General features: G+C 40.1%; 4 protein-coding genes, 1 long non-coding RNA gene and 2 other non-coding genes across 14 annotated transcripts in view; 2 read left to right on the top strand and 5 right to left on the bottom strand.

Moving 5' to 3' along the window:
- The window catches only part of LOC143860991 (Pyridoxal-5'-phosphate-dependent enzyme family protein), a 21185-nt gene extending 16658 nt beyond the window's left edge, over positions 1-4527 (top strand). For 6 of the 7 annotated variants that reach the window (XM_077371868.1, XM_077371866.1, XM_077371865.1 and 3 more), the window contains one exon: positions 3813-4527. In XM_077371868.1, coding sequence (XP_077227983.1) covers positions 3813-4062 — 250 coding nt within the window. In that variant the 3' untranslated portion in view covers positions 4063-4527. Of the gene's footprint in view, positions 1-3799 lie in introns of all 7 variants that reach the window. The other variant, XM_077371867.1, reaches the window with a different exon arrangement.
- A 12455-nt stretch (positions 4528-16982) lies between these two features.
- LOC143862326 (uncharacterized) lies at positions 16983-22455 on the bottom strand. 2 transcript variants are annotated; one of them, XR_013240258.1, is made up of 3 exons: positions 21758-22455; positions 21342-21441; positions 16983-21141 (listed from the first exon to the last, which is right to left on the bottom strand). It is a non-coding gene; the product is annotated as an uncharacterized LOC143862326 (long non-coding RNA). The 2 variants fall into 2 exon arrangements; XR_013240257.1 differs by having other exon boundaries at positions 16983-21441.
- A 5961-nt stretch (positions 22456-28416) lies between these two features.
- On the bottom strand, positions 28417-31792 carry LOC143861926 (protein terminal ear1 homolog). The gene is made up of 5 exons (XM_077372896.1): positions 30842-31792; positions 29453-29945; positions 29243-29362; positions 28967-29108; positions 28417-28892 (listed from the first exon to the last, which is right to left on the bottom strand). Exons 1-5 carry the CDS (start codon positions 31491-31493, stop codon positions 28587-28589), a joined length of 1713 nt encoding a protein of 570 aa, XP_077229011.1. The 5' UTR covers positions 31494-31792; the 3' UTR covers positions 28417-28586.
- A 5921-nt stretch (positions 31793-37713) lies between these two features.
- LOC143862881 (U1 spliceosomal RNA) lies at positions 37714-37873 on the bottom strand. The gene has a single exon (XR_013240582.1). It is a non-coding gene; the product is annotated as a U1 spliceosomal RNA (small nuclear RNA).
- Positions 37874-39444: 1571 nt separating this feature from the next.
- Positions 39445-42666, top strand: LOC143861505 (uncharacterized). Its single transcript, XM_077372424.1, has 6 exons — positions 39445-39527; positions 40446-40959; positions 41054-41279; positions 41367-41837; positions 42106-42398; positions 42532-42666. Exons 1-6 carry the CDS (start codon positions 39445-39447, stop codon positions 42664-42666), a joined length of 1722 nt encoding a protein of 573 aa, XP_077228539.1.
- Positions 42667-46517: 3851 nt separating this feature from the next.
- On the bottom strand, positions 46518-46677 carry LOC143862880 (U1 spliceosomal RNA). The gene has a single exon (XR_013240581.1). It is a non-coding gene; the product is annotated as a U1 spliceosomal RNA (small nuclear RNA).
- Positions 46678-50720: 4043 nt separating this feature from the next.
- LOC143862516 (uncharacterized) lies at positions 50721-66554 on the bottom strand. The gene is made up of 2 exons (XM_077373580.1): positions 66342-66554; positions 50721-51069 (listed from the first exon to the last, which is right to left on the bottom strand). Exons 1-2 carry the CDS (start codon positions 66444-66446, stop codon positions 50983-50985), a joined length of 192 nt encoding a protein of 63 aa, XP_077229695.1. The 5' UTR covers positions 66447-66554; the 3' UTR covers positions 50721-50982.
- Between the last annotated feature and the right edge of the window lie 4840 nt (positions 66555-71394).

Genomic DNA, 71394 nt, shown 5'->3' with positions numbered 1-71394 from the left:
ATTCCTCTTCTTCCTCTCTTCTAACCCTAACTCCATTTCTAACAACCATAATGATCAAAAGCTGCCATCGAGGTACCTAGGATATCATTTCAAGTATGTCAGGGTTTAGTTCCATATCTAGACTTTCCCAGGTGGAGGCAGAAAAGAAAAGAGATGGAACAAAAATAAATAAATGAAAAGAAATAGAGAGATAAAGCTCAAGCTTCTTATGCTGAGACTTTCTCATGGAGGGAGAGCTTGCAGTGTGGAAAGTAGCTTATATGTACACTTATATACACACTTGTATTGTGCGCATGTAAGTCGGAGGGTTTGATATGTATATGCTTGTATATACATGTGTATGAGAGTATACAAGTCATTAGGTTACTTTTATGCTCTTCTCTTGTGTGCAACATGTTGATGGTGGAATCCAGGCTCGAGCCTCGAGGGAAATGCTATTGTTGAACTAGGCTACTTGAGATGACCTATGCCCAGAAAGAAAAAACTCGTCAAGAAGGCCCAAAGTTTGGACTCCAGGGGACCTTCCAGGGCTCAAGTTAGGACAGAGCACTAAACAAAACAGGATGAACAGAGCACACAGAGCACACAAAGCAGGAAGAGCTTGGAGATGGAATTAGGAGAGTGGCCGTGAGATGCGCATGCGTCCCCTTTTAAATAGACTTAGAGTCCATGGTAGTTTAGGAAACTTGCCTTTTGTGGATTCTGTGATTGGCCGACATGCCTAAGAAGTTGGTTTCCATGCTTATCCTTGCTGCCAGCAAGGTTGCCTCTTAGAGTTTGATTTCTAAGATTAGGGCTTCTTGAAGAGGTGTGAAATGACCTCCTTGCCCTTGTTTGCCGTTCTGTCCGTTCCGGCGCCACGTGTCACTCCCTTACTGGAGGTCGGATTTTTACCCCAACATATTGTCCCCAACTTCCTTGGGTTGCTTTGGGCCGAGGAAGTAGTCTTTTTAGCCGCTGGGTTAACATTCCTCACCTCGACTCATCGACCTCGATCTGCTTTTGCCTTTACGATGGGTTGGATAGGATGCATTTGAGGTCAGCCTCTCGGGTTCGTTCATGGGGTTGTCCATTCGGTTCGATCTGAAATCGCTCACCTCGGCCGGATTTGGTCGGACCGTGGTGTTTAGGTCGATCAACTGGGCGCAGCTTCGGGCCGATCTATCCTGAAGTGAGTGCTTTCCTTGGTTTGGCTGTTTGGACTGGTTGGACCTTTTGCAGGGAGCTCTGATTGGAGGGATCATATGATTTCCTTTTGGCTAGCAGTTATGCTCGGCCGGGCGCGATCTCAGACATTGATTGAAGAAGCTGACGCCTTCACGTTCCATCCGAATTGTATGCTCGGGTTGCCCGTTGTCGGTTCTGAACTGACTTGAATGTTTTCCATGGCTGCTCTCGATCCAATCTGCTTGTGTGGACTCCTTGCTGCTTGCGGTGGGAAATCGCGACGGGAGAGGTACGTTTTTTCACAGGGATGACAGCACGCTGCTTCGTATTTCGGGAATGCTCTTAGGATCACGCCATGTGTTATCCAACGACTTGGGGAGGCGAAGCTTCGCGGTCTGACCCGTCCGTTGAAGCGGCGCACGTCTACATATGGTGGAGGATCCACAGTTCTCTCTTCATTCCAAGAGTTCAAGCGCGGTTGAGGGGTCGTATTCCTCTTTTGAAGTATTCTTTCAGGTCAGAGCTATACCCTTCTTACCCAATCCATTCAGGCTGCTCTTTGTTAGTCTTCTTTCACTCTTTTCACTTTCTTTTTCTTGATGTCGGGTATGTTTAGGATGAGTTTAGATATGGGCAAATTGCGACTGGGCTTTCGATGTCAACTCTAATGATCAGAGTCCCTCTCTCGAAATGCTTTCATCGGGGGCTAGCGACTCGGGCTGCTGACCCTTGCCTCTAGAGGCTTCCCTGCAGGGGGCGAATTAGTGGCCCTCATGCAATCTTTTGAATATGCACCCTAGGTCTCGTCCAGTGCCCCGGCATGGGACTTTGGGCGGGGGGCAGTCCTCCAGTAAACCCTGCATCGATCCGGCAGATCGGACCTCACGGCGAGCCCTGCTACTTGAGAGAGGGCGATCTAGCCAGAATTCACATAGAGTGCTATATCCCGGAGTCGATTTCTCTGCGGTTGCCTCTGCTCGAGGAGTGGGCTACCGATGGCAAGCCAAGTGATGTGGCTCATTGTAAAGATTCTGACTAGGTTGCCGAGGTGGCGAGGTCCTTTTTTTTTGAAAGATGACAAAGTATATCGATAGATCATACGAGAATTACATAGAAGAGGGACCAGGAGTCCCTCATGAAATTACAACGTACAAGGACCTAGGAGATAACTCCCGGTCCCTAACAGAAAGATCCAATTCATTTCCCCCATTACTGTCCACTCTAAATCCCCATACACAACAGAAGGAAGGTGTAATTTCTGCTATCTACTCAGAAAATCTTCACAGAGAAACCTTGTTGAAACCACCAAAATCTTTGCTATCTTCAACGAAGATCTTGAAAGCCCTTCCTTGAACCCTTACTTCGATACTTCCAGGTGTGCAATATTCCCCAAAATTCTATTAAAAAGCCTGCAAAGTGTGACCCAAAATCTTCCATACTTCGCATCCATAACACTTGAGAGTCCCCTTCATCAGAGACTTTCCCCTCCTTACTTTCTCAAAACATCCAAGAGGTCCATTCACGGATGGAAAAATAGATACTTGTTTCGTCGATGGGTGACACCGGTTGAGTTTTATTTGGGTTTGAGTCTGATTGGTTTATGATTTTATGTTTGAACTTTAGTTTTATTCCATCTCTATCCTAGTTGCTGCTGGTTTTATATCATTTCTCATTTCTATGTTTTACAAAAAAAAAAAAAAAAATACTTAGCGCTTTTTACACACGAGTTCTATTTAGCTTTAGTCTTAGGCAGCGATCCGGGTTTCGGATCCCTCCAATAATCCGGGTCTTTACAAGTCATACACACAGTCTGTAATCATGATTTTGTCATTTATTTTTTGTTCTGTTCTTGGGTTTTATGTAGTCTTTGTTTTCATTCTGCGTGGATATCACAACACCCACTTGGATTGTAATTTTGAAAGCATTTTTTGTATAATTTGTTATTTATAATTATAATTGTCTTGATTTTGCCTCGGAGAAATTCATATTTTTACACGTAATGCTTTGATGGGGTGAGGCCCACTATCTCCACCAACCTCATGCATAGGATGGGCCCACCATTATTTTATGCCTCATGTTTTGATGGGGTGGGGCCTACTATTTTGCTCCCATGCATAGCATGGGCCAAGAATGCTAGTATATGTATGTATGTATGTATGTATGTAGCTCCAAACAAACTTAAGATGGAACACACCAATCTGCAGCTCTTTCTATCTAGCTAGACTCTTCTTCTGCCATCCTCTTCAATAAACTCCTTTAACTGTCCATGTAAATATTGCTCCATCAATCCCATAACTTCTCTAATCACCGATCCATGTATGATCTTAACTTAATTTTTGTAGTCTCTTATGTAAGAAACACCTAAAGTGCAATGATTGTTACTTATTTATGATTTTGTTTGCTTGAATAGGTGCCGATGCCTTGTTCTTTTCATTTGGTCTTTCACATTATCTCTGATTAATGAATTGCCATGTCCTTAATTATCTCTGATTAATGAATTGCCCAGTTCTTTTCTTATTTTAGTAGGTAAGTGTGAAGTTTGTATCTATGATCATAGTATTTTTCTGTCACCCATTTCTGGATTGTGTTGTCCCATACTATTTTTGACATGAACTGCTCTTGATCTTGAAAGAGTATGTTTCCAGATTTGGTAATGTTTTGAAAGGGGAAGTAGAGATGTGCCAGCAAATTGCCCAGCAGACTGGTATTCTAGTGGATCCTGTCTACACCTTGGCTGCTTGGGAGCACGCAGCACTCCTTTGCCAACAAGAAGCTGAAGGTGATGCCGAAGTGGTGATGCTTCATACTGGGGGAACACTCGGTATGTTCGGATTGGCACAAAGGTACACTTCTTACTTCAGTTCTATGCAGAGAGGTTATAGCCATTCTGAGTAGAAGGATTATTTATATCCTGTTGTAACAGTTTTCATTATGGTTCTACCCATCGAAACATTTCTATTGCCATTTTGGTGTAAAGTTTTGTCAATTGTGGACTCAATGACACCCATTTGTTGGGATTGAGAGTGTTAGCCTTGTGGCATTCTGTAGCCATAGGTTTCTGGTTCAATTTACCTGCCTTTTGTACAAAAGATGAAAAGTAAAAAACAAAAAAAAATGAAAGTCACTTGCAGTACATGTGGTGGTATGCCATAGTCTCCCTATAGGTACCTCTTTAAGGACCAGACTCTCTTTGTCTCACTGTGATTTAGGTTCATTAGAGTTGCTCTCCAAAATGGGTTACTTTAGTCTGCTCGTGTAAGGTTTGGACCAAGGGTTGGTTCTTTTCATAACAGAACATGGTATTTGTCTGCTTTGCTTTGTAACTTCAAGCAAATCAAAGGATTGAGCTTGGATTGGGTACTTCGGTTTGCTAGATAGGAATTCTATTAGTTGTCGAAAGAGTTGCAAACATAAGCCATGCCATGTTCAGTTGTAAGTCAAGAAAGTGATGCAGACGACAGGCCTACATGTGTTATTGTTCAATGAAATTTAGCCATCATGTATTGGTGGTGCTATGGTGTATACATCATTGCTGACCTACCGATTTGATGTACATACATAACTCATGGATCCTTGTAAATATTATCTGACAACTAGCACATGTCATTTACACTTCCCTAAATGTATGCACTTTAGCCCTGAATGCGTAATTGAATAAATAAAGTGAAACTGATTCATCTTGCTTATGTGTTTGTTAATTGGATTGATTGTGTGGTATATGATTGTGACCAAACTGCTATTTGTTTCACCAAATATGATGTTCCACTGATTATATAAGTTTATATTATTTATTTTAGAAGACCACGATCTTGTTAGTGTAACGGGAGTTGGAGGGGTCTCCAATAATAATGCTTCATAAATTTATAATCTCTTATATCTTATTGTTCAAACATTGTTCCTATATCATAATTTACTCTTATTTCTAATACTTTATACGAGGGTCCAGTGATATAAGATATAACATATTACATTCTTAAGAAACGTTGTTCAAATTACACAGGTGGGCATTAATGCAGTTCAAAGTACATACTTCAAAGTACATATTGTAAGTATATTGGAAACTCTTCAGCCATAACATTCCTCTAATTTTGAACCGGTATGGAATTGATTCAATATGGAATCCGGAATAGTCATTGGCTCAATCGGTACACAGCAGTCCATACTTTTTTATATATAAATTATATATATAAATAGATATTTATATCTATATTTTGATTTTGATATATATTTTGATATCTATATTATATATATTTTGATATATATATGGATGGATAGGTATTCATCTAGAGAAGGCCCCACAAGCAAAGACAAAGATCCAATCTTACCCCATATTCGATCGTATGAATGAAACACATTTCTAAAAAAGACGAATAAACGAATTACTTAACACTTCTTTACATCTACATCTTCAACAGATTGTTCAGGACAATCAATCATGAAGGATCCAACCCCTTCTCGAACAACTAAATCAAAGAAAGGTCTTTAATTAGATTCTCAATACCGGAACAAAATAAGTCATTAGCCAAATAAGCTATTCAAATGACTTGGAAAAGTCTTAAATGAATCGATTATAGACTAGGTTCATCAATCTCACGCTTCTTCAAGTATCTAAGGATTGATAAAGGAATCATGAAAAATGGTTTCAAGAATTTCCTACTTGGACATCATTATCATTAATGGAAATAAGTTTTCCTGTAATGACTAAATTTGATCATCATAAGACATAAGAGAAATCCATGTTCCTTTTCCAATTGAATCATTAATGATTTAAAGCAGGTAGATGGATCGAGAAACAAATTCAATTTATTTGTTTTCATGGGAACGGGATGGATGGAAAAAAGCTCTCATGTAAGATAAGATTAAGGTTGTTATTCTTCCATTATGATCTTTCCGTATCCACCAGATACACAGAACAATTGTCAATGGGAATTAGAAGAGTTAACGTTCAACTATTTCGGATTGATCGGAATCAACACAAATAGATGTAGCGAAGAAATGGAATTGGAGTTCAATATATATGTACATATATCTAATTTACATGTACATATAAATAGATACATACAGTAAGATTGATCTATATCAAGCCCATATCTTTATACAATGTAACTTTATACAATACAATAATAATAATAGAGAGTGTGGTAGAAAGAACTATATGAATCTTTCTACCATATTATCTATTATACTACTGATTCCAATCTACTCATTTCATTTAAAACTTGGAATTTTAATCTCTTTCATTTATTGAATCATTGATAAGAACTAATCAATCAAGTTTCATTCAAATTAATCATTTTGACTGACTGTTTTTACGTAGATGATAAGTAAAAAAACAGTAGGAACTAGAATGAACAGCGCAATAGCAATAAATGCGAGAATATTGACTTCCATAATCTTTTTTTTTTTTTGTTTTGCTTTGCAATAACTCGGGATCTAATCCTGTAGAGATGATAAGTCTTTCTCTTGTAAATTTAATGGGATAGATTACATCCTGATGATACTGAATCGGATCAATATCATGAATAACAATATCTGATCTATCAAATCGATTCATCGTCGAGAATTGAATTGAATAGTATAACATAGAAATAGCTTTTATGAATTTGTTATGGTGGTTGCATCAGCCATGAACTATGGCCTTGAAGTGACAGCGACACCAATGGCAGATGCAGCCAAGGAGACCCTCGCCTAGCAGTGGTAGTAGGTTGCCGGGTTTTCTTCTTCCCGGTCAGCCATGTATAAAATCCGGTGCACCAAAAACGCTTGAACAGGGCTAGGACAAAGAGTTCGACGGATGAACTGCCACACGGCTGGAGGTAAGGTGAGGGGGTGATGGACAACACATGTAGGGAGATCGAATCCGTTACTATTGTTGGCCATCACAAGTCCGGCCTATTGTGTTTGATCCCATCCTCAACAGATGTTTAATATTTTTGGCCATCACAAGTCCGGCCTATTGCCCTTGATCCCACCCTCAACAGATGATTCTAGAGCTTTAGAGCATGATGAAAAAGAAGTCCTGAAAAAACTTTTTAGCCGTTGATTTTTTGGACATCTCAATCTTGTGGCTGAGATCGCCAATCAGACGGACCCATTTGGTCGTTTTGTGATGGCCCATCACATCAACGGTTCTGCTCACAAAGCCACGTGGACAGTAGATCATGGTAGTTTTCCTTCATTAAGACCACTCATATGCCTCTATGAATGAAGAATGTTTCTAGATTTGAAGGGATACAAACAAACAAGGACCATGACAGCAAACTCAAAGATTAGTGAGTTATTTTCAATGCCTGAAAATGGTCAATAGACTTCAAACTGCCGGGTAACTTCAGTGGCTCTATTGACGAGAAAATATGAGGCGCACAGTGCTAAAAGGGAGAAAAGAAAAAAATGAATGTACTTACATAGTGGTCACATCAACTTTTTCTTGCTGACATCAGCAAAATCTTGTCTTGAAAATGGTGGTCTGTCTTTCTCTCTCTACCCTCTCTCTCCACTCATCATAATATCTTTCAAAAAAACCCGGCAACCAAACAGAGCAGGGTTTAGCAACCTCCAACTGAGAAGTAGGGTGTAGGTAAAAGCTTTTAAGGCTCAACAATCTCCAGCTTTTTAGTAGTATGGCTGTTACGAACCTAGATCAAATCGCAACGGATTTGATCTATTGGAGGGAAGATCGGCCTCTTGACCCACTTCGATGTAAGGGTCGTCCTCCTTTGTGCGCAAGACATAGTTTCTCGAAATAATTTTTTTCACTAATTTGAAAATTTTCACGTAAATGTTATTTATAGAAAATCTCTACTATAGGCTCTATAGCTAACCCTTATCCCTAAGAATCCTAGCCATAACAAACAATTAAGAAAGCAAATCCTAAAAGCAACAAATCTAAACAACGTTATTCCATCCACGTGGGCACATAACATTCCTCCCCCCTTGAAATCAACATTGTTCCCAAGTTTGGATTATTGGAGAAAGAATTTATTCCACCCGGGTCCGAAATCGTATTGGGCATGACTATGAGCAACACATCTGACATTGGAGTTCCACCTTAAAAAACGACGACCGTGAACCTTTGAACTCCACCTTCAAAATATCTTGTGATCAAACTGAAAAGAAATATGATTTTTTTTATCACGGGGCATCCGTAGCGATGGAATGATCAAATGGGCCGACAAAATCAAGATGAGCCTTGGCATGGCGCTCCACCAAATCATCTTCGCTGGCATCAATTTGCGCATTTTTCAGATTTAGTTCTTCTCGCATTTTCTTTATCAGAATGCTGATTTTGTTCAGGCCTTCCGAAAATCGTCGTTGTTCTTCCATAAATCTGGGAAAAACTTGCAAAAATCCCCACGCATGGAATCCAAAATCTCGTGGTATGTAGCCATGGCGCAAGATCGACTGCTTTGATACCACTTGTTACGAACCTAGATCGGAGCGCAACGGATTTGATCTTCTCGGAGGAAAGATCGGCCTCTTGACCCACTTCGAGGAAAGGGTCATCCTCCTTTGTGCGCAAGACACAATTTCTCGAAATAATTTTTCTTCACTAATTTGAAAAATGCCACGTACATGTTATTGATAGAAAATCTCTACTATAGCTAACACTTATCCCTAAGAATCCTAGCCATAACAAACAACTAAGAAAGTAAATCCTAAAACCAACAAATCTAAACAACTTTATTCCATCCACATGGGCACGTAACAATGACAGAGAGCGAAGTCTCTAGATGTCATCCTCAAATCTATACAGAGTAGTATGGTGGAGAAAGAAGTGTTTAGATGTCATTCTCAGATCCCATAGTTTCGTATTGTCATGTAAAAGTCTCAAGGACCGGACCTTTGTAATTACCTAAGGTCATGTTTGGCAACCATGATTTTTTTTTTTCATGGAATATTAACTTACCAAGTGATGAGAGAGCGGTAGGAAGAGTGGGAGAGGGAGAGAATTGGGAGGGCATGAGTGAGGAGAGGGGGCTAAGTGGCCGAAAAGTGAGGGTAGAGGTGGGGTGAAGCAAATGCCAGAGAGGGTTTTTCTCTTGATGTTCATGTGAGACGAGAGAACAGGAGAAAAAAAGGAGAAAAAAAGGAAGGAAAAGTGTGTTTTTCTTCTTTGTATTCCCTTGAGTTGTCTTGTGTATGGTTTCTCTAAGAGGATAAGGAATGCATTGTGGTTTATGGATTTTGGCTCAATCCTTTTATAATCCTTGTATTTTGGTTTCTCACGATGGATGATCTTGTTCTCGTTCGTAGATTTAGGCATTGTGACCGAATCATGTAAACTCTCAGTTTGGGCATCTTGTGGTTTGCTTTCTTTCTATTATTTTGTTTCTTTGTACACGATCGGAACATATTTTATCTAGTGGTATCAAAGTAGTGGTTGAAACCATTGTTGGTTAGGCCATGGTTGGAGCGAACGTGGGTATCGTGGTTGGATCGCGATTAGAGTGTTCATTTGAGGTAGATTCTTTGAGGTGGAAGTATGCGTCGAGGTATTTATTACCTGAACATTCTATACATTTTATAATATGAATCTAGGATTGATTGGAATGATCGGTGTGTAGGAATAGGGTTCTCTACTCGTCTTTCAAGAGTTTTCTACTTTGTGTGGAATGACGCTAATTGACTTGACTTCCCTCTCTTTTGGTTTCGTTCCGGATCAATAACTAGGACAGCGCAATTCTTCTCAAACCGATAGAGCTATCTCGATTGGGTGAAGGACGGAACAGTACATTGGCTACATACTACTGCACAATCTGCCTTCTGTCGAACCTTGACAATTTGTGGTTGAGCACCCGCCTGATGTCAATGACCTCGAGGATGCGGATGAAGATCCTATAAAAGAATTCCAAGTTCAACTTTAGTAAGGTGCAAGACAGACCATTTCAATCCTAGATAAAGTGATCTAAAATAGCAATGAAGTCAGGTTCTACCCTTTTCAACATTGATATGTTCGATGGAAAGGGTATTTCACCATATGGCAAATGAGGGTGAGAGAAATCCTTTATTAACAAGGACTGGTTAAGGTGTTAAAGGAAAATGATGAAAGTCCAGAGAAGATGATGGATGCCGAGTGAGAAGACTTCAACCCAAAGGTAGTCAGCACAATTTGACTCTCTTTAGTTGATGACATTATGTTCGACTTTATAGAAGAAGAATCGGTGTGTAAGTTATGGGAGAAGTTGGAGAAGCTTTAAATGGAAAAAGCTCGGCCAACTGATTGCATTCAAAGCGACAATTATACGGGCTAAAGATATAAGAAGGCGAAATCTTCTTAAATACACAACTATTCAACAGGCTTATGGATCAACTCAATAGGGTAGATGAAAGTTGAAGGAATAAGATAAAGTCCTTACACTTCTTACCTCACTTCTGAATTCGTATGACTACCTAGTGGGGACTCCATTGTCCAGGAAGTTTACAACGAAATTAGATGTGGTCACAACATCGCTCTTATCTAATTAGATCCGAAAGAAATCTGTTCTTGATGGGTGTCAAGAGCATTTGTTGGATGTTCATGGTGAAAATCAAAGAGGAAGGTCATCTGATGGGGCATAAAAAAGGCAGGTCAAGATCTAGGCTCAATAGAAAGATGGGCGATGATTTTTCACCCCCTGTAGGAGTTATGCGCCCCCCTTTTAACTTGATTTGACATCAAAAAGCGTTAGAAGTTGCTCACAATCACGTTAAAAGGGGGGCACATAATCCTATGCTGGGTGGGGGTGAAAAAATCATCTCCCTAGAAAGATGTGTAATGCTATCGTTTTAAGGGGTATAGTCACATCAAACATGATTGTTCAAAGCAAGTTGACAAGTCAGAAAATGGTGTTGCAAATACGGTGGTATAAATAACAAGTAGAACAAAATGATTCATTATGTTCTCACAATTTTTACAGGTAATCACACTTCTCACAATGAGTGGATTTTAGTTTCACAGTGCTTTGTTCACATCTACTTCAAGAGAGACTATTTTGATACGTTCTAGGGAATAAAGGTAGGTGGTGTCCTTGGGTGACGCTATACTTATGACTTCACCGGAGTTCGAACGGTGAAGATCAAGAAGTTCAACTGAGTGGTTTGTACTTTGGGTATTGTAGCACATGTCCCAAAGATACAAAAGAATCTAGTATCTCTTAGCCGGTTGGACTCCAGGGGCTGCAAGTATTCAGCTATAGGTGGATCCATGAAATTCAAACACAACTGTACAGTTCTGACTAGGGCTGGCAATTTCACCCGAAAAAGCGGGGATCCGCCCCGCCCCGCCCCGTTTGGGGAGGGGATTCCCCGATTTGAAAGGGGAAGGGGAAGGGGAATATAAAAATTCCCCGGTGCGGGGGGGGGGAGGGGAAGGGGATGGAGTTGTCCCCGCCCCGCCCCGCCCCGCCCCGCCCCGCTAATCAATGCCATTTTTTATAAATTTTTAAGTGTTTTTTTTAAGGAAAACTACTAGAAGCTCTGTGGATCGGCTACAAGATTCCCCCAAACATAAACTTAGCTTGTCTTTTCCTTTTAATTAGTAATAAAGACAAGCTGAGAGCCTGAGACGCTGAGTGTATGCAATTATCAAAAAATCGTAGTGCCAACAGAATTTTAGGGTTGGATTGCAGGTTTTAATTTTCAACAAGAAAAATTTAGCTACTAGAAATTTGTTTCATGTCAGCACTAGACTGAATTGCAGTTAAAGAAATAAGTCATTTGTTGAGTTTGTTCTCTTCTCCATTCTCATTTCTCATGCTCATCTGGGGGTTAACATGCTATACAGAATGAACTAATGAACATTATTTTGCGTGTGTGAGCGCCCACTTATGGACTTTTAAAGTTCATTGTGACTACTGAAATAGTTACTTTTTGCACATTGGCTGCCTGATAATGAAGGTAATCCTGGTGCTCATTTCCTATTTATCATTCCATAATTTATGCAGAAAATTGCTGAAAGATTAGGTCCTGTTGTTATTTATGTTTGTTGTCTCATCCATGCATTTCTTATTTTGTCTATCTGTTTGTTGATCACATGAATAGAATCATAGCATTCATCACAATATTGTCTGTAATGGACGTAGAAGAAAGAAGCTCTGTTTGCTGGTTTGGTTGGGTTCCAAAGAGGGGGCGGGGCGGGGATTTTGTCCCCGAAGGATGCGGGGAGGGGAAGGGGAAGGGGATTAGATATTCCCCGCGGGGAGGGGAGGGGGATTCCCCACCATCCCCGCAGAGGGGAAGGGGAAGGGGAGGGGGAATATTCCCCGCAGAGGGGAAGGGGAAGGGGACCCCAACATCCGGCCCCGACCTGCCCCGTTGCCTCCCCTAGTTCTGACCATTATATCGTCTAGTTGGGGACATAGTTACTGGAGTTCCTAAGATCTCGTTGGTTAATTGGAAACAAAGTGATGTGTGCACGTGTAACGTCTTTTTCATAGTTTTTACGTAGATGGGTTTCAGGTTGCAGAACGGTGAGAAGGTGACAGTTCCCATGATGGAGAGGATGAATCTTTCTAAGTGAAAAAATGGGCTTAAACTTTGTTTTAGGCCCACTTTAAATATAATGGGCCTAAAAGCATTTATCTCATTCAACTTTTAGATTGTTTGCATTTAATTTTCATTTATAATTTCAAACATTCAATCATGGTTTTAAATTTCGACCGAAACCGAAATTTGCCGAAATTTCATTTTTCGCCATTTGCCAAATTTCGGACCGTAATCCGAGATTTCGGTTCGAAATTTCAGTAATTTTGGTCCGAAATTTTGATTAAAAGCCATTATTTATTTTTAAAAAAATGTTTCAAAATTTCGTCCGAAATTTTAAAATTTCAGTTCGAAATTTCGAACCAAATTACGAAATTTTGGCTTTCGGTGGGGTCCGAGGTGGGGTCCGGAACGGTTACCGAAACCTAAATTTTAAACCATGCATTCAATACATATGTGAGTTTTTTTTCCAGCATTATGGGTCCACGAGAGAGAGAGAGAGAAGAGAGAGAGAGAGGTGAGTCAAAGTACACGGCACCCAAGGTGACAAAAAGCCGAACAATAGTATTATGGAGGGTTGGATACAAGCAAATATAAAATCTGAAAATCCAACGGCCAACCGTGCGATCTTGATTAACTAAAAAAGGTTTAGAAGAGAACACAAATACCGGGTGATGGTCGGCCTCGTGCATGCAAACCAATACCACCTTTGCCTGCCAAAGAGAAAAAGCATAGATACATAGACAAGAGTACAAGTCAATATTTATATATATTCCCCATCACTACAAAATGCATGTAAGGGAGAGAGGGCAATAAATGAGGGTTGGTGGTTTGCCGAGCAGAGAAAGTGACGGGCTTAAGATGGTGGCTGTCTCTTCTTGGTAAATTCAACTTAAAACTAATGTTCCAAAATCACACCTTGTCGGCCTCCGCCTACCTATTTTAAAGGATTTTAACCCTAAGAAAACCCTAAACTAATCTCTTGTACATCTCTTATATTATTACTACACTATTCTATTCCTGACAAGATTTCGGTACTTGTCTTGTTCTATGACAATGGAATCTTAAGCCTAAAAAACCTTAAGCCCATCAGCCATATTTGATTATTAGGGTCTCAATTGTCCTCTCCAGGTTGTGAAACTTGCTACTTGGAAGGGATGTCGATCTATTATCTGAGGAAAATCCTTCCCTATAAAAGTCATCGCACAGGATGCATGTATTGCATCAACACTACTAGCTAACTACTCTAGTGAAGTCTCTATATATGGATATTTTAAAAATGGTTGGTGGTGCTTAGAAGAAGTGCATTAAGGGCATGTTGGGATCTTGAAACCGGGGTTCCTGTAACAGTGCGGCATGCCCACAAACACAATTGGCATGTTGGGCATGCAAGGCTAAATCAACAATTTACCACATTCCATTTTTCAGAGCAACTAGCGGAAGACAATTCAATATTCAAAGAAATCCATAAATATCCATTAATAATTAACCCATGAGTTGAAATGTCATGTTCCACCACAATTATAAAAAAAATCCCCACCAACTGCATAAGCAATCCGCTAATAAAAATAAATCCGTAACTACTACTGACTGTGGAATAACTAAACTCTCTAAACAAACTAATCATTTCCTCTCGCCGCATTCCCCAATCCGAAAGCTATTCATCGATATCTATAAAAATAAAAGATAACGTGGAATGAGTTTTTACACTCAATACGTAATTAAGGATTCTATGTAAGTTCGTATCAAGTACTCCACGAACAATAATAATAAATGAGAAATAGGCAGAATATAACTCATTACATAAAGAACATGCGACCTACCATGGTATAAATCTGAAAGAGGCACAAAAGTATAAGTGTATAACTAATCAACATCAACGAATTTCCATGGCACAAGATATGTAACAATTTTTATTCCACTAGATATAGCTAGGTATTGATGGGAGGTCTCCCAAAAGCATGCACTTCCACTCAGAAAGCTAAAGGTGTCAATGGAAACTCTTCCAAAAGCATGCACTTTCACTCGGAAGGCCAAAAGATATCAATGGGAACTCTCCCAAAAGCATGCATTTCTACTCAGAAGGCTAAAAGATATCAATGGGAACTTTCCCAAAGGCATGCACTTCCACTTGGAAGGATAAAAAATACCTCAACCTAGCTACAGTAGTCATACAAGCAGCATCAAATGATTCACTCGAATCAAACAATAATCAACCCATGGGTAACACATACAATCATCACATTGCAACAGTAACCATACGAGACTTATGAGCAATAATCACTCCAATGAATTGTAAACAAAGTTCAGGTTATTCATTAAGCCTAGTGGTGTGTGAGGAAAGAGAAAGTTCTAAGGGGTGTTTGTGCGCCGTTCTTGTGCTCAGGAAAGTCATAAAGAACGTCGGATTGCACACGAGGAGGAGGCATCCATGGCTCAAAGTCTATCTAACCCATCTCCTTCAATTTGAATTTTTCTTTGTTTTTCATTGCCCAAGGTCCAAAGGGACCATTAAGTTAATGTCTATAATAACACCAAAAGCATCCATCTCACCAAATTATTCGCAAATCTAATCTTCATAACTATGATACGTCAAAGAGCAATGATAGAATGAAGAGTGCCCTTGCAGAAACCAGATTCAAGGGCGCCCTCATTGGTCAATTTCAGCAAAAGTGCATTTATGATGGCACCGAAAAAAGTGGATGGAGCCATAAAAAGTGGAACTGCTTTTACTTTTGCTGAAATTGACCCATGAGGGTGCCCTTGAAGTTGATTTTTGCAAGGGCGCCCTTCATTCTATCATTCCTCTACAGTAAAACATGAAAAATCGGTGAATATAATTGGGTAAATTTTCTGTAGGCAAAAGAATATAAATGTTTTTTAAATTGGAAGGAATTTGAATTGAATTTTGTGTGAATTTAATTTTTTACTTTATAGTAATTTTTTGATTAGCTTATGAGGAATTCTAAATGAAGGTGGTCCTTGCAAAAAAGGATGAAAGGGCCACTCCCATTGGTCGTAATTCACCAAAGTGCATTAAATGGGATGAAAAACCAAAGAAAATTAAGTGCAATTTAGTGATTTACAACTAATGGGGTGCCCTCTCACCCCTTCTTTGCAAGGGCGCCCTTCGGTTTATATTGCCCCCCTCCCCCAAAAAAAATAAAAATAAAAATTGGGGCTCTGCTCCTGCTCCTGCTCCTGCTTCTGAACGGTGCATTTGGTCATTAACTGGAACGACCAAAACTCTAAAAACATTGCTAGATTTTATGTCATGTGTGGGCCTAAAGTCTCCATTTTACATTTGTTGGGCCACAACATAAATAGGATGCACCCTTAATAGAATGATCCTAACCCTCCGAGACTTCACAATATGGAAACCTCTACCGATCGGAGGATCAGGATCATCCTATGGTGATGATTTACGTTGTGGCCCAACAAATGAGCAGTTTAGATCTTCCTATAAAGTGGACCCCACTGTAAGACACTGGGATGATAGCTTCTTTACGCCGGTATAAAAACTCCTATTTTTTGTCATTAAAATACCCTCTGGTCAAATAACTTCTTTTGTTTCAACCAAACCTAGATACCCGTGATATTTCAGTTGCTTCTGCTTCAACAGGATCCTCTGCTTGCAAAATAAGAACAAATCATCCTTTGGTTATGCATGAGATAGAAGAAATCTGTTTCTAGGGTTTTATAAGACCGGGGCTTGTAGATTGTCATAAAAGAGAAACCAGTAGATTCCAAAACGGTGGAGCGTCCCTTAACCGTGAAACCATACAATGCCAACATCCTTCTCACAAATCATCCTTTGGTTCTGCATGAGAGAGAGAGAGAGAGAGAGAGAGAGAGAGAGAGAGAGAGAGAGTTTCCAACAAATAAAGAAAGTTGAGGAATTCCAATACTTTCTAACAAATAAAGAAAGTTGACGAAAAGATTGTTTCTACCCATCATAGGCTCATAGCTTTATGTGTGGGGGGGATTTTGATGAAATGAATATAACAGAGGAACTGAGAGTAACTTAGTATATATCTGGGGTTTGTAAGGGAGTTTTGGTCCTTTACGAGAAGCACATGTACGATCCCCGGTTTATAACTGGAGCGCGAGATTACATATTCGCCCCTTTTCTTCCGCAGACCACCCTCCCACATTTTATTGAGTCATAAATTGACTAGAAGGTGACCTCGGGAAGTAAAAGGGGTGAACATGTCACTTCTCTTATGGGACGAAGTCACCTTGTCTTTTATTAATAAAATCCCAAGAAAAATCCCTAGCTTTTGTTTGGTTGTGAATCTTCTGTTGGAAATTTGTGGTATTCTGCTACTACAGAAAACAAAAAGAAAATGGGCAAGGGAAGAAACATAGAGATATATTTCTATTAGCTGAAGAGTAAACACAATAACACACACTACATGACTCATCTAGACTGCTTTTTTTAAAGGAGAAAAGATGTACTACGTGGGCTAAATGTTGTGGAGTTAGTTTCCACTTGTTTTTGCCCATTACAACTCAACCATTCAACCACTAAACCACTATCCTATAACCACTTAACCACTAGCAGTACTTGACCCAATAGTTACATGAAAAGAGGAGACCACTACACACGTGCATCAAACATCATCACTCCCCCTTGATGCAAATCCGGATACACCAAGAAGAGATCTAAATCTCGCAAACTTTGGATACGAAAGTGCTTTAGTAAAGCCATCAGCCACTTGTTCATTGGTTGAACAATACTTCATTGTGATCACGCCTTCAACAATGTGTCTGATAAAATGATGACGAAGCTCAATATGCTTGGTCCTCCCATGGTCATTGAGATCGTTGCCTTGTTGTCACAATAAATCTCTGTCGCGTGCGCTTGTACTTGTTGCAAGTCTTTCAAAATTCTCCTCATCCAAACAGCTTGACAAACAGTTGATGTTGTGGCAATATATTCAGCTTCGGATGAAGACAACGCCGTAGTAGCTTGTTTCTTGGAACTCCATGAGACAGCACATGAACCAAGATTGCAAATATATCCACTTGTGCTTTTCCTGTCATCTACAAAACCAGCCCAATCGCTATCAATAAAACCAACTAATTGAAAATTAGGAACCGGTTCATACCAAATCCCATAATTTCTCGTTCCTCGGATGTATCGAAGAATCCATTTGGTTGCTCCAAGATGATGCATTGAAGGATAATGCATGAATCTTGAGACTAAGCTGACAGTAAACGTGATATCTGGACGAGTGTTAGTTAAATACATCAACCCACCAATAATACTTCTAAATAGCTTCTCATTAGCTTTTGCCGTTCCATCATCCATGGTCAACTTCTCATTTGTGTTCATGGGAGTAGAAGCAATCTTACAATTCAGCATATTATACTTCTTAAGCAAGTCTAAAGCATACTTCTCTTGTGAAATAAAAATACCATTATCTGTTTGCTGAATTTGAAGACCGAAAAAATAATGCAACAACCCCAAATTTGTCATATCAAATTCATGCATCATGCTGTCCTTAAATTCTCTAATAAGAATATTAGAGGAACCCGTGTATATAATATCATCCACATAAATGCAAAGAGCACATCATTACCTTTCACTTCTACATATAAGGTGGGATCACTTCCACTCCGGTGAAAGTTATTTTGATGGAGATAAGAGTCAAGTCTACTACTGTACCATGCTCTCGGTACTTGCTTGAGACCGTAAAGAGCCTTCTTCAACTTGTAGACTTTCTCCTCTTTGCCATTGACAACAAATCCTTGTGGCTGAACAACATACACATCTTCATCCAAAGAACCATTTAAAAATGCAAACTTAACATCAAATTGGAAGATATTCCATCTCATTTGAGCTGTTAGAGCCAAAATTATTCTAACGGTTTCAAATCTAGCAACAGAAGAAAAGGTTTCAAAATAATCAATTCTATGCTTTTGTACATACCCTTTGACGACCAACCTTGCATTGTATTTTTGCAAGCTTCCATCAGGATTATACTTTACCCTGTAGACCCATTTCACGCCAATAGCATCATTTCCTGCTTGCAAGTTCACAAGCTCCCATGTGTTGTTCTTTTCAATGGCGGTCATTTCCTCCGTCATGGAATTCTCCCACTCTTCTTTTTCACAAGCTTCATCATAACTTCTAGGTTCTGCAATCATAAGAGTAAAGATAGATTCATAATTTTTTTGTAAAGAACGAAATTTCCTTGGTGGAGTTGCACTATCTTGGGATGATTCACCACTATTGCTGTCCGGATTGCTAAAACCTCTAGAAGAAGACTGGAAGGATGTTAAACTTTGTACTGGAGAAATTGAGGTGACACTGCATCATCCACCTGTACTTCTGTCATATCTCCTCCAAGGGTTAAGTGCTGATTTTTTTGTCATTCCATTGCCAAACACTGTTTTCATCAAAAATAACATCTCGACGAATAATTAGCTTCTTGGTGATAGGATTATACAACCAATAACCTTTTGTCTCATCACTATAACCAACAAAAATATATTTCTCACTCATTTTATCCAGCTTAGCACGATCAGTAGAATCAATTAAGGCATATGCAATACAACTAAAAATTTTCAAACCACTTATATTGGGCTTAGTTTTCCACCATGCTTCATAAGGTGTCATATTCCTTACTACCTTTGTTGGAGATATATTGAGAAGATGTACTGATGTTGCCACCGCCTCAGCCCAAAAATCATTTGGAAGTTTCTTCTCATTTAGCATGCTTCGTGCCATTTCCACAATCGTCCGATTTTTTCTTTCAGCAACGCCGTTCTGTTCTGGAGTTTTTCTTGTTGTCAGCTGTCTGCGGATGCCATTTTCCTTGCAAAAAGAATTGAACTCATTAGACAAAAATTCTCCCCCCTGTCTGTTATGAGAGTCTTGATTACACAGCCACTTTGTTTTTCCTGCAAAAGCTTTGAATTCCTTAAAATTTTCAAATGCCTCTGATTTCTGAACAAGAAAAAACCCCAACTCATACGAGTAAAATCATCAGTAAATAATAGTACATATTTACTCTTGTTCAAAGACAATGTGTTCATTGGTCCACAAATATCTGCATGAACCATGGTTTCCATAAACAAAGTGGCAGGCGATGTTCCAAAGGCATCATGGCTCTCCAAGCTTTCCCAACCGGAAAGGGCAGGCGATGTTGCTTTCCATAAACACAACTTTCACAAACACTATCAGCACAGATAATAGATGGCAACCCAGATACCATACTTTTCTGACTCAACAATTTCATCCCATTAAACTGCAAATGCCCATACCTTAAGTGCCAAAGCCTAGAGTCATTATTAACATTAGCAACCAATGCACAATCATCTAAATATGATAGCTCAAGAGGGGACATTTTGTTTTCAGCCATGTGGATCTTAATGATAGACTTCTCAGATTTTCTACTTTTAATTTCACAAACATCATCATGAAACAAAACCAAATATCCTTTTTATATCAACTGACCCACACTAAGCTAGTTATGTGCCAAACAAGGAATAAAGTAAACATCATTGATTATTCTTTCAATATTTGACTTAGTCTTAACTGCAATGGTCCATTTACCTTCAATCTGAACTGACTAGCCATCACCAAGCCGAACTTGCAATTGAACTGACTTGTCAATAGTGAGGAAAAGATCCTTCTGTCCAGTCATATGGTTGTTGCAATCACTATTTAAAAACCAGACATCAGTCTTACTTATATTAGGATTCAAATAAGTAAGAAACAAACTACCTTCCTCTTGCTTTTCTTCAGCAAAGTTGGCTTGTTGCTTTGCTTTTTCCCAGCAATTTGCTTCGATATGTTCATAGTTCTTACAAAAATAACATTGCTTCCCTCTGTAGTTCTGCTTTTGGTTGCCTTTGTCACCATTCCCACGCCTTTGATGTCCCATATCAGTCCTTCCTCGACCTCTTCCATGACCACGATAGCCACCTCTACCATAGCCACCTCTACCTCGGCCTCTTTCTGCTTGCCTTTGACCAGAAGAGCCTTCACTATTTTTTTCTTTGCTCGAGATCTCCACCTTGGATTGAAAAGCATGCTCAAGATTCTTTTCGGTCGACCTGTTCATTCTCTCTTCATGTGCTAAAAGAGAACTCATAAGTTCATTAAAAGAAAAAACAGATAAGTCTTTAGACTCTTCAATAGCTGTAACAACGTGATCAAATTTACTTGGAAGGCTTCTCAAAACTTTCTCTACTACTTTATGATCTGAGACATTCTCTCTAAAAGTTTTCATCTGATTTATGATAGCAGAAATTCTACAAAAGAAATATTGAACAGACTCACCACCTTTCATAAAAGTGCTTCAAATTCTCTACGGAGTGTTTGCAATTTTACCACGGTTACCCTAGAATCCCCATGAAACTCCTGCCTCAAGATGGTCCAAGCTTGTTTTGAACTAATGGCACTGGAAATCCGTGGAAAGATGGACTCCGCTACAGCTTGTTGCAAAACAAGCAAGGCTTTCGCATCCTTTTTACGAAGCTCCCTCACATCTGTTGCAGTTTCTGCAAAACCATTCTCAACCAATTCCCATAGTGCTTGTGTAGTAAAAAAGGTCTTCATTTTAATACTCCAAAACTCATAATTTTCTCCACCAAAGATAGGAATCAAGGATTGGGAGAGATTGAGGGTATTCATACCATTTGACATGATTGAAACTCACACAGAACTTTTATCAAACAGTTTGTGTGCAGTGTAAACTTACCCAAAGAACTTTGCTACAGCAAACAACCTCCACAAAAGAGACACGCCCACCTTCAACCGAACTAGGCTCTAATACCAGAATGTTGGAAATTTGTGGTATTCTGCTACAACAGAAAATAAAAAGAAAATGGGCAAGAGAAGAAACAGAGAGATATATTTCTATTAGCTGAAAAGTAAACATAATAACACACACTACATGACAGACACATCTGGACTGCTTTTTTTAAAGGAGAAAAGATGGACTATGTGGGCTAAATGTTGTGGAGTTAGTTTCCACTTTTTTTGCCCATTACAACTCAACCATTCAACCACTAAACCACTATCCTATGACCACTTAACCACTAGCAGTACTTGACCCAAAAATTACATGAAAAGAGGAGACCACTACACATGTGCATCAAACATCATCATCTTCACCTCGAATGGTAGTAATGCAAGTAGTCAACAGGAAGAATAGTTGCGGGTATTTGCCTCCAAGAATACGATATAGAGATCAAAGGAAGAGAAGGGGAAGGGAGAGGGGAAGAATAGTTGCGGGTATCGTCTCCGAGAATACTATATAGAGATCAAAGGAAGAGAAGAGGAAGGGAGAGGGGAAGAGAGAAAGAGAGAGAGAGAAAAAAAACATTGTTCCCAAGAAATTCAAGCAAAATTCCTCTATTTTTATGGATTTTGGCTTGAGTAGTATGGGAAGAGAGAAAGGTGACACGTCAGCATACGTGCAATGGGAGGCATCTCTTCGACAATCAAACATGCCATGTTTGGTTCGCTGGGAGAGTAGTGGAAGTAGTAGTTAATAGGGAGGTGACAAGGATGGGAGATGTGTAGAGTTGTCTAGAGGAGAATAGAGAAAGAGCGGTAGCGTATTTGGTTGGGCATTAAACCTCTAGAAGAAGTGTGGAAAATATAGGGGTGTTATTATCAAAATAGATAGTGGACGAGAGAGCAAGGGAAGAGAGAGAAAGAGAGAAAAAATATAATGATTACACAAGACAAGACAAGACGTATTCTACTTTTCTCCCTTTTAAAATCCACCTAAATGGAGGTTTTTGGTTGGAAGATTGGTAGGGAGAACAATTCCGTCACATAGGCGCCATAATCAAATGGAATTTGAACTCAAATTTGGCAACCGAACAACATCCAGTGTTCCATATTCCTGGAAATGCCCAACCGTCTTCCACGTTATTTGCAACCAAACAGAGCCAAGGACTTTTACTGACTTGGCAGCCAAATGCTAAGTAAAATCTGGCTTATGTGCAACCTGTTTTTGGCCGCAGAAAAGCCAGGATGGCGTTGGGGTTTTTGTTGGCACTTGAGTGTCATATCTGCAAAATCCCTTGTTTAATTGCCAATTTAACATTATGGCTCTGTTGGTTGCCAAATGCTCGGCATCCTCAAGGATGTCCCAAGTAAGGTTTTAAATTTCGGTTTCAGGTATAATTTAGTTCCTCACCGAAATTGAAATTTTGGCCGAAATTCTGTAAAGAAATAAAAATAATAATATTGTATCAAAAATTTTTGCCGAAATTGCTGAAATTTTGACCTTCTAGAACATTTTTGTTTCGGTCCTGACCGAATTTGAAATTTTGGATTTCGGCCAAAATTTAAAACCATTATCCCGAGTAGAAAATGCTTTTTGGTAACTTTTATGGTGCTTGGTAGCCAATTTAGTACAACAATTCCTAGAGATTACTAGACAAGATTCAAAGATAATTAATGCTTGTATGGTGACGTGGCACCCATGCTCCTTACTTATAGCTTCCATTCCATCCGCCTTAAAAAAAGTAAAAATTCCTCTAGTAGAATTTGCTTTCTCTCTCTCTCTTTTCTTGCTACATATTGGTAATCTCCTCCCATTACTTTTACTAGATTGGCAACAAAACACTGCTTATCCACGTAAATCCTAAGTAGATCAAACATTATAAATGTTTGTCTCCTTCCTATTGACTACTTATACCACTAATCTACAAGTTGTCACGCCCCGAACCCACGGTGTAAATATTGTCCGATTTTGGGTTTTTTTCCATCCTCCCCAGTTTTGTTTTCTAACAGCACTAACCGTGCCCTACCCATTCCGCGGGGCTTGCCCCTTGGAGATACTGAAAACACATCTACGCAAGGAGAGGAAGAATCCACACATATAGCCCAGTAAATTTCCTCCCTTTCCAATGTGGGATCTCACAATCCACCCACGTTAGGGCCCAGCGCCCCCGTTGGCACACCATACTGTGGGAGGCCCCGCTCCGATACCCTTATGTCATGCATGTAGCCCACGATGTAAATATTGTCCGGTTCTAGGTTTTTCCACTGTCCCCGGTTTTGTTTTCCAGCAGCACTAACTGTTCCCAACCCACTCCGCAAGAGCTGCCCCTTGGAGATGCTGAAAACGCGTATACACAAGGAGAGTAAGAATCCACACATATAGCTCAATAACTTTTCCTCCCTTTCCTATATGCATCGAAGCGGAGCCTTGAAGACTACCAAGGATGTCTCATGTTTAATCATTTCATGTGATGAGTCACCCTTGTCTTCTTCCAAAAAAATCAAGTCAAATTTTATAAAAAATGAAATTTTTCTTAGATTTCTTAGAAACATGCTCTCTCTCTCTCTCTCTCTCTTCTTCTTTACATTAGTAATGACACCCCCTACCACTACTTTAAGAGGCTGACAGCCAAACACTATTGCATCACTTAACTATTCTAGGAAAGTTTCGGCAAAATGCCTGGAACCATTATATTGGCCCCTTTTTCTGGGGTCACATTCCCTTGTAGCAGTACTCATAAACACACAAAATGGGGTGGCTGAGGGGAAGAAAAGGAGGCCAACATATATCACTTCATATCCTTTATTCCGCAGCTAAAATTGGCCATGAATGGCAAAATGAGGGTGTGTGCAATAATTGTTCATCTGTTCTAGAGTCAAAAGCTATTTCTACAAAGTAATTAAGGCAGACGAGTGCATGCAAGGAGAACTTATCCAATCTTCCCGAAATCCACAAGAGAGGGTGTATCTATCAAAACGGGGGAGTAAGTAACTACAAATATCAAATCATCATCCACTGAGAAAGCAACTCATCAGAAACTTTTACTGTAATCATCACATAGGCAGAGGATATAAAGAAAGCCAAAACAAGAAAAAGATCAATAGGAGCACAAGTAATCGGTATTAAAAGATGTCTAATTAGCAAGTAGTCCTACAAAAATGGAGGAGAGATTATAAAATCTTGTAAAGTAATGCAAAAGCAGAAAACCATGCAAATTTAGGAGAGGATAACCTAGCCTCTGATTTGAAAATAATCTCTCTGTGTGAATAAAGTACAATTTAATCACATCATTACTGATAATGCCACCTTACTAATTAAGTAAACAAGATCCTCTTCTCCTTCCTTGATGCCGTGTAGAGAAACCCTTTTCCCCTCTCTTTAGCTCGCTCTCTCTCTCTCTGTCTCTCTCTCTCTCTCTCTGTAATATTTTGTTTGTATTTTGAATTTGTGGAGGGGGATGATTGGTCAACAGAGGAGTAGCTGTCTTCATTGATACCAACCATACGAGGTTGTACACCACAAACGAGCATCTACAAACCTATGGTCGTCTTACACGTGTCGTTATTTAATTGGGTAACGTGTACCTCCTCCATCACATCAGATGAAGAGAGAGAGAGAGAGAGTTTTCAGGGTGCAGCAAAGGTGACAGAGGACAGAAGGAGGAGCATTAAATTTGTAGCAGTGTTGTAAAGAAGAAAGGGCGATGATAAATTTGCACCCCCTTTAGGATAAATCACTCCCCTTTAAAAGGGGGTTTGTGGTAGAGAGGGTGCGAATTATCCAATAGCGGGTGCGAATTTATCATAGGCAGAAAAAAGCGAAAAACCGTGAGAGAGAGAGGGCTTTGGGGGCCAGTAAAGAGACGGTCAAACCCTAGAGACTTGGCAGAGTGTTGTTGCCACGTCAGACGTGAAATCCTACGTGGCGAGACATACCAACCTGTCAGCCACTATGAGGCACTTCCACCTTCCACTTCCCACCTTCCCAACATTATCCCCCCAATGACACGAAGTATCCGGACAATTCGTGTTATCTGGGCTTTCTCCTTTTTCGTCCTCCCTATTTTACGATTTTTAAGCTTACTATGAATATCTGGGTACTGATATTGGGACTACCCTGTTTTGATAACTGCACAAACTCAGCTAGATTTATCAGTTTTTAATTGGCTTTTAGGATCTTTTTTGGAACTTTGTAATGTTAGGTCTATAGTATAACCCATATATGTTCTAATATAATCACAATAAGATAAAGACCGGTGTAGTGGGTCTACAATGGCTAGAGTCCATTAACCAGTCATTAGTCCTAGGACTAAAAGCAACAAACTTGGTATTCCAAATTAGAGACCTTGGGTGTAATACTTCAAGCAATCTCTTAGTTGACCTAATTACCTCTAACATGTAATAACCTTTGACAGTTGTTTATATACAAATTGATAAGAAGAGTTATTGCAGTTATAAAAACATGATAATTGCAATTATCAGCACCCAATTTTTATTTTTTTGAAAAAGTCTTTTAACACTGTTATTTTGACATGTACTTCTTAGGTAAATAGGCGCTTGATGTTTGCACAGCTATTTTTTGATAATGAGACGAAATCAACTTTTCTTTTTTAACTGCTGGTTAGTAGACATGTTGAATTCGGTTCATTATCAAAACTTGGTAGCTTCAACATCACTGGCCAAGGTACATTATGTTCTCAATGTAAAGGGAAATATAAGGGAAGTGATGATTTATTCCCCTGTATTTCCCCGGGTCACCCCAATCCAGAGTATTTATGAATACTGTTTTTACACTTCCAAGGTAGAGGACCGGGTAAGAAAGGCGGCAAATGTATCATTTTCCCAGTTATAACTTATAGGGTTATTTACTGTTACGTGTCGGAGAGTTGCATTATTGACATAAAAATGTCACTTGTTGAGAAAAAATGAATAAATGCTGATTTATTAAAAAATCAAAATTTTAAGACTAAAATGCCCCTTAGTACATTTATTCTTCTTCCCTTCTTTTTACAATTTTACGTTTACCCATTTTGTTCGAACCCTGTTTTTAACCTAGATGAAGTGCTTCTTATTCTCCGGCGAAACCTACTCTTTTCTCCTGTAATACGTAAGAAGGTAAGCCTGAAATCTCATGCTCCCTCTCTCTCTATATTTCTTTTTTTTTTTTCAAAACTCCATCTAACATCATCTCTCTCTCTCTCTCTTATTTTTTAGGGTATTCAAAGGTTTTTTTTGCTTGAAATGCACAAAATTGGACACATCGGCCTTCTGCCTCGTCAAATCTTTCTCAAAAAGGGTTTCGAGATCTCCCCCTCTCATTCTCGATGCAAAAATAAGTACTCGAAGCGAAAACAGGTTATTCGAAGCTAAAATTTACTTGGTTGAAGTCAAAAATTACTTGGTCGAAGTGAAAAATGTGTTTCCAGTAACATTCATTGTTGTGTTTTTCGCTTCGACTAAATTTTTTTAGGCTTCGAATAACTGGTTTTTTTGCTTCGACTAACATGTTTTTGGCTGCGACTAAAACTTTTGAATTCCAGTAACATTCAGAACTTTTTTTGTGTTTGACTAATATATTTTAGCTTCGAGAAATATTTGTTGGGTTCGACTATCGCGTTTTGAGCTTCGACAAACTTCTTTTGTCGCTTTGACTAACACGTTTTGGCTTTGACTAAAATTTTTTGGCTTCGACAAACATTTTTTTTGGCTTCAAGTAACTTTTCTGGCTTTGAGTAATTTGTTTTTTGGCATCGACTAGTTTTTTGGCTTTAGTAAATTTTATTTTTGGCTTCGAGTAAATTTTTGTTTCTCTTCGACTAACATTTTTGTGGCTTCGACTATCATTTTTTGGCTTCGAGTAACTTTTTTTTGGCTTTAACTAGCATTATTTCCGACTTCGACTATCATTTTTGCCTTCAAATAACTTACATTTTACTTCGAGTACCTTGCTTTGCCTCATTTACGACAAACAGAAAGAAATACCTTCGTATACCTTTGGAGGAGGAAAAAGAAAATGAGAAATGGGCGTCTCTAGAGAACTCATTCTACCCTCTCAGGGCAAATGAGCATATGTCGGAAAAATGAAGATGTTTCGCCAGAGAAGAAGGCTTCTGTCGTCGGAAAATAAGGCCTTTTCACACAAAATGAGTCGGAGTAAAACCTAGAAATAAAAGTGTAAAACCTGGAAGTGAAAGTAAAAGAGAAAAACTGTAAAAACAAAGGATATTTTCGTCATAAAAAGTCCTTCTAATAAAATAGCATTTTCTAGAATTTTTTCAAAAGTCAACATTTTCCCATCATTTTTTTCAAATTTGCATGTAAGAGTAAATAACCCTAACTTATAAATGCAAACACCATTTTCAATAAAACTCAAAACAATTCACTCATTGTACGGTAAGACAAACTAAAGGGCGTGGAAATATCAATTTTTGCCTGGAAAATAGTAGCCAGCCCATTAAAAGGTTTACGTTTCGTGATTTACGCCAACTCCCCAAGGGCATTTATGTCAAAATGAATGTAGCCCATGTTAACAAAAAGGGAAAATGAAATTTCTATCCTCTTTTGCTGGTCTTTTCATGAAAAAGGAAAACAAACACAGCATTATTTTTATGCAAAAGAATGATAAACAAATGGAGAATCTGACCCGTCAAATGAGCGTCAACAGAAAAAACAGACGGCTGAAACAGAGCTTCCAAACAAGCAAAGTTTAGTGTAAGACTGGCGCGTATTCTAGCATAAGTGTGACATGCATGCTAAAGTAAGCTAAAAGTAGTTGCGTTTGCAAAGGCGGCATGCAAACAGTGCTATAAATCCAGAGAACTCATACATGCATTACCATATTTTGATAATGACACTACTCCCTTTCTTCTAAGAGACTATAAAAAATATTTAAAAAGGAATAACACAGTAGTGCCATTTACAAATTATCAAAGTGCGGATATCAAACCCCAGAATCCGTGCATGCGCTCACTACACGAGTGCAGTGAGAGGTACAAACATCTCAAAACACACTGTCTCTTCAAAGCTAAAGAGAGAGATGCCGTACAAGATACTTATATATTTCTGATGTGTAAAACCATCATCGAATCCTCGATTTACGTAAAATGCACGTAGAAACATTTGAATACATGGAAAAAAAAAGAGTTGTAAAACAAAAATCCAAAGAAAAAGATGTAGAGAGATGATGAGGGTTTCGTTTGGTGTCTCAGCCTTCAATGGCTACCGGTTGTATTGGGGAAGAGAACTTTAGGAAGCCGGAGAAGTCATTATCATCTTCATCATTATTATCCTGACCGTCAATCTCTTTAAAACTCGATGAATCTCCACCGTCAATTGGGTTCTCCTTCCTACTACTACTAATCTTTTTTATACTATTAGCATATCCACCAATGGTGACCGGTTCAGTCAGTCGCTTTCCATCTCGAGGTGGTGTAAATACTACCGGAAGATATTCATCTGTCTCGCATACAAACTTTGATTTCTTGAAGTGTTCTTTCAATGCATCCAAACCCTAGGAAAAAAAATCATAAGAGGAAAAAAAAGGTGTACAAGAAACTGAAATGGAAAATATGGAAAAAATATTACTTGTAAGCGAGCGTAGGTGACTTCACAGATTTTCCTTGAATTAAAAGCTTCCCATGGTTGCATGTGGAAGGATTTGTAGAGTCTCCATGCTGCTTTGGGAGACGTTAAATTCACGAACCCATATCCGACATTGCACTTGTTACTATTACCAAAAACAAAATTAAACAAAACCCATCAAAGACCGCACCAAAAGAGAGAAGAAAAAGAACCAAAAAAAATCCTACTTTCTTAGTTTTGTATTTTATGTTTGTGTTTATGAGTTTTGGGTTTTATTACTTGAAATCTATGGGCAGATAAACGAAGTCATAGGAAGATAAAGGTTCGTCTTCTCCCTCAGTAATCTGTTCATTGCCGTGAAGACAGTGGTTGTCGAGCATGTTCAGAAGCAGCTTTTGACTGCACCCAATAACACCAAGATAGGAAAAAATTCAAAACAAATCAGAAAAAAAAGTGAATAAAATCTAAAGAAAATGAGAAGGAGCCCACCTGTACTTGTTGGGTATGTTTTTTATCATGACAGTTGTTCTCAAATCCATATAATCTGATTCTTCCTTAAACAAGAAATCACTGTATGTGGGCTTTTGATTCTGACGATTCTTAGATGAAGAAGAACATCTATTAGAGTTCTTAGAATGAGAACTAGATTTATTTGAAGAAATTAGGGTTTGAGGGTCACGAACTAAAGAATTTGAATAAGGATTGAATAATGGTGGAGGCAGTGGTGGTGGGTAATTTTGATTTCTTCTAGAACAAGTGGCGTTATTGTTATTGTTAGAGGAAGAAGAGGTTTTAGTTTTGTTTTTGTTGAAGAACCTTTTGCCTTGGCCACCAGGACGGCTAAATTCAATGCATATGAGCTTTCCATGTATATCTTTTCCATTCATTTCTGAAAGAGCACGAGCTGCGTCTCTAATATCAAAGAACTCTATGAATCGGTGCTGCCTTTTTGATGGTGTCTCTCTCAATTCCTTTATTGGCCCTGAAAATAAAAATAGGGGAAAAATACATATAAGGGTGAGAAAAAAATGGGGGAAATGAGAGAGGGAATTAATAAAGGGAAAGATGCATGGAGAATGAATTGGAGTGCCCCACCACTATCCAGAAAAGGGAAACATACAAAAGAGAAACCGACATATACCACAAAAACAAGGAGAAAAAGAGTAGGGAATAAAAAAAACAAAGACAACGATCTTCTGTTATTTTCAGCCTTATGTTTCGATGGTCTCTCTCTCACTGGTTTGCTTGTCCAAAAACAACGAAACCAAGCATCAAAGAGAGAGAAGACCCAACAAACATAAACATAAAATAGACATCAATCGAAACCCTAAACCAGTGTTGAGAAAAGGAATTCAATAAGCAGCATGAAAGAAATTGAGAGAGAGAAAGGTATGCTCTAAACAATCAAAAGAGAGGGAGAAAAATTCAGTTCTTATTATCAGCAACTAAAACCCTAAATAAATACACGACCCAAAAGAAAAAAAAACAAAACTAAATCAATCAAAACCAAGATAGATTAGCAAAAGAAAACACAAGCAAGAGAGAGCAACCAGTAATAGAAAAAGACGCAACAAAAAATAACTTGATAGACAAACCAATCGAAACCCTAAACCAGTGTTGAGAAAAAGTAATTCAATGAACAGGTTGTGAGAATCTGAGAAAGAGAAACGTATGTTTATTATATTCCATCCCCTCTTTCTGCGAAACTAAACAATCAAAATAGGTAGAAAAATTCCCTTCATTTCTCATTATCAGCAAGTAAAACCCAGCAAAAAAACCCATAAAAAGACCATAAAAATCAAAACAAAGATAAACCAGTAGATGAGAAAAGTATGTATATATAGAGAGAGATGTGTTATTGTTGTTAGTTTTTCCTACCAAAAGCTTCGAAGATTTCCTTCAACATGCACGAAGAGACCTCCGAATCCAAATTAAAGACAACAAGAGTCCCCTGATTCTCCCAATCCACCCCCAAAACTGTTCCTGTTGGCACCGAAAACTGGGCCCACACCGCCCTACCGCCGATAAGTCCAAGCTCCGGCACTGGTAACGGTTCCGGCACACCGGAATTTAATCCATCCAAACCCCAATTCCTCATCAAAATCGAATAGTGCACCGCTAATCGACTCTGTTGTCTCATATGCTGTCCTTGTATCCCCCCCAAAGCTGATTCAGCATCTCTCAGATCATAAAAATGAACTGTCACGATCCCTTCTGATATTCTCTCCATCTGAACCCCCCTCACCCCTCCAAAACCCTCTAATTCTCGTCTCACTGTTGCTTCTGTTACGTTCGTTGGGACTGAACTCAGTAGCAGTGACCGAGTTGACCCGGCGCTTGGTGGATCAGCAGGTTGTGGTGCTGGTCTAACGTGCTCCTGTGCTGGTCTAACGTACGCAGGGTAGGAGGGGTATGTGTAATATATTTGTGGGAGAGAGAAAGGAAGGTGGGTTTCAGGATTAGGGTTTCTGGGTTTGAACTCTTTTGCTCCGGGATCTAAGATTCCTGGAAACCTAATTCCTCCGTTCATTGAGGCTTTTTTTTTTCTCCACTGGAAAACTATTTCCCAAGCAGATAAAAACAGAAAACGGGTTCTACACAAAACCGCTTTCTACAAAAAAAATAAAAAAGCCTTTCCAAAACCGCTGATGTAAAAGAAAAAGATGAACAAAAGCGGTTTTACGGTGGGTCAAATCGAGAGATTTAATGCGCAGACGGTATTCCGGCGCATCTTAAAGTCCGCCCTTTCTCCTACCTGAGCTTTCGGACTTCCCAACAAGTAACAGTCCTTTCAAACATCTCTCTCTCTCTCTCTCTCTCTCTCTCTCTTTCTCTGATTTTTTGGGGGCTCAGCTTAGGAGTGGTTTTTGCTATAATTAGTATCGTCTTTCTGCTACACTGCCATTAAATATCCGAAGTACTCCACTTCTTTTGTACGTATTTTTCCTTTTTGTTATGTACGTATACACTAATGTATTTTTGTTGGGTTATCGTCTAGGAGTGCAACTTGGGTTGAACAAACCCGAATCCGACGGGTTCAACCCAATTTTGGCTCGGGTTGGGTTGGGAAAAGCCGACCCGATTTAATTTCGGGTTGGGTTAGGGTTGAGACCTTGGCAACCCGACCAAATCCGACATCTATCCTCTAGTTTTCTTATGTTTTTTTAGGATTATGCTTTTTCCTTGTATTTTTCTATTTGGCCTGAGATGAACCCGACTCAACCCAAACCCAACCTGACTCAACCCGACCCGATTTGGAGCCATATTGGGTTGGGTTAGGGTTGACATCCACAACCTGAGGCTCGGGTTGGATTGGGTTGGGTTGAGAGAATGCTATCTCAGGTTAGGTTAGGGTCGTCCTCAACCCGACCTGAGTCGACCCGAGTTGCACCCCTAGTTCTTGTTATTCACACTTAAATGTTTTGATAATGGTCGAAAATAGCTTCTCTTTTACTATTTAACTAGCTGTCAAAGTCTATTACAATTCCCAAAAAAGCACACAGCAGCCAAGATATTACAAGTAGGGGTGTAAGTTGGTTCGGATCCAATTTGAATCCGATGGGTTTAATCCAATGATGGCTCGGGTTTGATTGGGATGGGTTGGTTTAAGGCTGGAAAAAGCCAAATCAATTTAATTACGGGTTGAGTTAAGTTTGAAGCCTTAGCAACCCAACCTGACCCGAACCTGATCACTTTCTACTACAATTTTATTGCGACCCAAACGTGACCCGAGCCCTATATTTATTTTTCTTGTATTTTTGTTTTCTCTTTCTTCTTTGGACCGACTCGAATCCAATCCAACCTGATTTGAAAAAACCAGTTAGAGAGGTTGCGTTAGGCGTGAGAATCTTAAAGATGGTTGTGTTAGGGTTAACTTACACTCCTCAACGTGATCGAGGTTTGGGTTTAGTTGGGTTCGGGTTGAGGTAATGCTACCTTGTGTCGGGGTAGGGTTCGCCGCAACCAGACCCTTCCGCCCCAAGTTGCACCCCTAGTACTAGTCACCGCCACAACTACATGCATAAGAGGAATGCTTAGACCTAATTGTTCCATAACAAGATGCGCTCATTAGGGCATAGCGGGTCCGACCTTAATTGATCCGAACCGCCACTTTATTGGCTCTCTTTGGATCTCTTTGACGTGAAACTGTGCCAATCATCCAAGCCAGATATCAATAATCTATCTTTTTGTCATTAAAGATGGATGCTCAAAACTACATAAAATCAGCGATTAAAATCCAAAGTCTGAAAATACAAATTAATATATGTTAAGGTTGGATGATTAGTGTATTCATGGGTTATAAGAGATCCAAAGAAATGGCCATCAAATGAAGGGTTCAGATATATTTTGTTGTGAACACACCTCATTGTATTAGGCCATGTTTGGCCACCATGAAAAAAATTATATGGAATATTTGTGGGGCCAGCTGCGAGAGATGGGAGGAAAATAGAGACACCAAAGAGAATAGGAATCAGGGGACCATGAAAAACTCCTTAAAAACCTAGAAAACAAGAAAAAATAATTAAAACAGGTATTTTCTTTTCACTAGTTTTTTCCGACTTACTTATTGAAGTTTCAAGTTATATGGGTGTGTTCAGCAACTATTCTTTTACGGGATTTTTCCCTTTTTTGGGGTGGAGAATGACAAAAGCCAAAAAAATCTCAAAAATCATGTTGAGTATGTGACCCGCGAAAGTCCGTTTCCAAAATTTCTGCAACTTTTTCAACTAAAAAATAGGATTCCTCGAAGCGATAAATAACCGTTTCTAAAATTTCTCATCACTCCGTTTCCGCCCGATTCTTTAGGCGAGAATGAGAAGTGTTGCCGAACATGCCTCTCTCACTCGATTCTCTCCCTCTCCTTCTCAGCTTCTCTGCGGGGAGTTCCGCATATGAATATTCCAGAGAAAAAGATTTCGTGGTTGCCAAACATAGCCTTCGTGAAAGACTGATTTTGGGTTACGCATATAGTCGGATGAGGTGAAACCATGGTTTAAAATTTCAACCGAAACCGAAATTTTCTGAAATTCAATTTTTAGCCATTTACCAAATTTCGGACAGAAATTTCGATTTAATGACATTATTTATTAAAAAAAAAACGTGTCACAAAATTTGGGTCCGAAATTTGGAACCAAATTACCAAATTTCGGACCGAAATTTCTGCAAAATCCGAAATTTTGGTTTTTTAGTGAGGTCCAAAACGGTTACCGAAACCAAAATTTTAAACCATGGGTGAAACAACCTCATCAAATAATATATTTATTTTTGTTGTTGAATATAGACTGTCAAAAGCTATTTGTATGCAATAACGCTTCACATTTTACAACAAAAATTAGGCATCATTTGTGAATTTTTGGGGACTATTAAAATCGAAAGTGTTGACTACCCGATCGACTTTGAGGATCCAAAGCTCTGGATGACTTGATCTCTGTGGGGAGGATCTATTTATAATCAGATAGAAGACAGGAGAGACCAACCAGATATGGAAAAACAAGTTATGTATAGTATTTCACCCATAAGTAGAACTTTAACAATTTAATTAACCGTTAATCCTGATGTAGCTAAACTCAGTACTACACTAAACATCAAAGTCTTAATAGTATAAGATGCACTCATACCCTTTATTGATCACTGTGGTCAATAGGTAAATCTAGTAATTTCATATTTGATCTCAATCATCAATTTAACCGTCGATCGAAGATAGTGATTGCCTACATAAGGTCTTACATTCTCTCACTTGGGTTTTTGCTGTTGAAATCTGACCTGAGGTTGGATAGGATCCCAGCTAAAAGCTCTTATGAGGTGATGGCATGCACTCCCAAACAAGTAGTCAAAAAGCGTTCGGAGTTTGGACTCTAGAGGGGCTCGCCGATGCTTAAGTCAGAATCTGCAACAGTATTACGAGTTGAGCTCTCAGATGAGCCCTCTAGAATTGAATGAATACAAAAGTCATTAATTGCGTACCTTGAAGATTGTGGCCTGATTTATAGGGAGGATTAGTCCTTACTTGTTTTTGGGTTAGTGCATGCCACATGTCAGATTCTGGTTGGGGTGAATTCTTACCCCAATATACTATACCGCCCCTACTTCGTTGGTCTGGTTCGGGCCGAGGAAGTAGAGTCCTAGCACGGTCCGCTCTTGGTCAGCTAAAAATAAATTGGCGTTTCTAGATGCTATGCTGGGGAAGTTGTTATGTGTATTTTCTTATGTTGTATGTGGGGTTAGTTAGTGCATAGTAGTGGGTAACTATTTTAGTGTAATGGTCGTTAGTTGTGGCTAATGTGTTTAGGGTAGTGGGAGTTAGTTACTTATGATGTGTCTTGTTAGTGGGTAAGTGTGCTTGTGATGTGGCACCCCCTCTTGCTTGTATTTATGTAGTAGCAATTCAATGAAAAAAAAATGAAGAATTTTACAGCATCAAAGGAAAGTTTGTTTTGGAGAGTGGCTCCTCTCGAATTGAGCCGTTAGGATGTCCAGTTACCTCGAATCAACCTCTCTCCCCCTCTTTTTATATTTGCATTTTATTTATTTGCGTTACGCCCGATTAGGCACGTAACAAATTGGTATCAGAGCGGTAGATCCTACTCCATGGCTGCGCCTTCAGAGATTTTGGAATCCCTATGCGATGATTTCCAGCAAATCAAAGTGCTTTTTTTGAAAATGATGGAACAACATCGGCGATTTGCGGAAAGCTTGGAAAAAATCAGCAAAGAGATCAAAGAAATGTGTAAAGACAGAGAAAAGTTAAATCTTGAAAGTGTTGATGTTCATGTGAAGAAAAATGCGAGAATTGATGGCGACAAGAATAGTTTTTGTTGCTAGCCAAACGAGTGTTGGCTCATTGGCATAAAGTCACGGGTTTGCTCCCTGGTGACGAGTGTTCGAACCCCCGGACTTACCTGATACACGTGGTGTTTGGTCGCTGCGTCTATCCGTAGGGAATGGTCCTACTCCCGAAGGGGGTGGGGACACCCTGCGTCATCAAAAAAAAAAAAGAAGAATAGTTTTTGTTGAAGACACCACCAAGGATCATCACGATCATTTCATCATTTTGAAGCGGTTTCATGAAAAATCTTATTTCGTCCCAATTTTGATCACGATGGAGGAGGTGAGGTTCAACTGATCGTGACCATTAAGATTTGGGACTTTGGTGGAATAAGTTTTTCTCCAATAATTCGACCTTGAGGACAAGGTCATTTGTAAGTTGGAAGGAATGTTATGTGTGTTTTCTTATGTTGTATGTGGGGTTAGTTAGTGCATAGTAGTGGGTATGTGTTCTAGTGTAATGGCCATTAGTTGTGGCTAATGTGTTTAGGGTAGTGGGAGTTAGTTGCTTATGATGTGTCTTGTTAGTGGGTAAGTGTGCTTGTGATGTGGTACTCCCTCTTGCTTGTATTTATGTAGTAGCAATTCAATGAAAAAAGAAGAAGAAGAATTTTACAGCAGCAAAGGAAACTCTGTTTTGGAGAGTGGCTCCTCTCGAATTGAGCCGTTAGGAGGTCCAGCCTCGAATCAACCTCTCTCCCCCTCTTTTTATATTTTCATTTTGTTTATTTGCGTTACGCCCGATTAGGCACGTAACAGAAGTCCTATGTAGGCTCTGCGGTAGGAGTGTCACCTTGGCATTCCCAAGTCGGCCTGGTAGGTCGGGCTTGGTGTTGGAAGCATCCTGGTGGCGAAGCTCTAGGTCAATAGGCGGGTCTAGCCTTAGAGCTGTTGGCTTGAGTAGAGGTTTGCATCGCCATCGAGGCCGACCTACTAGGCTTGATCTAAAGCCCGGAACCCCCTCGGGTTGGATCGCCAATCAAGGCCGACCTTTTCGGCCCAATCTAAATCCTAGGGACCAACCCAGGTTGGATCTCCATCAAACCCGACCTACTCGGCCTGATCTAAAGCTTAGGGACCACCCTGAGTTGGATTGCCATCAAGGCCGACCTATTTAGATCGCTTCCAAGTTCGACCTACTCAAATCTAGACTGCTCCGAAACCAAGCAGGGCCCTGGTATTGGGCGAAAATTAGGGCCATCAAGCTCAGTTCATAAGAGAAAAGGAAGGAGAAGAAAGAAGAGCTTACACTTAGAAGAACAACCCAGATGTACTAGTTTGTGTGGTGCACAAACCAGTCGAGCTATGCAGTTTGTTCGCTAGAGGTGCAGGAGGCAACAAGCCCCTGCTGGCGTTTTCGGAGCGCCCCAGAAGGAAAATTTAATTTATGAGCATAAATGGCTGAGGAAAATTCGAAAAGCTACAGCAAGTTATAGAACACCAGCTCGGTTAACTTAGCTTGGCTCGAATGGCCCGAACATACGATGTATAAAGCAACCCATTCATTAGAAGGAACTTGCACCCAACAGGCATTGTATGTTGAGGTTGTGGCCTAATAAATCAAAGGTTAAAAGCAAGCAATTGGTGATTATCTAATCATCCAGGAAAAAAAATAACAGAGTGGGACAGCATCTGACTCTCCTTGAATTAGTGAGCTAGAATCTGTCCTTCCTTGAATTAACAAGCCTAAATACTACATGAAAAGAACTTGCACCCAACAGGCATTGCATGTTGAGGTTGTGGCCTAATAAATCAAAGGTTAAAAGCAAGCAATTGTTGATTATCTACTCATCCAGGAAAAAGAAAACAGAGTGGGACAGAATCTGACTCTCCTTGAATTAGTGAGCTAGAATCTGTCATTCCTTGAATTAACAATCCTAAATACTACATGAAAATATTTGAAAATTTGAGCAACTTGAATTGGGCAAGGGCCGCTCTAACGCGTACCCTCTCTATCACAAATTATGACGTCCACTCTCCCACTTGGGGAGATGGTAAGACAACTCTCCTCCAAAGTGCAATGGAAGCAGCTGCCCTAGGCCATCGGTCTTCTTGTTCACCGATTGACCCCGCCCAGGTAAGTATGCTTTCAACCCTATGTTTCAACCATTTTATAGCCCGGCCCTTCCTTCCCTTGCTTCTGATCACGTGGGACTATATTCCTTGCTACTATCATTTAACAAGCAATTCAATGAAATGCTTCATATGGAAGAAAAAATTTTAAAACACAAGATTGCCCTTATAAAAAAGGGAAGGTGATGGCCCACCTTATTTATGGACAAAAGGGAAATGATATATTTACCCCCTTTTCTTCCCTCGGGTCACCTCCTTAGAGCTAATAAGAGTAGTCATAAATACACTAGAGTGAGTGATATATCGCTTTCCATCACAAAAATGTCTGGATGTTGTTGTTTTATTAGGGCAGTGATAAATTTACCCCCTTGAAGAAAGAATACACCCTCGTTAGGTAGCCGGGTTTTTTTTGGTTCCTGGGATTTATGTGGGAGAACAAAAATCCTAGGAGATTGGTGGGAAAAAAAAAGTCCAAGAAGTATCCCGGTAAAATAAAAATCCCATGTTTGGTTGACCGGACTATGGTGGGAAAAAAAAAAACTTTGTTTGGTTGCTTGAACTGTTGGAAGAAAAAAATTCTTCTCCAGCTTATTTTTGGTCCCAGGGTTTATTTTTGTTCCTGGGATTATTTTGGGATGGGATGAAAAGGCAATCATTACAAAAGTGGGATTAAAAAATTCACCACACAAGCAATCATTACAAGAGTGGATTAAAAAAAACCTAGTGCTAAAAGGCAACCAAACATGGGATGGGACCAAAATTTTACTAAAACTTTATGGGACAAAAATTTAACTGGCAACCAAACGGAGCGCAGTGTATTCTTCTTTCAAGGGGGTGAATTTATCACTGCCCATATTGATTTGGTAGGCCATCACAAGTCTAAAATTCTTCATTTGATTTCTCACCACGATCAGGTGATCCTAGCCACTTCAACAAATAAGTTCTTTTATGTATTTTCGACCGTCCATCTTCAACAACAAAAATAGACTTCATTAGTCGTTAGGTTTAGATTAGTTGCAGGCATTTTTGGCTATGCAAGATCAAAATGTGTGGTCAAGATTAATCATATGTGGGCCCCACTCTGACATATCAGGCACACCTCATTGTATTATATTCAGTTTGTATCCCCACACCGAAGGTACTCGAGGTTTTTCTGTTGGTTGTTTGCATCCCCACTCTGACAAGCTTATATTATAGTTTGGACAATTATACTGAGACATCATATCAGACATAAAAATTAATCCAATTGAAATTTCTCAGCTATGATTCAGTCCTTATTTTCTCACAATCTTCCATTTTTATATACTCTTAGGCTCTGTTCACTTGCCCTCCTGAGAAATCGCGAGAAAGGAAAACATCCTTTATTTTCTCGGGAAAGGACATTTCTCGTTGTTCGCTTGTTTTTCTTGGGAAAATTTTATTACTGACGTGTAAATAAAACAAATACGTGGAAATCCATATTTTCTTGCGAAATCCAGACTCCTTTTCCCGCATATTAGATAGGAAAATGACTTTCCTTTTCTCGCTGGAAAATATATCGCGCGTCTCCCTCTTTCACAAGAACCCTAGCCGCACCTTCCTCCATGACGTGCTTCACACAGGCGAGATCCAAGGCTCAGGCGAGCTTCAAAAATCCGGCGAAGCACATGGGCTCCGTTAACTCCTGGTAAGTGTGTTGTTATATTTTTTTCTTCTACCACCATCTTTTTCCCATTTTTTCCACCTGAAATCAGGTTTTAAACAAATCCTTTTCACCGATCTATAACCTTTTTTAGCCATTGTTTCTTCAACCCCTCGTTTTTGGGAGCTTTTTTGTGTTATTAGGGTTTTGATTTGAGTTCTTTTCCCTGAAAAATCTACTAACCCTTGTATCTGCCACTATTTTGGGTTATTTGGGTTTTGATTTTTTATGGATATGATTTATTTTCTGTTCTTATTTTTTGTTGGTTCTAATTTAGGGTTTCTTGTTTCAGCTTATCTTGCATAGATGTTCTTCTAATTTTTTCGAGTAGGATTTCTTCAGGTTTGTGTCTTCTATTCATCTGCTAATATTTTGATGGTCATTTAATTTTGTGCAAATATGGTTTGACAATTTTTTGCAACCAGTAAATGTTTTAAATATCTCTGTGCAAGGGTTTGTTCATCTTAGTATATTCGAGTAGGGTTTGTTCATCTGTTTTGCGTAGCGAGCAGTGTTTGATCAAATGTGAATAATTTCAAGTAGGGTTTGTTCATCTGTTATTAATTTCAACTAGGGTTTCTTCATCTGTTAATATTTTCGACTAGGGTTTGATCATCTATCAATAATTTGTGGTTTGTTCATCTGTTAATTTTTGGCGAATGTTCTGTCATTTGTTAATTAAGAAATAGGATACTTCTCATTTATGCACAGTTTTTTTTCCTTCGGCTATTGTTACATTGTGGTTGTGGGCGATGGTTGTTTGATGGTTGATGGTTGTTAGTGGGTGGTTGTTGATGGTTGTTGGTGGCTGTGGGAGTTTTGTTTCAATTGTTGTAACTGTGGTTATGGTGTCTTTGGGTGTTGGGTTCTTATCTTGAGTTATGTTTTTTTAATATCTGGTAGGGTTATCATCATGCCTCGACAACCAGCAGATAGGCGAATGCTGATCCTTCGACCTGCAGCTATAGTAATCTCTGCGGCGGCTGCAGTTACGTTTAGGGTTCGACTATACTTAGAGCAGAATATTACAAGAGCACCTTATGAAAGCGGGTACCTAATCCGTAGGACCTTTGTTAGATGTATCACGAATGCAGATGACCATTGTGTTGCTCTTCTTCGTATGGATGTTCGGTGCTTCCGCGCCTTTGTGGGCCTTTTCAGAAACACTACCTTGCTGGAAGACACAATTCATTGCATTGTTGAGGAACAAGTTATGATTTTCTTAAGTGTGATTGCACACAACGAAAGGAATCGTACTGTTAGGGCAACCACAAGAAGGTCTGGGGTAACTGTTTCAAAGTATTTTAATAAGGTTCTCGATGCTGTTCTCATTCTGCAATACATGTTCATAGTACGTCCATCAAGGGAGACACCACGGGCAATCCTTGATAATCCTAATTTTATGCCTTACTTTAAGGTACGTTTACGATAGCTACGTATTTCGACTGTACGTTGTTAGTAATTGAGGCCTGTTCACAGTGATGGTTGACATCTGAATGTCCATATTATAGGGTTGTATCGGTGCAATTGATGGGACGCACATTCTTGCAAAAGTATCTCATGATACTCAGAAAAGATATATTTGTCGTAAACACTTCCCATCCCAAAATGTGTTAGCCTGTTGCGACTTTGACCTAAAGTTTACGTACATCCTTTGTGGGTGGGAGGGGTTGGCATCGGACTCACGAGTGTTAGTATTTGCCATATCAAAGCAGAACGGGATTTCTATTTTGCCAGGTAATAGATACCTTATTATTTCGTTTGTACCGATGCAGTTCCCATAGTACATAGCTAATTTAAGTATAATCATTTCTTTGATTGTAGGAAAGTTTTACCTTGGTGATGCCGGGTATCCGTGCCTGTCCCATTTTATAACTCTAATCCGAGGTAATGGTTACCATCTCAATCAGATTAGAGGGCGCAGACCTACAAAACCCGAGGAGTTGTATAACCAAAGGCATTCTTCGGCGATGAATGTAATCGAGCGAACTTTTGGTGTCCTGAAGAAGCGATTCGGCATATTAAATTCATCACCCATGTACTCATATGACAAGCAGATCGACATAGTGTTGGCCTGTTGCTGCGTCCACAACCACATTAGGAGGGAGATGCCTGACGATGCCTACATTCAGGATGTTGACGATGAGCTGGCATTGCTTCCACTTGAAGAGGAAGAGGAGGAAGGACCTGTTCCTCCTCCTCCTATGACCAGGGCCGAGGATTTAAGGGAAGGTCGTAACATTCGAACCACAATCATGAATCAGATGTGGAATGATTTCGAAGCACGTCGTCATCGTTAGAAAACGACATGGTCGCAACAGTTGCGCACCTGTGTTTACATTTTCGATGTGTACTTTGTTGGAACTGTAGCTTATATTCCTTTCTTTGTGGTGTACTATTTTTATAGATACTCATTTTGTGTGCTGGGTTGAGATATGTTTATGTAATTTGTATGTTTGCTACAATATTGGTTAATGTAACTTCTATGATTGCTTATGCCTATTGATTATCTATAATTCTATGATTGAATATTTTTTATATGAAGTGTTTAGAAAATTTGCAGGCGAGATGGCAGCAACTACAGGTACAACGGATAAGAAGGTGAATGTCTCATGGAATCAGACTATGGATGGGGCTCTCTTGGCAACCCTTAAGAATCAGATAGCCGAGGGGCAGAAAACTGGTGCTGGGTTCAAAGAGTGCGCTTATTTTGCTGTTGCGCAGGACCTGGTTACTGTCCTCAACATGACCCTAACGAAAGAGCATGTGAAAAATCGGTTGAAGACATTGAAGACAACGTATAGGACTCTGAACTCCATCATAAATCTCAGTGGCTTTGGCTGGGATGAAACATATGCAAGTTATCGGTTGACGAAGAAGTTAAGAATGAATACTTGAGGGTAATATTTATTTTTCTTATATCGCTTCCTCCATTTATAAGTTACATGTTTAAATAATATTCCGTGACAATTCCTTTCTTTTTTTACAGTTGCATCCAGAACACCAACGCTTCTTTAGCAAACAGTATCCCCTCTACGAAGAAATGAAAGCTGTCTGTGATGATGATTACGCACGTGGGGAGGATGTCAGAGATGTAAGAAGGGATCCCACTCAGACGGCATAGGACACACATGGTGCTTCTTCATCGACCCTTCCGGTTGGGCTCGATGATATGGACGACAGCTTCCTCCGTACTTTGCCTCGTGGTAGAATTTCTTCATTTACACCTGGTGTAGATGTTAGCATGGGCTACAGTGACTCTTCTCCTATCAGGGGCCCAACTTCTGCTAGTGGTGAGAAGAAGTCAAAAAAGCATCCTAATGCTGCACTTCTATCAGAGTTGCAGGTTGTGTCTTCCAGCATTAATAGGGTTGCTGATGCCATAATTACTACTGGTAAGGTGCATTGCCTCCCTGACCTGAAAGATGCAGTGCTAAAGATTGGGGGTTTCCCCGGAGGTGAGCTCGTTGATGCTTATGTGTACCTGCACGGGCATCACAAGGAAACTGAGGCATTCCTTTCTCTGGAGGAGATGGACCGAGTGGAGATGGTGGGGCGCATTCTGCGCCGTTTGGCTGGGTCTATGTCTTGAACCATTTCGATTGATGGTTTTTTTTTTGTTCTTGGGTCTTTTTATGGATGGAACTATGGGTTACGTATGAACCTTTTACTTATGAACTATGTATGTGTTATGTTTATATATATTTTGGGTGTATTTGTTTGATGGAACTATGTGTTGTTGGTTTTATGGATGGAACTATGGGTGTAATAGTTTGATGAAACTATTGGTTTTATGGATGGGTGTAATGTTTAGATATATTAGATTTATGTGAAGATTGGGATCTATGCTTGTGGTTTTCAAGGGACGACAGGTGGGCATATTCGAGAGTTGGGCAGACTGTCACCTTCAAGTGAACAGGTATAGTGGAGCATCGTATCGCTCTTATGCCACAAGCAATGAGGCAGAAGCAGCCTTAAATGCATATATTGAGAGCCATGAGGATTTGAAAGACAAGCGTGAAGAGGACATCCACAATGTTCCTTGGTTTTTGGGGTTAGCCATTGGTGTAGGGTTAGTACCTATGACAGTAGCATTTTAGACTTTTTTCCATTTGTTTATGAGGTATGTTGACTCACATTATGGTTTTATATGCAGACTGGGCATTAAAATGGTTGCTGATGCCAAAATGACTACTAGTGAGGTACACAGCCTCCCTGACCTCAAAGATGCGGTGTTGAACATTGATGGTTTCGCTAGAGGTGAGCTCATTGATGCTTATGGTCACCTGCATGGGCATCAGAAAGAAGCTGAGGCCTTCCTTTCTCTGGACGAGATGGATCGAGTGGAGATGTTGGGGCGCATTCTGCGCCATTTGGCTTTGTGATGTTTGTGTATTTTTTGTTGAACCGTATATATGAACTAATGTGTGTATGTCTATATTTTTGGTGTACCAAGACTTTGGTAGAAATGTTATAACTTATGTTTAATTTCTGTTGGTGGATCATACTATGTACGTGTTGTTTATGAGGTAGCATTTAATGCCAAAAAAAAAATCTTGTGCAAAATATGTTTTATATGGGTTTCTGCATATTTTTCCTCCCCTTCTGGACAAGTGAACAGCGAGAAAGCAAGGGAAAATCACAGTTTCTTTTCATTTCTTTTCCATTTTGCAACGTCAGATTCCTTTCCTTTTTTTTCCCGGGAAAACTTAGGCTCTGTTCACTTGTTTTCCCGGAAATCTAATGTGGCATTAGGAAAAGAAATCCAGGGAAATTGTGTAGGAAATGGTTTCTCGCGCCTGTTCACGTGCGCAGGAACTGTGCAGGAAAAGGTTTCCCGAGAAACTGCTTGCCCACCTTTTTTCACTAGTTTTTCCGGGAAAGCAAATCCGACCAAAATAGTGGGATTTGATTTCTCACACTTGTGAGAAAAGAGATATTTCCACATCATTTTTGGCAATTTCCATGTCATTATTTGACATCTTCCACCTAGGCTTGTCACTTTCTCAGGAAAGCAAGTGAACACCAGAATTCTGTCTTGTCAAGGTCTTGTCAAGGAAAAAAGAGTTTGTTTTCCAGGGATTTGCTTTCCCAGGAACGCAAGTGAACAGAGCCTTATCAAATGGCTAGGAAGTCCAATGGTAGCGATTTTTAGGACCCGTAGATAAACTGTTCATGTAGTAAGTGAACCAAAACAAGATTCTCGTGCCCAATACATAGTTTTATTTTATTTTAGGACGTATAGTTTTTAGTAGGTACACCATTGCCATTGACCCCACTTTGATCAGATGATCCTGCCACTTGATAAATCAAGCCTGGTTAGGGGTTCCACCAGAAAAGTTTAGTTACTAGCACGGGTCCGGACTTGATATTTGATCCAAACGGGAAGCTGCCATTTTTCAAAAGTTGTCGTTAGATCAAGTATCAAGGGCAGCACCTATGACATACACTCGTTACGTGCATGAACAGGTGAACACCGTATAATTTCACATTCCTTATTGTGTTTGCTAAAAAATAAGAGATATGAAGGCACGTTCGTGTCACTATCTCATTTAGTAAAAAAAAAGAAATAAGAAGGCACATAAAGACATTTCAAACCCTAAAATGATTTTAAGGGATGGTCTAATGCAAGGGGTACGACTCCGGTCATTTTTTGAAAAATCAGGTTGAGCTTTTACTATAAAATTGGTTCAGGTTCGGGTTGAATCCAATTCATTTCTTAGCAAAAGACCAACCCGGCCGACCCAACCCAACCCAAGTTTGGCGTTGAAAGCCGAACAACTACACTAACAATGACGAAAAACCGCGCAAGGAAAAGCTAAAGGGCTTGTAGGGTTGAAGAACACCCAGAGTTCTAGAGGAAACTCCAATGGTCACGCAAGAGCAAAAATTCTACAAAACAGGTTTTTGTTCAAATTTCATTAACTCCAAAAATTTCTAGCTTGTTACAATTGGTATGGACTATTAGCCATCCTAGTTGAAAAAAAGGTAATAAACTAAATAAAGAAAATCCCTTACTAGACAACAAAGACTAACTAGAAAAAATCCTAACTAAGGTACGTATTCGAATACAAGAAGGATACCAAAACTAAAAGGCTAACATATGAAATAATAAATAAAACAATCAAACCAACTTAGCAATCCAAGAAGAATCTAGGACTGCTATCTGTTTGGTTGGGTGTCATAGACTAGGAGAGTAATGGAATAGATACTCAACGGGAAGAAGACAAGCATTGGGTTTGCATGAAAGGAGAATAGTGGTAAGTATTGTTTGGTTGCATTGCGGGGCGACAAGAATGTCGCCTCAGCACACATGTAATAATTACATGTAATAATTACCGATGAGATGTCACAGGGAGGTTCCAAAGAGTTCAATGCTATATTGGCAACCAAATGAGGAATTTTGTGAAACCAAACACTCTATTGAGCTACTGGTTGGTCCTTTTTGGATGGTCCATCCATACCATGTGCCCATGTGCCCCTGCATCAAAGTTACACCCGAGGTTGGATCGCCATCAAGGCCGATTTACTCGGCCCAATCTAAATCCTAGGGACCCGGGTTGGATCTCTATGCCGACCTACCCGCCCTGATCTAAAGAGTGGCAACAACATTGGGTTGATCGCTTCCAAGTCCTATCTAGACCACTCCGAAACATAACAAGGGGCCAAAAATCAGCATAATTAAGCTAATACTCAGAAAAACGAACCAGACAGAGTAATGCAGGCGGCACACATGCGGGTCAATCTACATGGTTAGCACGGTAGTGGTGGGTGCAGGTGGCATGCCCCGTTAGGGTTTACGGGGCAACGCCCCATAAGGAAAATTTAGTTTATGAGCATAAATAGCTGAGGACTTGAAGATGAGTCGCTGAAAATCAAGAGTTAAAATCAAGCAATTGGTGATAATCATGTGATAATCATATAGAGAAACAGATTACATGAAAAGAATAGAATATTTGAGTAACATGAATTGGACGAGGGCCGCGCGAACGCGTACCCTCTCTACCACAAATTATGACGTCCACTCTCCCACTTGGGGAGATGGTAAGACAACTCTACTCCAAAGTGCAATGGAAGCAGCTGCCCTAGGCCATCAGCTTTCTTGATCACTGATGGACCCCGCCCAGGTAAGTATGCTTTCAACCCTATGCTTCAACCCTTTTATAGCCCGGCCCTTCTTTCCCTTTCCTCTCATCTGCCGATGTGGGAATATCCTCCTTTCTAGTTTCTACTACCATTTCACGATCAATGCAATGCTTCATATGGATACTGTTTAAATCACATGCCCTTATAAAAAGGAGAAATTATATGATGCCCGACCATCAAGTCACGTGAAGGTGGTGGTACTTCAAAAGTACCACCCTTGATATTTGATAGAACAGCAGCATCTTAAAAAGTGGGCTGCAGTTGGATCAAATATCAAGGGTGGTACCGTTTTGACAATAGGGCACCATATAAAAACTCAAAAAGAGAAATTATATGATGCCCGACCGCTAAGTAACTTGAAGGTGGTACTTCAAAAGTACCACCCTTGATATTTGATCAAACAGTGGACTGCATGATATTTGATCCAACTGTGGACTGCAGTTGGATCAAATATCAATGGTGGTACCATTTTGACGGTCGGGCACCATATAAAAACTCTATAATAGATGAAGGTGATGGCCCCACCCTTTTATATGACAAAAGGGAAATGATATATTCACCCCACTTTTCTCCCTTCGGGCCACCCCTTGTAGTGTAGTAAGAGTAGTATATACACTAGTGGGAGTGCGTCGGGGAAGAAAAGAGGGTGACTATATCATATTGTTTTATTGATTTGGTGGGCAGTCAGCTCTCTATAATTTTTCTATTGATCTCTCAACATGATCGGGTGATCCTAGCCACTTGAACAAATTAGTTCTTTTTTGACCGTCCATCTTCAACGACAAAAGTAGATATTATTAGATGTTAGGATTAGATTATTTGCAGGTTTTTTTAGGCTATGGAAGATACAGATGAATGGTTCAGATTAATCAAATGTGAGCCCCACTCTGCCACATCAGGCGCACCTCATTGTGTTACAGAGAGCCTGCACCCCCACCCAAGCGACTCTCTAGGTTTTGTTGTTGGTTGTTTGTGGCCGTTGATCAATCAATAGCAACTCAGTAGGATCTTCTAATTTGATGACCCAAGACATGCTGATGGATTTAAATTATAGTTTTTTTTTGGTAGGTAAGCTGGAACTGAACCCCCGACCTCTTAGGTTGAATAACTAAGCCTTGACCACTGATTTAATCAAATGGTTAGGAAGTCCAATGGTAGCGATTTTTAGGACCCTTATATAAAATGTTCAAGTAGTAAGTGAACCAAAGCAAGATTCTCATGCCATACATAGTTTATTTTATTTTATTTAGTAGGTATACCCTTGAAAGCCAGGCCCATTGCTAATGAGGCCGCTTTGATCAGATGATCCTGCCCCTTGATAAATCAAGCCTGTTTAAGGGTTCCAATAGGTAAAGTTTAGTTATTAATGGAGATAGGAAGGCACATTCCCATCACTACCTTGTTTAATAAAAAATAGGAAAAAGCATATTAAGGCATTTCAAACCCTATAATGCCCGCTCACCACCCCACGCGCCACCCCCCACTCTAACAGAAATAGTTAACTTTTAAAGCATTTGGAGTTAACAGTTGCACCTCAACACCCTTCATATATCCTATTAAAGGAAGGGCCCGCGGGGCGGGGGGGGGGGGGGGGGGGGGGGGGGGGGGGTGGCGGGGGAGGGAGAGAAGGATGTCACTGCCCTTTTAGAAAATGTACTAATACTAGGTGTGCAACTATTTGGAAAATCTGGTTCAGCTTTTTACCATAAAATTGGATCGGGTTCGGGTTAATTCCAATTCATTTCTTAATAAAAGCATAATCCGACCCGACCAAAGTTTGATGTCAAAAACCAAACAAGTACAAGGAAAAGATAAAAGGCTTGTGGGGTTGAAAACACCCAGAGTTTTAGAGGGTAATCCAATGGTTACGTGAGAGCAAAATCTCTTCACACAACAGGTTTTTGTGCAAATTTCATGAACTTTAAAATTTTCTAGCAAACTTCTTCTCTTATTATAATTCGAGGAATGATAGAATGAAGGGCGCCCCTTCTTTTTTTTTGATCGGTATGGGGCGGCCTTGCAAAACCCAGTTTAAGACCGCCCCCATTGGTCAGTTTCTTCAAAGTGCATTTAAGATGGCACCGAAAAAAGTGGATGACGCAGGAAAAAAACGGAAACGGCTCTGACTTTTGCTGAAACTGACCAATGGTGGCGCCCTTGATGTTGGTTTTTGCAAGGGCACCCTTCTTTCTATCATTCCTCTTATAATTCATAGAATAATGATATGGACTACGAGCAGTCCTAGTCCAAAAAAGGTAATAAACTAAATAAAGAAAATCCCTCATTAGGCAACAAAAACTAATTAGAAAAACATATCCTAACTAAGGTGTTCTAATACAAGAAGGATGCCAAAACTAAACTGCTAACCTAGGAAATAATAAATAAAGCAATGAAACCTGCTTAGCAATCAAAGATAGATATCTTAATAATCCAAAATGTTGTCAAAATTTAGCTAGGATTTCTAAAGAGAATTGAACATGTTAAGTGGCCAAAATTGGGCTACTGGTGGTCTCTCTCTCTCTAGGGATGGTCCATCCATACCACGTGGGCATATAGATGATGAGCTTATGTGCTACTGGTGGGCCCATCCATGCCACTGGTGGGCCCTCCATCTAGGAAGGGTCCATCTATGCCACGTGGGCATATAGATGATGAGCTCATGCATCAAAGTCTCTAACTAGTTCCATGGGATCAGTCTTGTTATAGTTAACGATGTTTGGATTTGGAAAGAATTCAGGAAGGCAAAGGTCCAAAAAAGTTTTTGGAAGAGATTGAGAATTTTTATTTTATTTTGAAAGATATAGTTTGGGAAATTTTTGGAAAAAAAGTGTTTTATTTTATATACAGCACATATCTACTATACATACTAATTTTTCTAAACAAGAGAGACAAAGGCACAAAAGGATTGTTAAGTGCATATGTTTGCAAGATTAGGATGAGGACTTTCCTTTTCACTACAATGCCATTTTCAATGGTTTTGAATTTCACATGAGATAGACAGATGAATAAAGACAAAATCTGTTGAAAAGTGATCCTGCGTGGCTGTTCTCACAGCGCATCTGCGAAATGCCTTCTGCTATGGACACTAGCAAATCCCAATAATGTATGACAAATTGATGAATTATTCATTAAAATTGTTTTTAATTCAAAACAATCAGATTTTTTTTTTCAAAAAATGCAATATTTTTTTAGTTGTTCGGGATTTATGAAGTTTAATATGCGGCATCAAAGTTTTGGGATTTTGAAAAGAAAAAATGAATTATTTGGGTTAACAAAAACAATCAAATCCATTATAAATGTATAACACATGTTTGGTGATCTGGGGTCATTAGACAACCAGAGAATGACTCAGTGGGTCCAAGTCCTACGCCAAATGAAGATCTCACTCGCAGATTGAGTGCACAAAAGATCAATGTCTTGGAGACATCTTAAGAGGATTTCTTTTTCATCACCCTCGATCAAGGGCTAGGATCATCCAATGGGGTGAGACCATGGCAACAGGAAGGACTTGTGGATGAATCAAAGGGAGTAAGAGTTCACGTAAACAGTGCAGAGTAGGACTGAGTTCAAGCCCCTTGCATCTCCACAAGACATATGCAACATATACTGTTCTTGATAAGTTCATTTGCCAACAAGAATCAACACAACCAAAACCCAGGAACTAGCTGCCAATATCTGATATGACTAACTTGTCCTAAAAAAAAATTCATTTCTAAAGAGCCATCCCTGGTTCAGATCATAATCTTTACTGTTGTGAAGATAAAGCATCTAACACCCAATGGAGGAGATACATGCTGCAAAATTTCATTGACTCTCGCCATAAGATTAAAAAAAAGCCTATGAGATTCATTATATCTAGGTATTCCAACAATGTTCTGTCGTATGGAGAATGTAAAGCTATGTTACCTGGATATAGATATTGGAATGCAATATCATAATAATAAAGGTTTGAGGATCTTCTAAATTTGATTGTCTGATACATTGTTTAAAGGATCCAGTAGAAGTAAGATATCCAAGCACGCTAATGAAAGATACTTGAATACTCCGGAATTTGAATAATAGGAGTATCTTAATGAGTCCAGAAAATATACTAATCATAAAACAGAAGAATCACAGCGAGGACAACCAGAACAGTGTCTAGAAGAGAGATGATGGCCTACCCATGTTTATCAAAGCATACATTTTCAACTTGTGATTATACTTGCAGAGACGTTTTTGGCATCAAAATAAAGAAATGTCAACAGTATGGAAGCACAAAATAGGAATTCAGAGAGGCTCACAAAATATTAGAAGGTTATGCAATAGAATCCCTCTGTTTGGCTTGTGCCAGTAACTCTTCTCTGACACGCTTGATCTCCATTTCCTTTTCCAATCTTTCTTGCTGCGCCAATTAAAACAAGAAACCATAAATCAAGTAAAGAGAGAACTTATAATCGAACACATAGGTTTTAAATGTGTAATGGAAGCCAACAATAGATTCAGTTCGAATGTATAACAAAACAAGCAGATTTTGTACAAGAACACAGCTAGGGCCATGTGCTTCTCACCATATACCTCACAGGCATACCATGGTAAGATAGCAGCAATTGGGAGTGCATTTTTGCTGGTTCAATGTTAGTTGGGTTTTTCTTTTCCTAATGCACTTAAAGAATGAAAATCCGTCCATCTTGGCACTATGGGACACCTCCATCAGGTCATGGTGCCTTCATCAAGTACTTGGGAAATTTGGAATGACAAGAATACAATAATGTCCAAAGAGCAGTTGGAAAAATTATTAGGAACATCAAAGAATTAATAATTAAATATGCACACCTTAAGAAAGAATTGTGTCTTATTCAGTCGAGATTTTCATAGGGATTGGAGAACCAACTCAAGGAGTTAATGGATTCCCTCTAAGCCCAATGTCATGATTCAACTTTGATACTAGTTCTTTTGGGAACCTGAAACTGGCCAGGGGTGGAGTGTTTAGGAATGTCAAGGGAGATATGATGAAGGCTTTCCTACGGTTTGCTGTAAAAGATTCAAATGAGACAAAAGAGAATGCTCTTATTACAGGTCTTTGAATTTTCACAAATGAAATGAGCCAAGGCTTTTGGTGGAGGGTATTTTGATTAACATGCTCAAGCGAGCTTCCCTACATGGCTTGGGGACCACAGAAACTTGCTTACATTATAGATGAGATTAACGACATTACCAGAGCTTTAAATATTTCCTTTGTGACCTGATCTTTCATCATGGCCTGTAACAATTTATTTTCATCCGTGGAACCAAGCATCTCATCTACCAAAAGTTGGCGTTCACCCAGTTGAAGGTGATATATCAGCATTATGACTGCGGTTCGAACTGTTAGAAATAGTTCTAGTTTAGCTCATCATTATCATATATTCAAGCCTGGTTGGGTACAGATGTTCTTTCCGAGTCGAGCCTTCACCAATGTCACAGGCACAAAGCATTGAGGTAAATTAACTTATTTGTACAGATGATGGAAATTTTCATAACTATTACAGTCGATAAAACTCTGGATTAATCCATCCATCTCTTGGTCCAGATTACTCGAAACACAGAAAAAATGTCTTTGCTAGAAACAATCAAAAGGACATATCAGTTTATACGTAATCCGAAGGGAGATTAAGTGTTTTCCGGACAAAAAAAGAAGGTGGTGATAGACTTATTTTCTAGTACTTAATATTCTATAATATTTCATATAAAAAGATGTCATCGGGAATATAAAATATTAGAACGCCAACTGTACGTACTTGGAACCCATCACATAAAGAAGACAACCATCAATAACGGTTTAAGAACATCAAACACCTGGTAAGATATGTTGTCGCCATGTTTGGAACAATCGTGGCTTTAAATTTCCATCGAAACCGACACGAAACGACCGAAATGTTTCCGTTTTCATCCCCACTAAAACGATAATGAAATCAAAACACATATCAAAACCAAAATTGAAAGTGCATTAGTAGTATGCTATATCAGTACATGTTAGATAACAATATTTATATCAATAGCATGTGAAATGTATAGCATGTAGTACCATGATTGTTCCAAATATGGCTACAACGTATGACACTAGGTGTTTGATGTTGTTAAACCATTAGGATTGTTGTCTTGCTCATGTGATGGTTTCTATGTGTGTATTTGCACTTATTCCAGCATTTCCTAAAGTTTCTCTTAAAGTCTCATTATTTGCATAGGCTTCCATATGGTTCTGCGATTTTACAAGATTTTCACCGAAATTTCCAACCGAAACCGAAATGTTTCCGTTTCCATGATGACCGAAACGGACACTCGAATCCATGGACAGTATGATTATTGAAGCTTCTAGCCCAGGAGAAGAATTCATGTTTGGAGTCTGCTTTCTGGTTGCTTACTCACTTCCTCTCTTCTCTTCTCCATCTCCTCCACTTTCTTTTTATTTCATTTGGTCGTCTTCACCCTACAAACACCATTGCCTCTCCTCAGCCCTTCGACTGCTCATCGTTCATCCTCACTACCGTTAAACAAGATCGCCTCCTCAGCCCTTTGACTGCTCACCCTTCATACTCACTACTGCTATTAATTACCCCTCAGCCCTATGACCGCCATATCTCCTCACTTACCTTGCCCATGCACCTAAACTTCACCCATGCACCCTGCCATCATACCAAAGCCGCTACCCTTTACAACCAGCGACTAGATTCATATTCCTCCAAGTCTCATGACCATTGTCCCCATACCTGAATCTTGCTGCCACCTTTCCCTGAATCTGAAACCTCACCCCCTGTTAAATTGTGAACCTTCACAGGTTCAAGAACCAGTTTAAACCTATAACCATCTAGTAAACAACCTGAAAACCCTTTCTTTTTTGGACTAATACCCTTCTAATAACTCCCTAACCACTTATAGTCCATACACATTGCACCCAATAACCCCTGCCACACTGTTCATTGTTTCACCCTGAAACCTTGCAAACTACCCTCCCATATTATTCATGAACCTAAATTAGTACTTAAACTTTTATTACAGATAATTTACAGAACATCTACAACCTATTTTATCTACACCATTCCCTCCTACAGAACTATGCATGAATAGTCCATTTGAAGTGAATTGTCTAGCCTTTATACTTCATCACCAGTCCCAAATACCTGACTTAAACCCATCGACGATCTTTCCCTCTACTCTAAAACCTTTACCCATTAATCCATTGACTGTTACAACATTCCAGTCACCTACATCAGTCGACATATACTTGACGCTTGTCAACCTATCCCTGACACTTGTCCAACATCCTTGACACCTATCAACAACCTTTTAACATCCAAACAGTCTCATTAGGGTCTGCCTTTTCCATCCTTCATCACTACGTTACCAATTGCTACACAAAGGAATAGAATGGTGAAACCTTGAGAATGAGACAGGTTGTCGGGTGGTCGCCAGCGATAGGGTTAAGATCTTACACAGATTAGGTGGACCTTGTTCTTCCTCAATTGGTTGGCTAGTTATTGCTCTGGGAATACGTGGATAAGTTGCACCGTTGAAAAAATAGAGTGGGTGCTTTATGACCATGTTGAATGGGATTTCATTGACTACATTTAATGTAGGATGGGTTTTAGACAGAAATGGTGTCGGTGATGGAGAGAGTGGAAAAGAAATTGGAAAACTAGAAAAAGAATGTATCCCTTGGGGGAAGAATCACGTTGTAAGGGCTGGGAGTCTTGTGAGGGGCTGGAAGTCCATGTTAAAAAAGAATTCTCTTGAAGAACTACGGACGGCTAAGTTGGTCTATCTGAGCATGCTTGAGGGACACTGTCCTTTGCTGGTCGGGGGAGATTTTCTCCCCTAGATAACCATTCTTACCCATGATGGTTGTTGTGTTCTTATTTAACAAGGTGGGTGAAAAAATGCTTTAGGTTCTTGATGCACTTCAAGGCATACATATTAACTCCTTGCTTTCTTCAGTTGAATGGTGTTTCTGTCGTTGGATGTCTTTGGAAGGTGTTGGAATATGTAATATGCCTAAGGTCATAATAGACTTTGTACCTTTTATTGCTTTAGTATAAATATATGAGTAAGGGGGAGATCTCTCTCCAACTTATTCATTTCTCTCTAACTCTTTCTCTCAACATGGTATCAGAGCCCTAGGGTTAGCGTGCCCTAGGGACCTCCATTGAAGACCCCTGTCTTCTCCTTCTCCACGCCACCACTCACCTCCAGGCCCTAAACCTCTCTCTCTCTCCACCCTATGCACCCCCCTCGCACCTCCCGCACCTCCCTTTTCCTCTCGGGCCACCCCCACACCCCTTCGCTCCACCCTCCCGCCCCTCCCTTTTCCCTCTCGGGCCACCCCCACCCCTCGCCTCTCACCCCCCCGTCTCTCTCTCTCTCCCCCCCCCCCCCTCCAATCCACTTTCTCCCACCCCTCCCTCTCCTAATCATAACCCTAACCCTAGCCCTATTCTTAACACTAGTGCCCTAATGCACTAGATTCTTATTTTGAGATTATCCTTTTCTCTTCTTCGTGGCTCGACCTCTGTGATTCATGGATTTCGTTTGGCATTGTGAGTTCGATGTATGCCCTCATTGGAGCCGCATGTAGTGCCCTCACCTTGCCTTAGTTTGCCCCTCCTATCATTTCTTATTGTTTTCTGCGCAGCGCCGTTGTCAGGGTAGTCATTTCCTTTGTTGTTCGTCATTATGGATCTTGTTATTGAGAATCCATTGACAGGAGTGGTTCCTGTAGTTAGTATGACACCCTCTTTGGCTTCTTCTTCTATCTCTGTGGATGGTTCCTTCCCGCATATGACTACTGTAAAGTTAGATGAGGCAAACTATGTTACTTGGAAGGCCGCTGTTGAAACCTATCTTGTTGCTCGTGACAAGGCCCATGTTATCCGCCGTGAACCCCCTCCTAAAACCGATTCCACATATGATCGGTGGGAACAGGATGATGCTCTAGTTCGTACTCTACTTTCGCAGAGTATGGCTCCTCACATCGCTGGTCCTCTAATGCTTGTCCCTACCGCCAAGCAGATCTGGGATCAGATTACTCTCCTTTACTCTGGTGTAGCCAACATTAGCCGTATCTACTCCACGTACTCCGAGTAGATACGCCTTCGGCGTGGTGATCTCTCCCTTGCCACTCACTACAGCCAATTGTGGCTCTATGTCAGCAACTTGATGTCTTCATGCCCCTCACGACAGATCTCACCGTTGTTGCTCGCTAGAGCACCAGATTCGTGTTCAGTACCTGGAGAGTTTAGGTCCGAAGTATACCCATCTCCATTAGCAGATTATTTAATCTGGATCTATTCCTTCACTCACAGAGGTTTACTCTCGGGTCAAACAGTGCTCTCTTGGTGATTCCTTGTCCTCCATCCTGTTGATGGCTTGGCTTTAGCGGCTTACAATAGCAGTAGTTGTCCCAATCGTGGTGGTTCCTCCTTTGGCCGTGGAGGCCGGGGCGGTGGCCGTGGATGGTCGTTTTGCACTCATTGTCAGTGAGAGGGCCATCACATTGACATCTGCTACACTTTGCACCCCGACCTTAAATTGCAACATTTCATTTTGAAATTAAAAATCAATATAATTGCAACATTAAATGCCTTCATACCAGTGTTTTAAAACTCGGCGACTCGGCTCGGAACTCGGCTGAGTCGACGCTGATTTCCAGTGGCCGCGTTTTGGAGTCCCGGACTCGGGAGTCCTAGGCGAGTCATGGCCATTTCGAACACAGATCTTAGTTTCTACTTAGATTTGGTTAATGGCCACGAATCTCGCCAGGTTCGTCACTCATAAACTCGTATTCCATCCTATCTTCAACATTCAAAAAAGAAAAAAAAAAGATAAGATTTTCTAGAGAAAAACATACCTAAAGCCTGTCCATCGTATCTGTCTTTTTGCCGGCCCTTTGGGTGCAGAAAAACCCTAACTCTCGAAGAAGAAGATGGAGGAGGTTCACATGAGTTTTTTTGTCTTGATCTGGATCATCTGATATACCCTAACCGCCAGTACTCAAAGCCCATTTCTCTTGTTGAAAGTAACGAGGAAAAAGGAAATGGATATATCCGGCCTCCTCCTTTACTTGGGACAGCCCTTATAGTGTAAAATAGTAGTCATAAATACACTAAAGTGGGCTGTCCCGAGTAAAAAACTGGGGTGTCCCTAATAAAACAAAGGGGCAAATACATCACCCAAAACTAATACATTATTTAATTATTTTTTTGGGCAGTGTAATGCTCAGTGAAGCGTCTATTCCAGCCTTACTTTTGCTTCTATCTTATCTCTACTTTCCCATGTTTGAATTTTTTTATTTATAGCTGTTCACAAATGAATCAGCTTCAACATAAAATGTACCTCGTTTTTGCTGCTGCTGCTTGTACAATATGAAGACAAGGATATAATTCTTATACAACCACTCTCTTTTGGTTATTTCAAAAGGGCTATTATGGTTGTTCAACACAAACTTGCTTTGTCTTATATACTCAACTAGCTGTTGAGATCTACTTGAAAATTATAATAGCTTTTGACAGCTAGTTAGACTCACCTCCACATGGCTAGATGATCTAAACCATTCATTTCTTGGGCCCTACTTAAATGGTTTGAATTTTTTTAATCTTTTTTCATTTACTTTTTTAATAAAAAATAACGACTTGGCCGCGTCAACCGCATTTTTGGCCACGTCAACCGCGTCCGCGCCGAGTCGACAAGGATTTTCTTTGGCCGCGTTCCGCGTCGAATCCGCATTTTTAAACACTGCTTCATACTGATAATGCAAGGGAATATTTTTTTGGATCGCATGGCTTTCAGGACTATTTGTCCAGTCGTAGCATCCTCCATCAGTCCTCTTATGTGTACACCTCCCAACACAATGGTGTCGCTGAGAGGAAACTTCGTTATTTACTTGAGGTAGCCCGTACTCTACTCTTTCATATGCGAGTGCCTAAGATGTACTGGAGTGATGCCATCCTCACTGCCGACTTCTTAGCCAATCACCTTCCCTCGTCAGTTCTTCGTGGTGACTCGTCCTTTGTGGTTTTGAACTCGGGATAGGATCCCTTTCCTCTAACTCCACGTGTGTTTGGCTGCGTCTGTTTTGTTCATCATCTAGGTCCAGGCCGTGATAAACTTGATCCTCGCTCCGAACGTTGTGTCTTCCTGAGATACTGTCGTATGCAGAAGGGGTATCTTGCTACAGTCCTAGCCTGTGTCTCTGGTTTGTGTCCGCTGATGTTACGTTCATTGAGTCCGAGGCATTCTTTCCTTAGGGATTGGAGCCTCACACTTCTCTTCTAGACTCCGAGGTCTCCCTTCCTCTACCAGTCCTGCCGGACTCTGTTTTGATACCATCTGTACCTGCACCACCTCCAGTTATGGATCCTCCCTCTATTGTCCCTTCGGGGGAGTCACTTCGTCCACCAACAACAAAACAGTATCAAAGACGCAAGCACAATGATGGACCCACGCCACCTCCTCTTGAACCGTCCTCTTCTCATACGGTAATCCTAGTCTCCCGTTCTCAGGTATCATCTCTCCCTTCCTCGGCTTTGGTTTCTGATTCTCCTATTGCATGTCGTACACGTTCTCACTCTACTGCATATCCTACCTCAAATTTTGTTTCCTATGATAATCTCACCCCTGCCTTCAAAAGTTGTCTTCTTTGTCCTCTATGTCTTTACCCCAGTCTGTGGCTGAGGCTCTTGCCCATCCTGGCTGAAGTGCGGCCATGGACCTGGAAATGGGAGCTCTTCATACCAATGAGACTTGAGATCTGGTTCCTCTACCATCTCATACTCGTCCTATTGGTTGGTGGGTATTCTCTATTAAATATCTGAATGATGGTACTGTTGAGTGCTTAAAGACGCGGCTAGTAGGGAAAGGATACACTCCGACTTTTGGTGTCAATTACACTGAGACCTTCTCGCCCGTTGCGAAGATCCCATCTGTCCGTGTACTTCCGTCTCTGGCCGTGAATCATGGGTGGGCTCTGCATCAATTGGATGTGAAGAATGCATTTCTTCATGGCTACCTCACTGAGGTGTGTATATGGAGCAACCTCATGTTGCTCAGGGGGAGATGTCCTCCTATGTGTGTTGCCTGTGTAAATCTCTTTATGGCCTCAAACAATCTCCACGCGCGTGGTTTGGGAGGTTCAGTGAGGCAATCATGTGCTTTGGAATGAAACAACGTGCAGTAGACCACTCAGTCTTCAGTCATCACTCCTCAGCTGGGTGCATTTTGTTGATCATATATGTTGATGACATTATCGTCACAGGTAGTGATTCACGAGGTATACAGCAATTAAAAGTCTTCTTGCAAAAAGAATTCTCCAATAAGGATTTGGGTCATCTCAAGTACTTTCTTGAGATAGAGGTAGCCCGTTCTTCCAGAGGCTTGTCTCTATCACAAAGAAAGTATGTTTTGGATTTGTTAGAAAAGACATGCAATATTGGGGTCAAACCAGCTTCTGTACCCATGGACCCTAATGTGAAGCTTGATCCAGAAGAAGGTGATTTGTTGGAAGACTCTAGCAGATATAGAAGGCTGGTCGGCAAGCTCATATATCTTATAGTTACTCGTCCAGACACATACTATAGGAGTAGTCAGTCAGTATATGAGCTCTCCAGATTGAAGGTTTCTCTGATGCGGATTGGGCTGGATCTCTAGCAGATTGGAGATCAACCACTAGGTACTGTACCTTTGCAGGAGGTAACCTAGTGTCATGGAGAAGCAAGAAGCAAGATGTCATAACTAAGTCCAGTGCAGAAGTGGAATACAAAGCAATGGCACACACAAGAACTGAACTTATTTGGCTGCTGCGTTCACTTCCATCTGAGATTGGTTTTGTTCCATCTTCTCCTTCGTAGTTGTACTGTGATAACAAAGCTGCAATACACATTGCTACCAATCCAGTCTTCCATGAGTGCACTAAACACATTGAAGTGGATTATAATTTTATTCGTCAGAGAATCCAGAAGAGAGAGATATGCATTGTGTTTACTCGGTCAATGAATCAGTTAGCCGATATGTTTACAAAGTCTTTAAGCAGGGCTAAATTGAGTGATATAACAAGCTAGGAATGTATGATATATACATTCCAGCTTGAGGGGGAGTGTTAGAATATGTAATATGCCTACGGGCATAATAGACTTTGTACCTTTTATTGCTTTAGTATAAATATATGAGTAAGGGGGAGATCTCTCTCCAACTTATTCATTTCTCTCTAACTCTTTCTCTCAACAGAAGGAATAGCGAGAGATTGCTAGGAAGGGTCGATATGAAAGGAAGCTTAGATGATGGTGGATTTCTATTAGGTGTTGGAGGAAGTCTGTACACAGTCTTTTTTGCCTTTTCTTTTTGGATCCTGGAGTATGCTCTTGGACCATCATACTATGTAATTTCGGGTGGGACTACTGGTCCCAGTGTATATTTCATGGTATGAATACAATAGTCATCTTTCAAAAAAAATAAAGGGGTGATGGCAAAACTTCAGTCTTCAGATTTCCTGCATGTCAGTGTTCAAAATCCCCATTTCCATTGCTAAGAGACTTGAAAAACTTCAAAGAGATTTCTTATGGGATGGAGACGAGGAGATGAAAAAGACTAAACACTTGATTGATTGGGAGGAAGTTTGTCTTCCAAGAGGTTAGGGAGGCCTAGACATTGGCAACATTAAATGGAGAAACTTTGCTATACTTGGGAAAGTGGCAGTGGAGATACAGAGAAGAAACACAGACATTTTGGAGAAGTATCATGGCATCTAAGTATGCTGACACCAACAATGTCTGGTCTAATATCACCCCAAGAATTGGAAAAGGCCCAGGCCTATGGAGAGTTGTAAGGCTTTTTCGCAGAAGATTCGATGAGGGAATACGGTTACATGTAGGTGATGGTAACAAATGGTTAGGGAACATACTACTATGGGAATTGTATCCTAATCTATTTAAAGTGGCTTCTAATAAATAAGCCAAAGTAATTTTCAAAAAAAGAAAAAGCCAAAGTTAAGGACATGGTCAATTGGTGCAACAATGGCAATGGAAAATCTTAAGGAACTTCAAAATGAATAAAGAAATGGAATTTCTGTAGAGTTAGTGGAAAAAACCAGCTACTTAAATATATCAGTCATATGAGGATAGAAGCTGTGGGATGTTAGAATCTAATGGTAACTTTACATCTAAATCGTTCTTCAACTGGTTATCGCACACTCCTTAAGGCAATAATAGGCGGGCATTGGCTTGGAAAGTACAGGTGCCTCCAAAAATTGCAGCATTTTGCAAGACTGCCATCGACAGCAACTTAAATACTTCTGATGACATCCAAAAGAGCTCCTTTAGACTGGCTGGCACACGTGTTTTATGACCATGATGAATCTGTTGATCATATTTTCCCTCTTTGCAGTTTTGAAAGGATGGCATGGACTGCATTGCTTAAATGCTTCGAGGTGAATTGGCTTTTCTCAATAGCCTGGTGAACCTATTGACAGGTTAGACATTGGAAAAGCTTAAAGGAAAAACTCTTTGAAGAATGAAGCCTCATGCTGTTATAACCAATGCGAGGAGCATAATAATAGAATTTTTGAAGAGTAAAGGTATCGGAACTGTTATCAACAACATCAAGGTTGACATCGTCATTTGGGCAAAGGCCATCGAACCATTGTGGTCATTCAATACGACAATAACCGTTGGAAATGGAAAGAAATCAATTGGGATACTTCGAATTTGTAGATGATAGTGGCAAGATGGTACCATTCCAAAAAAAAAAGAAAAAAGGAATAGTGGCAAGATGGAATCTTCCACCTCCCAATGAGACTAGGATAAATTTGAAGAATTTGAAGCTAGTTGCAAGATGGAATCCTCCGCCTCCCCATGAGACTAAGCTAAATTTTGACAGAAGCCCAATAGTAATCTAGGCCCGGCAGAAATAGGTGGAATAATGAGAGATGACAAGGGGAAATTTGTTAAAGTCTTCATTGGTCCAATTGGTCATACAGATTCCAATGAAGGTAATATAAAGGCATTATTCAAAGATCTGAAAATATACTGAGATATTATATTCAAAACCTTAGGGATTGAGGTTGATTTGGCGAACGTCATTCATTGGGATTTTGATAAGAGAGATTCTCAGAGGAATCAACCACAAAATAAGTTTCATACTTCAATCAGCTAATTCTTTAAACACACGACCCTGCAAAAAACCAGCTTTTTAGAGATAAAAATTATATCAAATACGTATCCCAATCCTTAGGAGTTTGGATTAGTTTTGCTCAGATGAGCATTGGGACTCTTCATCCCTGCTTGTTTTTTTTAATCTTTTCAGTTCAATAGATTAACATTTTCTCAAAAAAATTAATTGGTTAAGTAAACTAAGGGGATAATAACTTATCTTATATCGAGCAATTACAAAGGAAACAATTCCCTCAATGCATGGACTCTATAATGCGGCAAAAGGCCTCAACAACAAGGCTGACTACTAGGGGTGCAACTCGGGTCAGGTTGGATCGGGTTGAGGCCGACCCTAGCCCAACCTGATATAGCATTCTCTCAACCCTAACCCGACCCAACCCAACCTAAGCCTCGGGTTGAGGATGGTCAACCCCAACCCATCGAACTCGAAATCAGGTCAGGTTGAGTCGGGTTGGGTTCAGGTTCACGTAGAGCCAAATAGAAAAATACAAGAAAAAAGCATAACCCAAAGAAATCAAGATAAAATAAGATGGAGGCTGGGTTTGGGTTGGGTTGGGTTAGGTTGCCAAGGCCTCAACCATAACGCAACCCGGAATTAAATTGGGTTGGCTTTTACGAACCCTAACCCAACCCAAGCCGAGGAAATGCCAACCCAACCTGAGCCAAAATCAAGATAAATTAGAGGACGAGGTCGGGTTTGGGTTTGTCAGGTTGCCAAGGCCTCAACCCTAACCCAACCCAAAATTAAATTGGGTTGGCTTTTACCAACCCTAACGCAACCCAACCCGAGGAAATGCCAACCCAACCTGGGCCAAAATTGGGTTGAACCCGTCGGGTTCGGGTTGAGTGCGACCCAAGTTGCACCCCTACTGACTACTTCAATCCTTTTCGTTGCTGGATCTAGATGAAACTTGGCAATTTATTTATTTTTTTGACTAGATGAACTTGGAAATTATGTCCCTGTTTCCTAAATAGTCCACGCCAATAGTTTTGCCATAAAACAAGGTTCAGGTTGGGCTATGGTCTGCCCAAACCTAGCCTGATTTTTAAATGACCTTGGAAACTACCCAAAAACCCCTTCTAAACCAGGTCAGGCCTGATCAGCGTAGGCGGAGCGCCTTTTCTATTCAGCTTGACAACCCAAGCACAAGACAAAATTAGGCCCAAACCGAACCCAAATAAGGCCATACTCTATGTTGCATGGATTCGTGTATGGAGTGTGGAGAATCGCGTATCGAGACATTCCGACATGGATTTGCAGTTGACACGCCCGGATTTGTATGGGAGATGTGTCCCGTAAGAAAGCATATCAAGCCAGCGAATCCGACAAGTATTAGTGCGATTTTTTAGTCGAATCCCCTCCCATTACGCATATGTTACTTAAAATAATAGATTTAACTGGGAAAGTCCGGATGGTATATATCTTTAGAATCAAGAAAGAATAGAAATATGCATCAGAGACTTCTTTTCTTTCCATTTCAAAGACATACTTTTCTTTGTAAAAAAAAACCCCTAGCTCTGCTAAGAAAACCCATAGCACTTCTCCTTCTTCACTCGATCTCCCTTCCCATCTCTCTTCGGCCACTCAATCTCCCGTCCCTCCGCTTTTCGTCCCTCTATCTCTCTTCCTCCCTTCTATCCAGAAGAGCTCCCAAAGCTTTTCCCGTGAAGAAGAAGAACTCAAGGTATGTCTCTATTTCTTATCCCACTCTCTACCCCTTTCATTTTTTGTTTCTTTTCTCTCTTTGTTTCTCTTCCATACTTCTGTAAACTCTCTCTCTCTCTCTCTCTCTCTCTCTCTCTCTCTCTCTCTCTCGGCTTCACAATAACACAATTTTTCTAAACCTTCTCTGTTTCGATTTTTCACAATCACAACCACACGATTTTTTTCAAGGCTTTGCTCGTTTTAGATATTTTAAAACAGATTGTGAGTCCAAAACAGATCACTGGACTCAACATCACATGATTTTTCGTTGGACTCAAAATCAGGTTTCAAGGCTCTGTATATCCATAGAATGCACTTCACAGAATTCTTTTGAAAACTGATGTGTTGAGTAGTTTTTGTCTTCTTGAACAGATCCTTCTACAAGCAGTGTAAGGGCATTCACTTCTCTGTTTCGATAAAAAAAATTTCTGCAAATCATCTCTCTGTTTCTCCTCCAGGTATAGTGTCCTTTGCATGTGTCATCGTTTTGAAAACTAAGTTGTTAAGTTCTTTACAATCCTATGCATGTTTAATACCTGGCTGACTTTGTACAGCCAAAATAACTAGTTTGTATGGTCATTTGCATGCTTAAAACCTGGCTGGTTTTTTACAGCCCAAATAACTACTTTTGGCAGTCCTTTTCATGCTCTCTCTCTCTCTCTCTCTCTCTCTCTCTCTCTCTCTCTCTCTCTCTCTCTCTCTCTCTCACACACACACACACACACACATACACACATATTTAATTAATTTAATAAAAAATGCCGAATCCGAATCCTGGTTTTTTGGGTTAGCTGAATCCGACACCCCGAATCCGTGTCGGATTCCGACACTCGAATCCGAATCCATGCAACATAGCACTCATTTGAAACCCTACCTAACCTTACTGACGACAAAATCAAGCAGAAGAAAAAAACTGTTTAATGCTACATAAATTTCAATTGTTTAAAATAAGCACCTAGTTGCATTCCCATTAACAGACATCATGAAAAACCTTTGCAACTGAAAAAGAAGTGTGACAACTCTCCTGGTTTTAATCCTTTAATCCCTAGCATTCCATGTTTGCAGTTAGGTTCTCTCATTTTTAGGCACCTGCATCAACCATTCAAACACATTCTCTGATTTTGTCACTTTGTTATTCAGGCAATGCATGTAACTATAGCAAGTAACTTGCAAGACGGGACACCTCATTGCATAGTAAATCATCTTCTTCACCATATACAACCCCCATCACCAGACATGGCTCACCAATTAGGACAAGCATTAAATTTTAACCCATCCATTAAGAAGTCTACCCAGGTTCAGCCCCAACTGATACAATTCCCAAACCCATTCCAGTCACAGCCAAGTCCTTAGGGTTTCAAAATAAGCCACTATTTTGAAACTCCCTCCCCCAAAAGCACGTCATTATAACCATAAGGGTAGACAAGGTATTCACTATCTCACAAATGCACTTGAATGCCCAAGCCTGGAAAAAAGACAATCTCCCCATATAAAAAATGGAGGGATGCAAAGCCCCCCCCCCCCCCCCCCCCCCCGGGGGCAATCTTTTAAGTGATTGGATGGAACATAGCCACATAGGGACATCCTAGCAATGTAATTAAAATCCAAAATAAAAAATTCATGTGGAGACATGATTATCCAAATCATTTTACTGGCAACTCTTACACCATTTCCATAACAATACAGCATCTACTTCTCCTCAAAGGGGTCTTAGCCTCGCTGCCTTAGCTTCTTCTTCTTCTAATGAAAAACAACATGGTTATGCCCATCTTAATATCTGTGTTGAATATGAAACCCAACACCTGTTAAACCAATCAGAAGTTCAAACTTGCGCTCACAATCAACCTCAGTTTCAACCCAGTGCATTATTCAATAGCATATCGATGAGAAGAGTTACCAAAGCAGTGGGTAGAGTAAAGTTTCCAAATTTGAGTGTGAACGTACATAATAGAATATCTAACAGCTGGGAGCAGAAACCAGGGAGTAGGAATTCCCAAGAACTGAGGAACGCACATTCTCAACTCAACTCAACTCAACTCAACTCAACAAAGCCTTTGTCACAAACTAGTTGGGGTCGGTTAAATGAATCCTTTAGAAAAATTTCATGAAGAAGGAATCTACCCGGCTCTAATCCTGGCTCTAGTTGGGTTCTTCTACGTGGATCATTTTCTTCCATTCCATCCTATCCAAGGTCATGTTCTCTGTTATGTTCCTACCTATCAAGTCTTTCCTCACTGTTTCTACCCAAGTTGTTTTCCGGTCTGCCCCTACCTCTTGTTACTCCATCAATTTGGCACGAGGAACGCACATTAGTAACCTAAAAGTCCCAATAAAAATCCACTCTGATAAGGTGTTGAAATTGCTTAATCTCACTCTCCATGCTAGCGATGATCAAAATGACTGGTTAAGTATGATTCAAGAAACTTGTTAAACGCAGGGAGCAAAGCAATTTGTTCCTATGGAGAGCAAATCTATGAAAAACTCCTATACCTCGTTACAATCCTTACCATCCACAATCACTGGTTTGGAAACATAAAAAAAATCGGTATCAAGATTTTCTATGAAAAGGGTTCCTCTCGTTTCTCCTAAAACCCCAACATCTGCCCACATATAATACCTAGATCGCAACAAACTGCATACAATTTACCCATATAAAAAACCGTAATAAAGAAAAGGGAAATAAGAAGATGGATAGAGGAATTAAAAGTAAAACAGCAGCAGTGGAGGTTTGAGAAGAAGAATTTAATAAAAAAAGAAAAGAGGGCTAGTGGGTAAAACCTTTTCGTCTTGGTGGAGAGCAATCCAAACATGGAGTTTGTCCATGGATTGCCAAAATACGAAGGCACCCAGCGTCATCGCGAAATATGTTGCCACCTTCACCATCTTCCCTTTCTCCAAAAACTCTGCTCTTGTTCTTTTCTTTTCTTTTTTTTCTCGTCCTGGTTTCTGGTTTCTACTGGGGCTGTCAAAGGTAAGGTAAAGAAAATGGGCTAAGATATAGTAACTCGATAGAAAAAGGAAAAATTGTCGACTGGTGACACAAAAATGCCAAAATAGTGAATGGGTGACACCTTCTGATATTTTGTGATATTTTGTGAACGGAGGCCATTTTACCTTTTCTGACATGGCCTTTTACATAAATACCCTCAAGGCAAAAAAAACAACTTACAGTATAAATTTCTCTCTCTTACTTTTCACCTACCAAAAATGACCGTCAACCTCTTCCAGGTTTCTCCATTAACGTCTGAAACTGAGGAAGGGTAATAAAGGTGAGTAGCTTATCTACTCTCTTAGGATTTGTGGTTGTATTAATGTGTTTGAACCATGTCATTATTGTGGGTAATAACCTTGTATTTATTTTGCTTGATAACCCTGTCTTATAACCCTTTCAAAATGGTTAGTTAGGGCTTCTGCTTCAAGTATCTCTGTAATCCTGCTTTATAACCCATTTATTTACCAGATAAACACTTGGTACACCCCCGGAGAGGCTTGGTAACCCCCTTGGAGAGTGTTGAAAAGCCCTTGTACATTGTTGGTAACTCCCCTTCTATGTACTTGGTAATCCCGTTAGAAACTTGAAAACCCCCTTGTGTAGAGAGTTGAAAACTCCTAATTTGCAACTTGATTACCCTTTACAGAAGCCTCTGTAAGGACTTGAATCTCTCATTAGGTAGCTGATAATCTCTTAGAACACCTTGTGGACTGACTTTCAAACCCCCATTGAGGTAGTAAAACCCCCTTTAGAGTCCATAACCCTACTTATGAACTTGGTAACCCATTGTGTATACTTGAATACCCCTCAAGAAGATATGAAGATCCCCTTTTAGCAACAACTCTGTTTAGAACCCCTATTTAGAATTTTATAAAAATGTCTGAAACAATGGTTTCTCTTCTTTTACACTATGATGGAGATTTGAAGGATGATGTTTCTTGGGAATACGTCGGAGGGAAGAAGGCATTGTTATCTGTCAGCCGCGAAATCAATTTCGACGAATTTGAAGCTGCAATCCGAAGAAGGATTGGTGTTATAGAAAGGCAGGTTTTACTATCGATAAAATGTCGATATGTTGTGGATCCATATATAGTCACTTTAATCGACGTCGATGATGATGATGTCCTCCAAACAATGTTAAGGATGTTTGACAGATACATGTTCAATTCTGTGATGATATACATAACTAAGAGCATAAATGAAAAATGTATTAATTCCTTGAATTCGTCAATGCTTCCCCCAAACAAACTATGCACTAGAAGACCTTCTCTTAATCGTAGCATTCATTCTACTTCGATTCCGTCCCAAAAATGTCTTCGTTTTGAAGTGGACTTGTAAAAAGACTACGAAAGTGAATTTGATGGGAGATATGTAAGTGAAGAGATCAGAGGTGCTTCAGCAGAACCTGTCATAAGGTATTGTAGTTCTTTGGCAATGTTTGAATACTTCCATATTTCAATTTATAATTCGTATGGATCCAACTTGATTATATATTGCCGAACTATGCAGGTCTAAAATTGACTTAAATGAAACATTGGCAAATGATTTGTATGGCAACCATGTTAGTGAAGGTATCGATGACTTCCAAAATGTGGGAGATCTTGAAGTGGACTTCAGTAATGTTTTTGAAGACGGTTTCTGTGTGAGGGGTTTAGATTTAGAAGAAGAAAGAAATGATGATGATAATGACAATGGTAGTGATGATGATGATGATGAGGAGGAGGAGGAGGAGGAGGAGGATGATGATAATGACGATTATGGAAATATTGGTGTTAGTCCATGCGCTCAGCCTTTCAGTGCGGATTCTCCTATCAGAGGGGGTTCTCCTATCAGAGAGGGATCTCAACCGGTTCCGATTGACAGTAGTCGGCCAATGAAAGCAGATGGGATGTTTGTTGGGGACCATGATGTAGATACTAATAATCTTCAGTTTGAGCAATTAACGGTTGGGGCAATATTTTCTAATATGCAACACTTCAAAAAGGTTGTCAAAGAGTACGCTATTCGGCAGAGGTTTATGTTTGTGAGGTCAAAGTCAACACCGAAGAAGTATGCCGTTCGATGCAAGGTAGAGGGTTGCAAATGGCGTATAACGGGTACTAATCATATGACCTGTGTGTTAGTGAAGTCGTTTGTCCCCGACCATACGTGTAGAACTAAATTAAGGGGCAATGATCACCCTCTTGTCACAGCAGCTTGGGTTGCTCAGACATGTTTACGCTTATTTGCTTGCCCAGATGATGTGAGGACGAGGATCATACGAGAATATATCAAGATGCATTGGGGTATAATTATAAGCTATTGGAAAGCGTACAACGCGATGAACATCATACTTGAGATTAAGTGTGGGAATGTGGAGGACTCTTATCGAATATTGCCTGCACTTACAGTTCAGATGATGAGAAGAAATCCCGGCAGCTATATGCGTGTTTTCAGAGCCAGAGATTTACGACCTAGGGGAGATGATAGATTTGTTCGCTTATTTTGGACATTTGGTCCCAGCATACGGTCTTTTCATCGACCACTCAGGCCTATAATTTTGGTTGATGGGACACATCTGCGAGGGAAGTATCTAGGAATCTTATTGATTGCAATCGGGGTCGATGGTAACAACGCTTTATATCCATTAGCATTTGGGGTTGTTGAGACGGAGAACGAAGATAGTTGGAGGTGGTTTTTTATGTTGCTGAGGCAGTACGTATTGGCAACGGAGATGAACATATTCACCATATGCTCCGATCGACAGAAGGGGTTGTTGCAAGCAGTGCCTAATATATTTCCCAATTCTCATCATAGTTATTGCATGCGTCACCTCGCCGCCAATTTGTGATCCGAGTTCAAAGATGTTCTACTTGAGAGATTATTTTGGAAAGCCGCACGGACTTTGAGAGAGAGTGTGTTCAGAGAAACAATGGATAAGATTAAGGTGAGGAATGAACGTGCACACAAGTGGATAAGTGACATTGCGAACGAACACTGGGCTAGTTTTTATTTTAAGGGGGATATGTATGATGTATTGACTACAAATAGATCGGAGTGTTTCAATGCTGTCCTGAAGGATGCGAGAAGATTGCCGATTGCATCATTGGTAGAGCACACTACATCAGACTACAGACTTCATTCAAAAGCGTCAGAAATTGGGTCATAGTTGGTAAACAAAGTTGACTCATTATGCAGAAGAACGTATAACATTGGCGAGAGAAGAGAGCCGCCAATATACAGCTTATCGAGTTGGGGTTCATGAATATGAAGTACGGTCGCTTGAACATACAGATGGCGTAAACTTGGAACTTCGCACGTGCAGTTGTCGTGCATTCCAAACATTTGGACTCCCTTGTGGACATGCCATGGCAGCCATTGGCATCACAGATTTTGATGCATACGATTACTGCGAGAAATGATTTCATGTAGAGAGATATCGGGATACTTACGCTGAAGTTTTGCACCCGACACTAGACAGGACCCAATGGAAATTAAATCCCGAATCCTTGATGACAATATTACCGCCGATTGCAAAGCGACCACCGGGAAGGCCGCGTGCGAGAAGAACCAATCGCGAATTGAAAGGTGGATTACATTACAAATGCACCCGATGTAGACAACTTGGCCACAATAGAAAAAGTTGCAAAGAACCACCCGTGGTAAGACAACAAGTTGACCAAACTGCTATTGGGCCTTCTGCACCCATACTCAGTAGGTCGGGCGTACCTTGTCAAGCTCCCTTCTTTGTGTAAGGGTGTAATTGAATTTTTTGAATGTTCTCAGATATTGTGATGACTTCTTTTTTGTTATTTTGTAAAGAATGATTGTAATTGGAACATCAATACATAAACAATTTTTTGGATATAGATATGCTATTTGTTCTCTATTTAGTTGTCGCTCTCCTACATCTAGACCATGAAAAGGGACTTATCAACAGTCAGAATTGGATTACCAGCACAAACAATAGGATTATCAACCAATTCCCTAGGTTGATAAAGGTACTTGATGTTGGGATTCAGGTTATCAACTCCCTCCAAATAGGTCATCAACCAATCGGAAGTGAGGTTATCAACATACAAAATGGGATCATCAACCCATGCCCTTGGTTGATAAAGGTACTTGAATGTTGGAATTCAGGTTATCGACGCCCCCAAAATAGGTCATCAACCAATCGGAAGTGAGGTTATCAACACACAAAATTGGATCATCAACCCATTCACTTGGTTGATAAAGCTACTGGAATTCAAAATCCAGGTTATCGACCCAAATAAGGGTCACCAACCATTTTCCAGGGGAGATAAAGGTTCTGGAATTGAAATTTAGGCTTACCAACGTCCCATTTTTTGGGTGATTGATCTTGGAAAGTGGGTTATCAATCTAAAAATGGGTCACCAACAATTTTCCAGGCTAGATAAAGCTTCTGGATTTGAAATTTCGAGTTACGAACCTCCCTTTTTTTGGGTGATTGACCTTCGAATTTGGGTTACCAACCCAAAAAGGGTCACCAACCATTTTCTAGGAGAGATAAAGGTTTTGCTCTCAGAAACACAATATAGGACTGTAGAAAGCTGTGTACCTAACCTGTAAAAATACACATTTTAACTTCAAACACACATCATATTCTGTTCACAAACACAAACACACATCATATTCTGTTTTAATTTACAACTTCCCTAGTCATTGAATGGAGTTACTTTTAAGGTAACTACGAATGAGATAGGAATACTAAGAAAAATTCGAAAGTTTTAAGTTTGAACCCACCCATTGTTCTGCTTTCGGAAGCCATCCATCTGTGAATATTGAAAGTCATCGATGTTGCAACCCCGGCCCTTCAAATATTCCTTCATTAATGCTACC

This window comes from Tasmannia lanceolata, unplaced genomic scaffold (assembly GCF_043159265.1).
Source record: "Tasmannia lanceolata isolate RefF3 unplaced genomic scaffold, GAP_Taslan_0.1 ptg000037l, whole genome shotgun sequence".
NCBI classification, from domain to species: Eukaryota; Viridiplantae; Streptophyta; class Magnoliopsida; order Canellales; family Winteraceae; genus Tasmannia; species Tasmannia lanceolata.
This window is presented reverse-complemented; position numbering and strand designations above follow the sequence as displayed.

What these genes read in the sequence shown, in the direction of transcription:
- LOC143861926 (XM_077372896.1), bottom strand. Translation starts at nt 31,493, where the DNA reads ATGAACGGAGGAATTAGGTTTCCAGGAATCTTAGATCCCGGAGCAAAA. An exon ending in AACATACCCAACAAGTACAG is followed by an intron (nt 29,363 to 29,452) that starts GTGGGCTCCTTC and finishes TATTGGGTGCAG; the next exon opens with TCAAAAGCTGCTTCTGAACA. An exon ending in TCACCTACGCTCGCTTACAA is followed by an intron (nt 28,893 to 28,966) that starts GTAATATTTTTT and finishes TTTTTTTCCTAG; the next exon opens with GGTTTGGATGCATTGAAAGA.
- LOC143861505 (XM_077372424.1), top strand. Translation starts at nt 39,445, where the DNA reads ATGACGTGCTTCACACAGGCGAGATCCAAGGCTCAGGCGAGCTTCAAA. An exon ending in ATGGGCTCCGTTAACTCCTG is followed by an intron (nt 39,528 to 40,445) that starts GTAAGTGTGTTG and finishes AATATCTGGTAG; the next exon opens with GGTTATCATCATGCCTCGAC. An exon ending in TTTCGAAGCACGTCGTCATC is followed by an intron (nt 41,838 to 42,105) that starts GTTAGAAAACGA and finishes GAAAATTTGCAG; the next exon opens with GCGAGATGGCAGCAACTACA.
- LOC143862516 (XM_077373580.1), bottom strand. Translation starts at nt 66,446, where the DNA reads ATGGTGAAGGTGGCAACATATTTCGCGATGACGCTGGGTGCCTTCGTA. An exon ending in CTCTCCACCAAGACGAAAAG is followed by an intron (nt 51,070 to 66,341) that starts GTTTTACCCACT and finishes TAATTGGCGCAG; the next exon opens with CAAGAAAGATTGGAAAAGGA.